The following is a 72,089-nucleotide window of genomic DNA, read 5'->3' as shown; positions in this document are numbered from 1 at the left end:
AGGAGCTATGTGGATGTGCAATACCTGGAGGGCTCTATATACCCGGCTGTCAATGGGCTACACAGACTAGAAGAGGTTTATCAGAGTCCAGATAGTATGATTGATAATTGAGTTAGGATTTTGTTTTTTTCTGAGTAGTCTTAAAATTTTTACTCAGCAGTATATGGGGATTATTTGCCCGTACCTATCTCTGCATGTTTTCATACCACAAAAGACTCAGTATAATATATGCATATGATTTTCCTTTCTTGGATGAGAATGTAACATTTACAAATTACAATAGTGTCTTCATTTTCAACCCTACCTCTTTCATATGTTTGGTTAAGTCCTTTATTTAACAAGTAGAAAGTCAACAAAATAAACAGACAAAAAGAATGAAGCCTTTTTAAAAAAGAAAATATATGAAAATGTGACAGAATGAAAAACACACTAAAATTTTAAAACAAAAAATATGCTTTAAAACAACATGATTATTAGGAGAATGTTTTATTTTATGACAAAATATTTTAGTCTTAGAGCAAGGGTTGCCTTGAATTCACACCAATACAATTACCTCGCCTTCTAATAACTTGAGATATGGAACTGTATTATAACACCTTGCTTTATGTTATTTTAGACTTCTTTTCTTTCTGTAGAATAAATAGTGAGGACATAAACAATGTATTTTCACTATATAAAACTATAAAATTTAATTAATAAACATTTAACTTGCTTCTATGTATGCAAATCAATGGCAATCCTCACAAGAAACATGATGGCTTCTCTAACAGCTACACATGCATTGCGTTTTACATATTTAGGAGTAAACAACATGTAAAAAAAAAGAATAAAGTGAATAGTAGAAGACTTTTAAGCTGACGTGCATGGTTTCTGAACTAGAATTCAGTGTTAAACATAATCTATTGAGACAATGAATACACAGAAATAAGTGGTTATATAAAGAATATTCAGGGGGAAGTCAGGAAAAATAGCTCAATGATAAGGGAAGTTTCTACTAAACTTGATGGTTTGAGTTCGATCCCTGGATTCCACATGATGGTGTGAAATGTGTACAACACATCTCGCTCATCCAGCCTACAAACACACACACACACACACACACACACACACACACACACACACGAGAAGGGGGAGGAGAGGAAAGACTTAATATAAATTTAAAAGATAGACAGGTTGAAATGAAATAACCCAGTGTATTTCATCAGTAAAAGGGAATTTAAATATTTCAGATATGACAAGTCAGAAAGTACTTTAATCTTAATTCATCTTAATTCAGATTTAAAATAATAGTTTTTTCTAATTATTATTTAATCTTTTTTTTCCAAACTCCAGATTTTATCCCCGTGATGGCCAACACTCTGACTATTCCACATCCTATACCTCCTTCCCCACCCCAGTGTCTCTACTAGGATGTCCCCACCCTCCCACCCCACCCCCTGCCCACCAGACCTCTAAATTTCCTGGGACCTCCAGTTTCTTGAGGGTTAGGTGCATCATCTCAAACTGAACCCAGACTTGATGGGGGCCTTATATAAGCTGATATATGCTGCCTGGTTGGTGGTCGAGTGTCTGAGAGATAGTGGGGGTCCAGGTTAATTGAGACTTCTGGTCGGCTTACAGTGACACCCACCTCCTGAGTTTCTTCCATGTTTTTCTTAATTCAGCTATGGGGTCAATAGCATCTGTTCATTGGCAGGTTGTAAATATCAACATCTGACTCTAGAACCAAAGTGGAATCCAGCTCAAAGGGAGACACCAAGGCCTGACACTATTACTGAGGCTATGGAATGCTCAAAAAAGGGGGCCTATCCTGACTGTCCTCTGAAAATAATAGTTTTTGTGTGCTGTTTATATTTCTATATCCTCCTTTATAATATACAGTTTTTTCTTCATTATGTATTTACCAGTTCAGAAATATTTTGCATTGTTTTCAATCTTCCAGCTAATGAGAATAGATGGGAGTGAACACATCTGAGTAAACTTTTGGGTCTTATGCCATAGCTGTCACATGATAAACGATGATTGTTTTATTGAGATTTTAATGGAATTATAACATTTATTCCTTGCTTTTATTCCTTAACATCTCTTTTTTCCCCAACATTTGAAATAATTATTGTTCATTTTGTGGTTGCCAAACTTAGGATATTAACTAATGAAAACTAAAAATGAGTAGTTTTGTTTAATTGATTTTAATTATTAATTAAAATAGATACTGAGGATATAGGCAGATGTTTATTAGTATATAAGTAAAAGAGTAAAATCCTGTAAAAGAATGCTAACCTCAATCTTTTATACATTTAAAGATCACATACACAGAAAAGATAAATGGAAACTCTTTTCCTGTCACTGGCAGATGAAAACGTTAAGTCCAGTTACATAATGCTGCATGCGAGATTGAAATATGAAATGTAAATAAAAATATTAGGAAAAAAGCCTCTAAGACATCAAGTCCACTTTTGAAATTCAAAGATAAGTAATATTTTGAAAGTTTTAGTCCTTTTTAAAGTTTAGAGCTCACTTGAAGGAATAATGAGGCTATGGATATAGACAGAGACAAGGGGTTGAAGAAATAGCATCATAGCGGAACAGCAAGATCAAGTCCACATGGATTATGCTTCTGATATGGCAAGTGAATAAAATATACAGTTATATGAATTTAATTGATATAACTAGGATATATATCTAACATGGTTAACTCATTTGGAAGACTTTAGGTATAAAACTATTTCAATTTTTATTCATCAAAACTCACTACTTCTAGTTCCAGAGTCATCACACAGAATAAAATCCTTCACGATTCATAAAGAACCCTTAGAAGTTGTAAAGACTGAAACACAATCCCAATTTGGCTTGAGAAGAAAATGCAATCCAAACATGTGAACCTACAAAGAGCAAACAAATTTAAAATCACAGACACAAATCTTACTGTACCTATAGAATTTGTTCTCTTGGGATTTTCTGATATTCCCCAATTGCACTGGTTTCTCTTTGGAATCTTCCTCTTCATCTACATGACTATCCTTCTGGGAAATGGCCTCATCATTCTAATCACAAGGGTTGAACCCACTCTGCAAACCCCCATGTACTTTTTCATCAGCAACTTTTCTTTCCTAGAAATTTGTTATGTTTCTGTCACTCTTCCTAGAATGCTTATGGATCTCTTCACACTGAAAGGAAATATTTCCTTTCTTGCCTGTGCTACACAAATGTGTCTATTCCTGATACTGGGGGCTACTGAATGCTTCCTCCTGGCTGTGATGTCCTATGACCGCTATGTGGCCATCTGCAACCCTCTGCTCTATCCTGTAGTCATGAGTTCCAAGGTGTGTACCCAATTAGTAATTGGTTCCTGGGTCATTGGTGTTCCCATTCAGGTGGGGCAGACATATCAGATTTTGTCTCTGCCCTTCTGTGAATCTAACCAAATTAACCATTTCTTCTGTGACATACCTCCACTACTCAAATTGGCATGTGGGAACATCTTTGTGAATGAACTTGTGGTCTTTATTTTTGCTGTATTGATTGTCACTATTCCATTCATGTTAATACTTGCATCTTACAGCAGGATCATCTCAACTATCTTGAAGTTGCCATCAAACACAGGAAGGACAAAAGCCTTTTCTACCTGCTCTTCCCACCTCATAGTTGTGTTTTTATTCTATGGATCAGCTAGTATCACCTATTTAAAACCTAAGTCCAATAAGTATGAGGGGACAGACAAACTTCTCTCTCTGTTTTACACCATTTTGACTCCAATGGTCAATCCCTTGATATACAGCCTGAGAAATAAGGATGTCACAGGGGCACTGAAAAAATTATTTACCAGATTGTTAGCATTTTGAGTCAATTAAAGCCAGTTAAAATATATAATGTTTTTGAACATTTAATTAGAACACAATTTCATCTCTTAAATGAGTAAATAAATTGATACTATATTGTTTTCATAATAGACTCTATTCTTCAAACATAACTGCAAGCTCATTAACATTGTTTTGTATTTAAACATCAGTGTTTCTCCTTGGTTTGTACTGATCAAAAAAAGTTTTTAAGTCAATAAGAAATGTTTGTACTTTCCTGGTGCCAAAATGTCCTTATAAAATATTTTTGCTTATGTTCTTCATGTTATTTTTCTTCTGATTCTTCTGCCTGCTTTTGGGAAACTTTGGGATACTTGATGTACAACTACTGAGTTGCTTCCTCCAGCTTTGATATGACAATATGTGCCTGGTATTAGTGTAAAGTGTTTTGCTTTGTACAGTTGATATCCCTGAGAGGTCTACTCCATTCTGAAGGGACACAAGAGTAGAAATGGATCTCAGGAGAGATAAGGTGTGGTGGAGGGACTGGGAAGAGAATGACATGGGAAACTGAAGAGTAGATGTAATAAATGCTAACAGAGTAAAAGAAAAAATATTCTTCTTTCCTTTCCCATGCAGTTAGCTACAGTCAATGCAATGTAAGGAAACATGAATAATATTTCATCACTAGGATTTAATGTTTCCAAAAATAGAAAACTTTCTATGAGGAGAAAATCCCCACCTTAAGCTTTCTCCAAATATTAAGAAATTATACAGAAAACAAACACTGTTTGCATTAAACTTGGGATAAAATATGATGTAATTAGGTCTATAAAATACTATTAAAAAGTGATTTAAAATGATTTTTCCATATCACATATTGGTTCTGTGACATGTATTTTATTATTAGTTTTGAAAGTTCTAACATAACAGTACATAATTTTTGTTTTCTAAAGATACTTAATGGAGGTATATTCCTAGTTCTTTACATATTTGAAATTAATATCAACAAATAAAGCACTTTAATTTGAAATAAATATTATTACTACAGTCAATACTGCTTATTAACTTGAACATAAAGAGATAATATACTACTACATATTAACTCTGTGATTAGAACACATGCAATACCTAATTTAAAATCAAAATCCCAAGAAGTAGCATATGTGCCAGGTTGAATCCAGCAACATGACTGCTCTGGAGATTACATCCAAAGTTCAAGGTTTTTGTGATCCAAATGGAAGTGAGACATAGTCTGGATTACATTGTGACCTGGCTTTAATAAAGACATACTGTAAGTACACACCTTAATCTCAAACAATGAAAGTAAGGTTAGTTTATAGATGGAAGCAGCCATGTTTGAAAGTGACATTTCTTTAAGGGGTAGACAAAGTTAGGAATCAGAAAAAGATTTTAAAGATGAGTCAGAGATGGACTATGCCAAACTCTAATGAGAACAAACAGAAAAGAGAGGGGGTTTAAGAATGTATTGGAGGGAGAGAGAAAGAGAGAGAGAGAGACAGAGACAGAGACAGAGACAGAGAGACAGAGACAGAGACAGAGACAGAGAGATACAGAGAAACAGAGTCAGAGACAGAAGAGGCAATTTTACCAGGACAGTTTTATAGTCAAGTTGCACATAAAAACAGAAGAAACCAGAGGATAAGAAGGAGCCAGAGGTTAGAATGGACTGTCAGAGTTAGGTTGAGGCCAAGCAGAGCAATTCAAAGAGAAAGTAAGAGAAGCCAGTTGAATTCAGTCAGGTTGGAGAGAACTTTTGAGCTGAATCAGCCAGCAATAGTTCAGAAAGAACTGAAAAGAGGTAGGTTATCACAAGTAAGTCCCAAGGGGTGAGATATTCTAGGCCTTGCTTACAAGACAGAGACTAGAATCTGAAGCCTTCAAGGTCGATGCTTGCAGAATATTAGATTTTATGGAAGCTAGAAACTTCCTGGCCTAGGTCAAAGTGTAGTTAGAACACAGAAGAAAATACTCTGAAATCAGCCCAAGACATATATGTGCATAGCTTGCATACAACCCTCATCTCATCCCTTCATCACGGTAAATAAAACTTAGTTTTACAATATGCATTTATAACAGAAAATTACTCAGTTATAAAGATCAAAATTTTATTTTAAATATTTTATAAAATTTAAGATATAATACATTATTTGGCTCCAGAAGAGTAAATTTCTGTTTTGTTTTTAGTATTTGGAACTTGAAAAGAAGAATCATGAGGGAATTTTTTAGTGAAATAGACATTTTGTATCAAGACTAAGTAAATGGTTTATATTGGAATATACATACAATTGTCCTTAGAGGCAAGTTACACAAGTCAGCACCAATGACAACTTATAGGTAATCTACTGAATATATATAGGCTTTTGTTTCAAATATTTTAAATATTACTACCCACTACAAGCTAACCATTCACTATATGAGCCATTTGGAAGGATTCAATCTTGAAATATAGCATTCTTTTATAATTCTCATAGACATCTAACAACAAAATACATTTAATTATCATAGAAAACTAATAAGAGTTAAAAATTGTTCAAAAGTCTATTATAAAAATGCCTTATGGGACTTGAGATAAAATCTTAAGCATATAATTTATGACAAGGCTCTTTTGGGGAAAATAAAATATTCTACTCACTTCATATAGGGAGACAACAGAACAAAATACAGACATGATCAATGTCTAAATTACTGAAACAATGTGATGTATTGGCCACTTATCAGATTATGGATCAGGGTTTTTAATAGGAGCAGAAATGACTCAAACACAACTGTGCCACAATATCCACATCAGAATGATGAGTGACATCTTACAAATGCTGCAAAAATTGAACACACTGCACAGCCTGCAGGCAGCTAAGTAGGACTTTCCAGATTCTCAGTTTTTTTATGCCTCTTCTAAGGAGATTGGCCAGTTTCTGCTTTTTCCAGGCTCCGTTCTCCTGAATCTTTGCACATTTTCTTATCTGAGAGTGATTATCATAAGCTAAACTTTTTATTCTTGGAAAGAAGAAGCTTATTGAGTTTGGTAAATTTCGTGGACTCATATCAGCTATTTTGAGTTGTTTATCTTTCAGCTTTAAAAGGTTCTATGCAGGATGTAAGATGTTTTTGTTTCATCTCTTTTTTGTTTTTTCTTTGTTTGTTTTGTTTTGTTTTTGTTTTTTTCTAGACAGGGTTTCTCTGTGCAGTCCTGGCTGTCCTGGAACTCACAATGTAGACCAGGCTGGCCTCAAACTCAGAAATTCCCCTGCCTCTGCCTCCCAAGTACCGAGATTAAAGGTGTGTACTACCACTGCCTGGAAGGTTATAAGGTTTTAACCTTGAAGTAAATTGTTGCACAAAACTCTGAGTCATGAAAAATTAAATATCTGTTATAAAATGACAACATACAATAAGAAAGAGATAACACAACATTTCAAAAAATATTGGAAATTAAGAAGGAACAAAGAGAACCAACACCAGACCAAAACTCAATAAGGCAAACATTAAATTGTGGATCTCCATGTAGTGTTGGGAACAAGTGGAACAAAATATTAATTTTATGTCCTTGAAAAGCCTTGTACTTTGTAATATATAACCTCACTGCTCCTTCTGGCTCCTGATCTTCCCTGAGTATGTTTGTACCAAACATCCACAAGATTGGTGTCTCTGTCAACTGAAAGTTCCCCTCATAGCTTAGGTTTCATCTTTATGGTCATGCATCATCCTTTCAGGTCTTGACTTTAGAAACCTTGACCTTTTTATACACCCTTGGGCTTACCAAGACATCCTTTGAAATCTCAATGAAAACTTTTTGAACCAGTAAAGGTTACATTCTAGCTAGCTCCCAAAATTATCATAAGCAGAATATGCCAATTTCTGTTAATATTTGGAGTTAAATATGTAACTGTTAAAACATATCTATAGCAATCTCTAACTGTCTATGTAACAGAATGCAGGAAAATATTCTTTTAAATTGTAGGGTAACAGGCCAGTTGGCCATAGCCCATGCTTGTCCTTTTCTCTAGCCGAAACTTGGAAATCCTCACTCTTTGACTATATTAACAGCCAAGTGACACTTACCACCACAATGTACTTTTCTACTAGCTCTCAATGCACATGCTTCAAAAACCCTATAAAAGCCCATCCTTCCACCCAGCTTTTTACACTCCCTATTCCCATTCTGAAGCAGATGAAATTTTGTGGGTTTTTTCAATAAATTTCTTATATGAGGTTTGTTTTGTAGTATGACTTTATGTTTCCCTACTTTCAAGATACCCTGGTGCCAGGCTTGATGGCGGACACCTTTAATCCCATCACTAGGGAGGCAGAGGCAGGCAGATTTCTGAGTTCGAGGCCAGCCTGACCTATAAAGTGAGTTACAGGACAGCCAGGGCTATACAGAGAGACCCTGTCTCCAAAAAAAAAAAAAAAAAAAAAAATCACAAATGATCCTGTGTAAGTAGGTTCAGAAAGAGGTTTTCTTTTTTTTTTAAACAATTTTTATTAGATATTTTCTTCATTTACATTTCAAATGCTAACAAGAAAGTCCCCTATCCCCTCCCCCACCCTGCTCCCAACCCACCCACTCTCATTTCCTGGTCCTGGCATTCCACCGTACTGGAGTATATAAACTTTGCAAGACCAAGGGCCTATCCTCCCAATGATGGCCTACTAGGCCATCTTCTGCTACATATGCAGCTAGAGACACGAGCTCTGGGGGGTACTGGTTAGTTCATATTATTGTTCCACCTATAGGGTTGCAGACCCCTTTAGCTCCTTGGGTACTTTCTCTAGATCCTCCATTGGGGGCCCTGTGTTCCATCCAATAGATGACTGTGAGCATCCACTTCTGTATTTGCCAGGCACTGGCATAGCCTCACAGGAGACAGCTATATCAGGGTCCTGTCAGCAAAATCTTGCTGGCATATGCAATAGTGTCTGTGTTTGGTGGCTTATTATGGGATGGATCCCTGGGTGGGGCAGTCTCTGGATGGTCCTTCCTTCCATCTTAGCTCCAAACTTTTTATTTGTAACTCCTTCCATGGGTGTTTTGTTCCCCATTCTAAGGAGGAATGAAGTATCCACACTTTGGTCTTCATTGTTTTTGAGTTTCATGTGTTTTGCAAATTGTATCTTGGGTATTCTAAATGTCTGGGCTAATATCCACTTATCAGTGAGTGCATATTATATGATTTCTTTTGTAATTGTGTTACCTCACTCAAGATGATATCCTCCAGATCCATCCATTTGCCTAAAAATTTCATAAATTCATCGTTTTTAATAGCTGAGTAGTACTCAATTGTGTAAATGTACCACATTTTCTGTATCCATTCCTCTGTTGAGTGGCATATATGTTCTTTCCAGCTTCTGGCTATTATAAATATGGCTGCTATGAACATAGTGGAGTATGTGTTCTTAATACAAGTTGGAATATCTTCTGGGTATATGCCCAGAAGAGGGATTGCTGGATATTCTGGTAGTACTATGTCCAATTTTCTGAGGAACCACCAGACTGATTTCCAGAGTGGTTGTACAAGCTTGCAATCCCACCAACAATGGAGGAGTGTTCCTCTCTCTCCACATCCTCACCAACATGTGCTATTACTTGAGTTTTTGATTTTAGTCATTCTGATTGGTATAACATGGAACCTCTGGGTCATTTTTATTTGCATTTCCCTAATCACTAAGAACTTTGACCATTTCTTTCAGTGTTTCTCAGCCATTCAAGATTCCTCTGGCTGCCCTGCAGGGAGCGCCATCTTGGCTCCGGGACTCCGCCGAACTTAGTACTGTATAGGTTAGAGTGAGGACCACAGAGGCAGACAGCTTCTGGGACAGGCAGGAGCCACAGAGCCGCTGAGGCAGCACCCTTTTGGGGCCGCAGACATCCGGCACCCTCCCAGCCGGAGGACAGTGATCTGCCCTGCACAGAGCGCCATCTTGGCTCCGGGGCTCTGCCGAACTTAGTCTGTACAGGTGAGACTGAGGACCACAGAGGCAGACAGCTTCTGGGACAGGCGGGAGCCACAGAGCCACTGAGGCAGCACCCTTTTGGGTCCGCAGACATCCGGCACCCTCCCAGCTGGAAGACAGTGATCTGCCCTGCACAGGAGCCCTCTGCCTCAGGAGCAGGGAGCACACCTTGGATCCAGGACTCCACTGAACTTAGGAAGTTAGTCTGCACAGCTGAGAGTGTGCACCACAGAAGCCTACAGCTTCTGTGACCTGCCAAAGCAACACAGCATCTGGGAAAGGTCCTGTTTTCCGCCTTCTTCTTCGGCCAGGAGGAGGTCCAAACGCCAGATATCTGTACACCTTCCCTTTAAGAGGAAAGCTTGTCAGCAGGGAGTGCTCTAACCACTGAAACTCAGAGGAGAGAGCCTGTCTCCCAAGTCTGCTGACAGACGATACTCAGAATCACCAGAAGAACAACCTCTGAACAGAGACAACTATAACAACTCCAGAGATTACCAGATGGCGAGAGGTAAACATAAGAATCCTACTAACAGAAACCAAGACCACTCACCATCATCAGGACCCAGCACTCCCACTTCCCCCAGTCCAGGGCACCCCAACACACCGGAAAAGCTAGACCTGGATTTAAAAACATATCTCATGATGATGGTAGAGGACATCAAGAAGGACTTTAAAGAACTACAGGAGAACATGGCTAAAGAGTTACAAGTCCTTAAAGAAAAACAGGAAAACACAACCAAACTGGTAGAAGTCCTTAAAGAGAAACAGGAAAACACATCCAATCAGATGATGGAAATGAACAAAACCATACTAGACTTAAAAAGGGAAGTAGACACAATAAAGAAAACCCAAAATGAGGCAACACTGGAGATAGAAACCCTAGGAAAGAAATCTGGAACCATAGATGCAAGCATCAGCAACAGAATACAAGAGATGGAAGAGAATCTCAGGTGCAGAAGATTGCATAGAGAACATCGGCACAACAATCAAGGAAAATGGAAAATGCAAAAAGATCCTAACTCAAAACATCCAGGAAATACAGGACACAATGAGAAGACCAAACCTACAGATAATAGGAGTGGATGAGAATGAAGATTTTCAACTCAAAGGACCAGCAAACATCTTCAACAAAATTATAGAAGAAAACATCCCAAATCTAAAGAAAGAGATGCCCATGAACATACAAGAAGCCTACAGGACTCCAAATAGGCTGGACCAGAAAAGAAATACTTCCCGACACATAATAATCAGAACAACAAATGCACTAAATAAAGATAGAATACTAAAAGCAGTAAGAGAAAAAGGCCAAGTAACATATAAAGGCAAGCCTATCAGAATTACACCAGATTTTTCACCAGAGACTATGATAGCCAGAAGATCCTGGACAGATGTTATACAGACACTAAAAGATCACAAATTCCAGCCCAGGCTACTATACCCAGCCAAACTCTCAATTAACATAGATGGAGAAACCAAAGTATTCCACGACAAAACCAAATTCACACATTATCTCTCCACGAATCCAGCCCTTCAAAGGATAATAACAGAAAAAAAACAATACAAGGACGGGAACCACGCCCTAGAAACAACAAGAAGGTAATCCCTCAACAAACCTAAAAGAAGACAGCCACAAGAACAGAATGCCAACTTTAACAACAAAAATAACAGTAAACAACAATTACTTTTCCTTAATATCTCTTAATATCAATGGACTCAACTCCCCGATAAAAAGACATAGACTAACAAACTGGCTACACAAACAAGACCCAACATTTTGCTGCTTGCAGGAAACTCATCTCAGAGAAAAAGATAGACACTACCTCAGAATGAAAGGTTGGAAAACAATTTTCAAAGCAAATGGTATGAAGAAACAAGCTGGAGTAGCCATTCTAATATCTGATAAGATTGACTTCCAACCCAAAGTCATCAAAAAAGACAGGGAGGGGCACTTCATACTCATCAAAGGTAAAATCCTCCAAGAGGAACTATCAATCGTGAATATCTATGCTCCAAATACAAAGGCAGCCTCATTCATTAAAGAAACTTTAGTAAATCTCAAACCACACATTGCACCTCATACAATAATAGTGGGAGACTTCAACACACCACTTTCACCAATGGACAGATCATGGAAACAGAAACTAAACAGGGACACAGTGAAACTAACAGAAGTTATGGATCAAATGGATCTGGCAGATATCTACAGAACATTTTACCCTAAAACAAAAGGATACACCTTCTTCTCAGCACCTCATGGTATCTTCTCCAAAATTGACCACGTAATTGGGCACAAAACAGGACTCAACAGATACAAAAATATTGAAATTGTCCCATGCTTCCTATCAGATCACCATGGACTAAGGCTGATCTTCAATAACAAAATAAATAATAGAAAGCCAACATTCATGTGGAAACTGAACAACACTCTTCTCAATGATACCTTGGTCAAGGAAGGAATAAAGAAAGAAATCAAGGACTTTTTAGAGTTCAATGAAAATGAAGCCACAACATACCCAAACTTATGGGACGCAATGAAAGCATTTCTAAGAGGAAAACTCATAGCTCTGAGTGCCTCCAAAAAGAAACTAGAAAGAGCACACATTAGCAGCTTGACAACACACCTAAAAGCACTAGAACAAAAGGAAGCAAATTCACCCAAGAGGAGTAGACAGCAGGAAATAAACTCAGGGGCGAAATCAATCAAGTGGAAACAAAAAGAACTATTCAAAGAATCAACCAATCAAGGAGCTGGTTCTTTGAGAAAATCAACAAGATAGATAAGCCCTTAGCCAGACTCACTAGAGGGCACAGGGAAAGCATTCTAATTAACAAAATCAGAAATGAAAAAGGAGACATAACAACAGATCCTGAAGACATCCAAAACACCATCAGATCCTTCTACCAAAGGCTATACTGAACAAAACTGGAGAACCTGGATGAAATGGAGAAGTTCCTAGACAGATACCAGGTACCAAAGTTGAATCAAGATCAGGTTAATGATCTAAACAGCCCTATATCCCCCAAAGAAATAGAAGCAGTCATTAATAGTCTCCCAACCAAAAAAAGCCCAGGACCAGATGGGTTTAGTGCAGAGTTCTATCAGACCTTCAAAGAAGATCTAATCCCAGTTCTTCACAAACTATTCCACAAAATAGAAACAGAAGGTACTCTACCCAACTCATTCTATGAAGTCACAATTACTCTGATACCTAAACCACAAAAAGACCCAACAAAGATAGAAAACTTCAGACCAATATCCCTTATGAATATTGATGCAAAAATCCTCAATAAAGTTCTTGCTAACCGAATCCAAGAACACATCAAAACAATCATCCATCCTTACCAAGTAGGTTTCATCCCAGGGATGCAGGGATGGTTCAATATACGGAAATCCATCAACGTAATCCAGTATATAAACAAACTCAAAGACAAAAACCACATGGTCATCTCGTTAGATGCAGAAAAAGCATTTGACAAAATCCAACACCCATTCATGATAAAAGTCTTGGAAAGATCAGGAATTCAAGGCCCATACCTAAACATGATAAAAGCAATATACAGCAAACCAATAGCCAACATCAAAGAAAATGGTGAGAAGCTTGAAGCAATCCCTCTAAAATCAGGGACTAGACAAGGCTGTCCACTTTCTCCATATCTATTCAACATAGTACTTGAAGTCCTAGCCAGAGCAATTCGACAACAAAAGGAGATCAAAGGGATACAAATTGGAAAAGATGAAGTCAAAATATCACTTTTTGCAGATGATATGATAGTATATATAAGTGACCCTAAAAATTCCACCAGAGAACTCCTAAACCTGATAAACAGCTTCGGTGAAGTAGCTGGATATAAAATTAACTCAAACAAATCAATGGCCTTTCTCTACACAAAGAATAAACAGGCTGAGAAAGAAATTAGGGAAACAACACCCTTCTCAATAGTCACAAATAATATAAAATATCTTGGCGTGACTCTAACTAAGGAAGTGAAAGATCTGTATAATAAGAACTTCAAGTCTCTGAAGAAAGAAATTCTAGAAGATCTCAGAAGATGGAAAGATCTTCCATGCTCATGGATTGGCAGGATCAACATTTTAAAAATGACTATCTTGCCAAAAGCAATCTACAGATTCAATGCAATCCCCATCAAAATTCCAACTCAATTATTCAATGAATTAGAAAGTGCAATCTGCAAATACATCTGGAATAACAAAAAACCTAGGATAGCAAAAACTCTTCTCAAGGATAAAAGAACCTCTGGTGGAATCACCATGCCAGACCTAAAGCTTTACTACAGAGCAATTGTGATAAAAACTGCGTGGTACTGGCATAGTGACAGACAAATAGACCAATGGAATAGAATTGAAGACCCAGAAATGAACCCACACACCTACAGTCACTTGATCTTCGACAAGGGAGCTAAAACCATCCAGTGGAAGAAAGACAGCATTTTCAACAAATGGTGCTGGCACAACTGGTTGTTATCATGTAGAAGAATGTGAATTGATCCATTCCTATCTCCTTGTACTAAGGTCAAGTCTAAGTGGATCAAGGAACTTCACATAAAACCAGAGACACTGAAAATTATAGAGGAGAAAGTGTGGAAAAGCCTTGAAGATATGGGCACAGGGGAAAAATTCTTGAATAGAACAGCAATGGCTTGTGCTGTAAGATCGAGAATTGACAAGTGGGACCTCATGAAACTGCAAAGCTTCTGCAAGGCAAAAGACACCATCAATAAGACAAAAAAAACCACCAACAGATTGGGAAAGGATCTTTACCTATCCTGAATCAGATAAGGGTCTAATATCCAATATATATAAGGAACTCAAGAAGGTGGACTCCAGAATGTCAAATAACCCCATTAAAAAATGGGGCTCAGAATTGAACAAAGAATTCTCACCTGAAGAATACCAAATGGCAGAGAAGCACCTGAAAAAATGTTCAACATCCTTAATCATCAGGGAAATGCAAATCAAAACAACCCTGAGATTCCACCTCACACCAGTCAGAATGGCTAAGATCAAAAATTCAGGTGACAGCAGATGCTGGCGGGGATGTGGAGAAAGAGGAACACTCCTCCATTGTTGGTGGGATTGCAAGCTTGTACAACCACTCTGGAAATCAGTCTGGCGGTTCCTCAGAAAATTGGACATAGTACTACCGGAGGATCCAGCAATACCTCTCCTTGGCATATATCCAGAAGATGTCCCAACCGGTAAGAAGGACACATGCTCCACTATGTTCATAGCAGCCCTATTTATAATAGCCAGAAGCTGGAAAGAACCCAGATGTCCCTCAACAGAGGAATGGATACAGAAATTATGGTACATTTACACAATGGAGTACTACTCAGCTATTAAAAAGAATGAATTTATGAAATTCCTAGCCAAATGGATGGACCTGGAGGGCATCATCTTGAGTGAGGTAACACAATCACAAAGGAACTCACACAATATGTATTCACTGATAAGTGGATATTAGCCCAAAACTTAGGATACCCAAGATATAAGATACAATTTGCTAAACGCATGAAACTCAAGAAGAATGAAGACCAAAATGTGGACACTGTGCCCCTTCTTAGCATTGGGAACAAAACACCCATGGAAGGAGTTACAGAGACAAAGTTTGGAGCTGTGATGAAAGGATGGACCATCTAGAGACTGCCGTATCCAGGGATCCATCCCATAATCAGCTTCTAAACGCTGACACCATTGCATACACTAGCAAGATTTTACTGAAAGGACCCAAAGATAGCTGTCTCTTTTGAGACTATGCAGGGGCCTAGCAAACACAGGAGTGGATGCTCAGTCAGCTATTGGATGTATCACAGGGCTCCCAATGGAGAAGCTAGAGAAAGTACCCAAGGAGCTAAAGGGATCTGCAACCCTATAGTTGGAACAACATGATGAACTAACCAGTACCCCGGAGCTCTTGTCTCTAGCTGCATATGTATCAAAAGATGGCCTAGTCGGCCATCACTGGAAAGAGAGGCCCATTGCACTTGCAAACTTTATATGCCCCAATATAGGGGAATGCCAGGGCCAAAAGAATGGGAATGGGAGGGTAGGGAAGTGGGGGGCGGTATGGGGGACTTTTGGGATAGCATTGGAAATGTAATTGAGGAAAATATGTAATAAAAAAAAAAGATTCCTCTGTTGTAAATTCTCTATTTAGTTCTGTACTCCTTTTTTTTTTTATTGGTTTGTTTGGTTTCTTGGTGGTTAGCTTCGTGAGTTCTTTATATATTTTGGATATAAATTCTCTATCAGATATGGGGTTGGTGATTTTATTCCCCCAGTCTGTAGGTTGTTAATTCATACTATTGTCTATGTCCTTTGGCTTACAGAAACTTTTCAGTTTCATGTGGTCCCATTTATCAATTCTTGATCTTAGAGTCTGAGCCATTGGAGTTCAGTTTAAGAATTTTTTCCCCCATGTCAATGAGTTTGAAACTTGTCCCTAGTTTCTCTTCTATTCAATTCATTTTACCTGGTTTTATGTTGAGGTCCTTGATCCACTTGGAGTTGAGTATTGTGCAATGTGACAAATCTATGGATCATTTTCATTTCATTTTCTAATCTAGAGATTACTACTTATACCAGCAGTATTTATTGAAGATGCTTTCTTTTTTCCATTGTATGTTTTTGGCTTCTTTGTTAAATATCAAGTTTCTCTAAATATATAGTTTTATTTCTGGATCTTCAATTCTATTCCATTGATCAAAGTATCTATCTCTGTACCACTATCCAGGCAGTTTTAATCACTATTGCTCTATAATATAACTTGAGTTCAGGGATGGTGATTACCCCAGACGTTCTTTTAGTGTTAAGAATTATTTTTGCTATTCTGGGCTTTCTACTTTTTCAGATGAATTTGAGAATTGCTCTTCCCATGTCTTTGAAGAATTGTGTTGGGATTTTGATGGGGATTGTGTTGAATCTTTAGATTGCTTTTGGTAAAGTAGCCATCTTTACTATGCTAATTCTGATAATTCATGAGCATGGGAAATCACTTTATTTTCTGAGATCTTCTTTAATGTCTTTATTAAGAGACTTGAAGTTCTTGTGATACAGATCTTTCATTTGTTTGGTTAGAATTACCCCAAGATATTTTATATTATTTGTGACTATTGTGAAGGGTGTTGTTTCCATAATTTTTTTCTCAGCCTGTTCATCAGGGATGCCTACTGATTTATTTGAGTTCATTTTATATCCAGTCTCTTTGCTGAACTTATTTCTCAGGTGAACAATTCTCTGGTCGAACTTTTAGGGTCAGTTATGTATACTATCACTTCTTCTACAAAAAAAAAAAAAAAAAAAAAAGTAAGAAAGTGGAAATAACACAAATGCCCCTCAACCAAGTAATGGATACAAAAAATGTGTTTCATTTACACAATGCAATACCATTCAGCCACAAAAAATAAAGACATCATGAATTTGCAGAATAAAAATAGGAAATATCATCCCGAGTGTGGTAACCCAGACCCAAAATGACCTGCATGATATGCACTTACTTATAAGAGCATATTGGTCATAAAGTACAGGATACCAATGCTATATGTCACAGACCCAAAGTTGCTAAACCAAAAGGAAGGCCCAAGTAAAAATGCTTAAATCTCACTTAGAAGGGGGAGTAAATCAGTCATAGAATGGTCGATAAATAGAGAGAAATGGGTGGAAGAAGGGCTGGGGAGGGGAAAGAGGGTGTTCAGGATTAGGTGAGTGGCAAAACAGGAGAATGGACCAGAGGACGAGGAGAATTCATAGAACTTTTCAGATGGCAGGGGTCAAGGTAGTGGGGTCATCTTTAGAATGTGACAGAGTCCTATGATGGGGGAGGCACCAAAAGGTCTATGGAAATGACTTTAGCTAAGATTCCTAGCAACATGGATATGGAACCTGAAGTGGCTAACTCCTATATCCAGGCAGAACTCCCATGGAGGTATAAGGACACCAAACCATCCATAAAACTTTCAACCCAAAATTTATGTGTCTATAAAAAAATGCAAAGACAAAGATGGAGAGAGGTTGAAGAAATGGCCAACTAATTACTTTTTTCCACTTGAGACTCACCCCATGGACAAGCATCAATCCTTAACACTATCAATGATACTCTATTATGCTTGCATGGCCATCCTCTGAGAGGCTCCACTTAGCAGATGACTGAAATAGATGCAGAGACCCATACCCAAACACTGGATGGGGCTTAGGGAGTCTTTTTAAAGTGATAGGAGCAGAATTAAGATCCTTGGAGGTGGTAGGAACTCCACAGGAAAACTAACAGAGTCACCTTACCTGGACACTTGGGGGCTGGCAGGGACTGAACCATCAACAAAAAACATACAAGCTGGGTACATATGTATCAGATGTTCAGTTTGGTCTTCATGCAGTCCCCTAATTTGGAATGCTGGCTGTTTGTAAAGTTGTTGACTGCCTTTGGATCTTGGCGTCATGTTTGGGCTGGATTATATGGTCTCAGTGGTAGGGATGGTCTACTTATGCAGGGATTTGATGTGCTAGGGTGGTCGGATACCCAGGGAGGGCCTCCTTCTCAGAGGAAAAGGAAGGGGATATGGGTAAGGGCTGTGTGAGGGAGACCTGGAGGGAATAAGAGCCATGATAAGGATATAAATCAATTAAATAAATTAATTAATGGAAAAAGAAAAGAAAGAGCTGATTTAAGGAAAAGATGTTACTGTAGTACAAATGGTGAGCTAAAAATTCGTTTGGATTAGGAAAAAACAAATAAAGAAAAACAAAAGCAAAACAGAAAACAAACAAACAAAAATCCCCGAAGGAAAAATCTAGAGACTGATTTAAAAAAAGTGAGAAATGAGTGGATATAAAAAGAAATGAAACCTGTTATATAATAGTCACCATCCCAAAATTGTTCTACAATTTTGTACCTAAGAAGAAAATATGTTTTTCTGAACTGTGCAATAAAAGTGTTCTTTGACCCTATATATTCAGGCACTAAGTGCCTCCTACTAACTGTAATGGCCTATGAAAATTACACTGTCATTTGAAAGCCATTGATTTATGTAGCACTCATGACATACAAATTCTATGTACAGACTGTGGTTGCCTACTGGATCAGGGCCTTTCCCATTGTTGTTGGACATCTTACCAAGTTTTATCCTTGACCTTTGGGGGATCTAGGAGAAACAACTACTTCTATAGTGACATATATTCACTATTCAAGCTTGCCTGTGGAGACATATATGTAAGTAATTAACCAATATTTGTTGTTTTGATGACAGTTATTTTTGTAGCATGGTAAATATTTCTGTAATATTCTGAATTTTTTTCAAGATTTGCTTTCTCTGTGTAGCCCTGGCTGTCCTGGAACACACTCTGTAGATAAGGTTGGCCTAGATCTTAGATATCTACCTGCCTCTGCCTCCCAAATGCTGAGATAAAGGCATGTGCTACCACTGCCCAACCGTTCTGAAAATTTTTAATCATCTGTGTGCAGATATAAGGGTCTCTGCACCTGCTCATCTCATCTTATATTTATAGCTTTAACATATAGAACTGATGCTATCACTTACAATCTGTAGACCACAGAGAGGTTAGATATAAAGGGACTAGGGGAGACTCATAGATCTCTGTCACATTGAAAAATAGAATAGATTTTACAGGAAGACCAGAGGTAGTTGAGGGCAAGGATGGGATTATCAGATGAGAAGGAGAGAGGATAGAAGCAGAAAATTTGGGGAAAGACAGCTAGAAATGAGGAATACTTGAAGGATGATATGGGAACCTAGTACAATGGAAACTTCCTCAAATATATGGTAATCCTAAAGAGATCTCATAATAATGGGGAATACATTGTCTCAATGGGCCAATACATTGTCAGCAAACAATGCAGCAGTAATAGGAAAGTATTGCATTGAATTATATCATTTGCCAAAGGTGTTCCAAAACAATGTGCCAACAGCCTAGGCAGTAATTACTATGATGCATCATTTTTCAAAAACTGTGGAAAACACCCCCACAATTCATTGCATATGCAGAAGTCAAGAATGTGCCTACATGTAGCCTTCAATACTATGTTCTAGTCACTTTGGAGATGGAAAGTATTCTGCATGCTACCAAAGAGAAATGTAAACACCAGCACCACAACAAACTCTCTGGCCTACAATCTGCTCTACCTGCAAAATATGCTAGGACATCAGTAGCACAGAACATATGGGAGTAGTCTCATTTGATATAAGGCCTATTCCATAAGAAGGAACCTCTACCAGACATTACTTGGATAACCATAGAGATCTAAAGTAGACTAGGGTTAGGCAGCACAGAGATCTAAAGAAAATCTAAATATTATTGGTCTAAAAAATGTATCAAAATTCCTATTAGTGAAAAGATTAATATTTGTGCAAATAAGCCATGTTTTATTATTTGTGGTCACAGACACTAGGTGAAGATGTTAAAGACCCTAAAAACTGAAGTTCAGGATAGATACGAGCCTCTACATGGGTGCTGTGAACTGCATCTGAGTTCTCTGAGAAAACATGCAGTGTGATTAACTGCTGATACATCTCTACAAACTCTATACTTTTACTGAGAGATTTGAAAGTTTAAAAATATCCCTTGAATCAAATCAATTCAATTAACATTTTTTCAAAATTGATCATTGCTGATTTTGTCAAATAATCAACTCTTCATTTTATTGATTCTTTGCATTCTCTTTGTTTTTAAATGATTGCTTTTAGCCCTGAGTTTTATTATTTCCTGCCATCAACTCCTCTAGGGTGTTCTTTATCCTTTTTGTTCTAGAGCTTTCAGGTATTCTTTTAAGTTGCTAGTATGAGATTTTTCCCATTTCTTCCTTTATTTCTGATCAAGGCTCCCAGTCTAATATTCAGCACTGTGTTTATATAGGGAAAGCCCACAGAACCCATCCTTTGTTTCAGCTGGAGTATGTTGCAAAGCAAGGTTAGCACAGCAGTCTAATCTTCTAAGTTCCTGTGTTTACCCATTTCTTTATGAACAAACTTAGTGTTAAGAACTTTCCTCTTAGCACTGCTTTCATGGTTCCACAAGTTTGAGTATGCTCTGTCTTCATTTTCATTGACTCCTAGAAAGTCTCCAATTTCTTTCTTTTTTTTCTTCTTTGACCCAGTGATCTTTAAGGATAGAGCTTGTTAGTTTCCATGAGACTGTAGTCTTTTTGTTGTTTCTGTTGTTGTTGAAGTCCATTATTAATCCATGGTGATAAGTTACACTGGTTTACTTCAATTTTCTCTTGTCTGTTGAGGATTTCTCTCTGGATAAGGAAGGTTCCCTGACATGCTGAGAAGACCATATAGTCTATTGTGTTTGAGTGAATGGTTCTCTAGATATCTGTTAAGACCATTTAGTTCATAGCATCTTTTATTTTCATTATAGTCTGTTTAGTTTCTCTGTTGATGAACTGTTCCTTGGTGTAAGTGGGGTGTTGAAGTCATTCACTATTAATGTGTACATTTCTATGTGTGATTTATGGTTTAATGATTTTTTTTTTTACAAATATGTGAGCCGTCACATTTGAGGGGCATAGATGTTCAAAATTGAAATGCCATCTTGGTGGATTTTTCCTTTGATAAGTATAAAGTATTTTGCCCTTTTGATTTCTTTTGTTTGTAAGTCTACTTTATTAGGTATAAGAATGACTACTCTTCATTAATCACATCACAATAAAACCAAGATTTTCCATCTACAAGGTTACATGTTTCTCTTTTCTTTAGTGCTTTAATTTCCATTTTCAGATATTGAACAGATTTATTCATTCATTTATTGTGCCCTCCCCACAGACTTGAGCTGGCTGAACAAATCACCAACACTGGAATCTGGCATCTGGCCTTGCTACATTTACATCTTCCTGTCAGAGAACTGAGAACTGCATACCCCATGAGCTGCTAAAGCAATTACTTTGCAACTCAATCCACCTGAAACACTCAACAGAACACAGGTGAAATAAAGGGATGGGTCCTTGAGTTTTCCCATACATATTCAGAGCTGTACCCTAAAATTTGAGCTTTGATCAGGGAAGTTTGTCTTAGCTCCTTATTTCTCTTGCCATCCTACCCATCCACCCCCACTTCTTCGTTCAGAAACCCAGTAGCCCATGGTGTCTTGTGGCTACAATTTATTCCTTCACTTGTTTGATTGTATTTTCATGTATTTCTTTAAGAGATCCATTATTTTTTTTCTTTAAAGGCTTCTACAGTTGGATAAGATGAGATTTAAAGTCTTTATCATGTTCTTCTGGTGTGTTATGATATCCAGTGCTTAGTATGGTAGGAGAACTTGGTTTTTATGACACCAAATTTCACTGATGTTTGTTGATTGTGCCTTTTTACTTGCCTTCAGCCATCTGTGTGTCTCTGGAATTGGCTGGCCTGGTAGTCCCTGGTAGTAGCAGGCTTCTAGGACTGATTGTCCTGTGTGGAAGCAGGACTCTTGGGTGACAGGCAGAGCTGTGGCCCTGGGAGTGGACAGTAGAACCAAGATTGTAGTTGGAGGTGTAGACCAAAAAATGGAGCACAGAATTGATGGGGAAAAGCTCAGGTCTGCTTGCATTGAAGAGGAGTCCAGAATCAAAGGATTGGAACATGGGTCTCTTACCTGGATGTTCTGGATGGCAGAAGGCCTCCATTCACAAAGACAGGGCTATGGGCCAGGGTGTTTTTCAAGTTCTTTTTAAGAGTACTTTTATTCTATGCTTTCTCAGTAAATTAATCTGTAGCTTTCACTACATTTTCATTTTACATACAATAGTGATTTGTCACCATGATTGACACTATTTTCCTAGAGTCAATTTAGAAGTGTCTTTGAACTTCAATTATATGTACTAGTTTGAGAGCTTTTGTTCATTATTTCATAAAATACAATGGTAATGATAATTCTGATAACTGAAAAATAAATAAAGAGTTGATAAAATTAAAAAAGAAAAACAGTGTTCATTGGTAAAAGAATTGTTGAATCAGTACTGAACCTGATGGATCCATAGTATTGGAAATGATAGCATACAATATTATGCAGTTAAGAAAGCAAACAGATATAACAGGTGATAGGTAATATCACAATTCTAAAGTTTATTCTTTGGGGGCTAATAAATGATTAGAAAATATTTGGGAGGAAGAACAATTTTCTGTAGAAATGTTATACATTTTTTTTGTTATACTGGGATTATTTTAATAAACTTACCAAATTAATTGCACACTAAGACACCTATGTATCAATTTAGGTGTGACAAGGGAGAATAGGTATGCCCACTGGAAGGAAGTATCTTCTTTATAAATGGTATTGGGTACTTAGAAAACAAATCGGGCTCTAATTAAAATGTGATATAACCCCTTATTTTTATATATTCAAAACAATAAAACTTCAATCAGAAAAATACAGCTTTAGCAGAACTGAAAAGGTAAATTACTAACATGTTTATATTTCTCTCAGTAGTATAAATTTGTGGAATATAATTCAGTAATTTGTAATAAGCATCTGAAATTATGAATTTTAGTATATTGACCTTAAAGTTTTATTGTTTGGACATTCCTAGGTTTTTTATGATATAATTTAAATGGTAAACTGTTATATTTAGTAAGCCTCTCAAACATTTAATTCTTAATGTTTTTATTTATGATTGCAATAAAGGTATAAAGAGGCATAATGAAAGAGTATTGCTTTGATTATAATGAAAACATATTTTGCTATGTTGGTAATAAAGGAAACAGTAATATAACAGCATTCCTAGAAATACTTTCCCTGTATGAAATAGTCTCCCAAAATTGGAGAAAACATACAGCAACTGTATCTTTCATGTTACAAGTGTCATCTTTGGTAAACAATAGCTGATTGGATTGTAAAGATTCATGCCTTAATTTAATCTGTTATAAGTCTCCTAGTCAAAATCATGGCAAAATTTCTATGCAATATTGGTCTATATGTGTTTAACATGGTAAAAGTTGTCTTATTTTTCATGGAAATAAATTAGATACAAAGAAAAGTAAGCGAGTTATGTTATTCTAATAAAGAGTAAAGTCAAATGCCTATTATTTATGCAACATTATCTATTTTATCTAATATGTAAGAGTTAGCAATATCTTTTGGTATAGAATTTGAATGCTCTGTTTTCATATTCTCAGTGAATCTTTCCACTTGATTCACATGAAGAAGAAAATTCTAATGATAAATTGTACCATTATTTTAATTTGAAATCACACAACAGATAACAGAATAAATCAGAGCTTTATCTATATCTACAATGCAGTGACACACATCTTTGAGTGCAGAAAAAGACACAAACACAAGCATAGGAGCTATGTAGTTTTGCAATACAATAACTAGTGGGCTTTATCTACCAGACTTACAATAGGCTACACAGACTAGAAGAGGTTTTTCAGAATCCAGATAGTATGATTGATAATTGAGTTAGGATTTTGTTTTTTCTGAGTACTCTTAAAATTTTTACTCAACAGTATATTGGGATTATTTCCCGTACCTATCTCTGCATGTTTTCAAACCACAGAAGACTCAGTGTAATATATTCATATGATTTTTCCTTTCTTGAATGAGAAAATAACATATACCAATTACAATACTGTCTTCATTTTTAACCGTATGTCTTTCATATGTTTGGTTAAGTCCTTTATTTAACAGGTAGAAAGTCAACAAAATAAACAGACATAAAAGAAGCCTTTTTAAAAAAGAAAAAAATATAAAAATGTGACTGAATGAAAAACACACTAAAATTTTAAAACAAAATATATGCTTTAAAACAACATGTTTATTAGGAGAATGTTTTATTTTATGATGAAATATTTTAGACTTAGAGCAAGGGTTGCCTTGAATTCACACCAATACAATTACGTCACCTTCTAGTAACTTGAGATATGGAATTGTATTATAATACCTTGCTCTATGGAAAATTTTTAGACTTCTTTTCGCTCTGTAGAATAAATAGTGAGGACATAAACAACTAATTTTCACCTTATAAAACTATATAATTTAATTAATAAACATTTAACTCCCTTCTATGTATGCAAATCAATTTCAATCCTCACAAGAAACATGATGGCTTCTCTAACAGCTACACATACATTGTGTTCTACATATTTAGCAGTAAACAACATGTAAAAAAAGAATAAAGTGAACAGTAGAAGACTTTTAAGCTGACGTCCATGGATTCTGAATTAGAATTCAGTGTTAAAAATAATCTCTTGAGTCAATAAATAGATAGAAATAAGTGGTTATATAAAGAATGAATATTTGGGGATAAGTTTGGAAAAATAGCTCAATGATAAGGGAAGTTGCTACAAAAATTGATGGTTTGAGTTCAATCCCTGTATTCCACATGATATTGTGTATAACACATACTGCTCATCTAACCTAAACACACACAAACACAAACACAAACACACACACACACACACACACACTACTGAGATAGAGAGAGAGAGAGAGAGAGAGAGAGAGAGAGAGACAGAGAGAGAGAGAGAGAAAGAAGCAGGGGAGGGACATAATATAAAATAGACAGGTTGAAAAGAAATAACCTTGTGTATTTCATCAGTAAAAGGGAATTTAAATATTTCAGGTATGAAAAGTCACAAAGTACTTCTAATTGAGATCTAAAATAATAGTTTTTTTCTAATTATTATTTAGTCTTCTTTTTTTCAAACTCCAGATTTTATTCTCCTGCTGGCCCACCCTCTGACTGTTCCACATCCCATACCTCTTCCCCACCACAAGTTCTCCACTAGGATGTCCCCACCCTCCCACCCCACTCCAGCCCACCAGACCTCTAAACTCCCTGGAGCCTCCAGTCTCTTGAGGGTTAAGTGCATCATCTCTAACTGAACCCAGACCTGATGAGGGCCTCATATCAACTGATGTATGCTGCCTGGCTGGTGGTCCAGTGTCTGAGAGATCATGGGGGTCCAGGTTAATTGAGACTGCTGGCCTCTTACAGGGACACCCACCTCCTGAGCTTCTTCCATGTTTTTCTTAATTCAACTACAGGGTCAGTAGCATCTGTTCATTGGTTTGGTGTCAGTATCTGCATCTGACTTTAGGACCAAAGTGGAATTCAGCTCAAGGGGAGACTCCAAGACCTGACACTATTACTGAGGCTATGGAATGCTCAAAAAAGGGGTATTTATGGATCCTCCTGTACAATATATAAATTTCTACTTTTATTAATTTTCTGGAAAACTTCATGATTACATTTTTCATCATAGCTGAGTATCACTTCATAGTATACACATATCATATGTTCTTTATGTATTTACCAGTTCCGAGATATTTTGCTTTTTTTCAATCTTCTAGCTACTGAGAAAAGAATGGCAGTGAACTCAGCTGAGTAAACTTTTGGGTCTTATGACACTGCTATCATATGATAAATGATTGATTGATTGATTGAGATTTTAATGGAATTATAGCATTTAATCCTTGCTTTTATTCCTCAACATCTCTCTTTTGCCCACCTTTTGAAATAATTATTATGCATATTGTGCTTGCCAAATTTAGGATATTAACTAATGAAAAATGAAGATGAGTATTTTTGTTTAATTGATTTTAATTATTAATTAAAATAGATACTGAGGTTATAGTCAAATGTTCATTAGTATATAAGTAAAAGAGTAAAATCCTGTAAAAGAATGCCAACCTCAATCTTTTATACATTTAATGATTACATACACAGAAAAGGTAAATGGAAACTCTTATCCTGTCACTGGCAGCTGAAGATCTTAAGTCCTGTTTATCTCATACTACATACAAGATTGAAATAGGAGATGTAAATAAAAATATTAAGATTAAAGCCTCTAAGACATCAAGTCTACTTTTGAAATTCAAAGATAAGTAATATTTTGAAAGTATTAATCTTTTTTAAAGTTTGGAACTCACTTGAAAAAATTCTGAGGCTATGGATATGCAGGGGGGCAAGTGGTTTGAAGAAATGGCATCATAGTGGAACAGCAAGATCAAGTCCACATGGATTATGCTTCTGATATGGCAAGTGAATAAAATATACAGTTATATGAATTTTTGATGTAACTACGATATATATCTAACATGGTTAACTCACTTGGAAGACTTTAGGTATAAAACTATTTCAATTTTTATTCATCAAAACTTACTACTTCTAGTTCCAGAGACATCATGCAGAATAAAATCACTCAAGATTCACAAAAAAACCTTAGAAGTTATAAAGACTGAAACAGAATCCCAATGTAGTTTGAGAAGAAAATGCAATCAAAATATGTGAACCTACAAAGAGCAAACAAATTTAAAATCACAGACACAAATCTTACTGTACCTATAGAATTTGTTCTCTTGGGATTTTCTGATATTCCCCAATTGCACTGGTTTCTCTTTGGAATCTTCTTCTTCATCTACATGACTATCCTTCTGGGAAATGGCCTCATCATTCTAATCACAAGAGTTGAACCCACTCTGCAATCCCCCATGTACTTTTTCATCAGCAACCTTTCTTTCCTAGAAATTTGTTATGTTTCTGTCACTCTTCCTAGAATGCTTATGGATCTCTTCACACTGAAAGGAAATATTTCCTTCCTTGCCTGTGCTACACAAATGTGTCTATTCCTTATCCTGGGGGGCACTGAATGCTTCCTCCTGGCTGTGATGGCCTATGACCGTTATGTGGCCATCTGCAACCCTCTGCACTATCCTATAGTCATGAGTTCCAAGGTGTGTACCCAGTTAGTAGTTGGTTCCTGGGTCATTGGTGCTCCCATTCAAGTGGGGCAGACATATCAGATTTTGTCTCTGCCCTTCTGTGAATCTAACCAAATTAACCATTTCTTCTGTGACATGCCTCCACTACTCAGATTGGCATGTGGGAACATCTTTGTGAATGAACTTGTGGTCTTTATTTTTGTTGTATTGATTGTCACTATCCCATTCATATTAATACTTGCATCTTACAGCAGGATCATCTCAACTATCTTGAAGTTGCCATCAAAGACAGGAAGGACAAAAGCCTTTTCTACCTGCTCTTCCCACCTCATAGTTGTGTTTTTATTCTATGGATCAGCTAGTATCACCTATTTAAAACCGAAGTCCAATAAGTATGAGGAGACAGACAAACTTCTCTCTGTGTTTTATACCATTTTGACTCCAATGTTCAATCCTTTGATATATAGCCTGAGGAACAAGGATGTCACAAGGGCTCTGAAAAAATTATTTACCAGATTGTTAGCATTGTGAGTCAATTAAATCCAGTAAATTATATAATGTTTTTAAACATTTAATTAAAACATAATTTCATCTTTTAAATGAGTAAATAAATTGAAAATATGTTGTTTTCATAATGGACTCTATGCTTCAAATATAACTGCAAGCTCATTAACAGTGTTTTGCTTTTTAACATCAGTGTTTTTCCTTGCTTTATATTGGTAAAAAAAGAGGTTTATAAGTCAATAAAAAATGGTTGTACTTTCCTGGTGCCAAAATGTCCTTATAAAATATTTGTGTCGATGTTATTTTTCTTCTGATTATTTTGTCTGATTTTGGGATACTTTGGGATACTTGATGTACTGGGTTGCTTCCTTCTGCTTTGATATGATGATATGTGCCTAGTATTAGTGTTAAGTGTTATGCTTTGTACAGTTGATATGCCTGGGAGGTCTGCTCCATTCTGAAGGGATACAAGAGTAGGAATGGATCTCCGGAGAAGTAAGGTGGGATGGTGGGACTAGGATGAAGATATGAGGGGAAACTGAAGTTTGGATATAATACATGCAAGAAGAGTAAAAGAAAAAATTCTTTCCTTTCCCATACAGTTAGCAACAGTCAATGCAATATTTGGAAACATGAATAATATTTCATCATTACTATTTAATTTTTCAAAAAAATAGAAACCTCTCTATGAGAAGAAAATCCTCACCTTAAGCTTCCTCCAAATCATAGGAAATTATACAGAAAGGATCCACTGTTTGCATAAAACTTGGAATAAAATAAGATGTAATTAGGTCTATAAAATACTATAAAACAGTGATTTAAAATGTTTCCACACTGCATATTGGTTCTGTGATATGTATATGTTTATTAGCTTTTAAAGTTCTAATATAACAGTAATACTTTTTGTCTTCTAAAAATTCTTAACAAAGGTATATTCCTAGTTCTTTACATATTTGAAAATTTATATCAACAAATAAAACACTCTAATTTGAAATAAATATTATTAGTATGATCAATACTGGTTATTTAACTTAAAAACAAACATATAATATACTACAACATATTAACTATGTGATTAGAACACATGGGATACCTAATTTAAAACCAATATCCCAAGAAGTAGCATATGTGTCCGTTTGAATCAAGCAACATGACTGCTTTGGAGATTACATCCAAAGATCAAGGTTTTTGTGATCCAAATGGAAGGCAGTCATAGTCTGGATTACATTGTGACCTGGCTTTAATACAGACATACTGTAAGTACACACCTTAATCTCAAACAATGGTAGTAGGTGGGTTTATAGATGGAAGCAGCCATGTTTGAAAGTGACAATTATTTAATGGGCAAACAAAGGAATGAGAACAAACAAAAAATAGAAGTGATTTAAGAGAGCATCAAAGAAAGAGAGGGAGAGGGAGAGGGAGAGGGAGAGGGAGAGGGAGAGGGAGAGGGAGAGGGAGAGGGAGAGGGAGAGAGAGAGAGAGAGAGAGAGAGAGAGAGAGAGAGAGAGAGAGAGAGAGAGAGAGAGAGAGAGGCAGATAGAGAGACAGAGACAGATACAGAAACAGAAACAGATACAGAGATGAGGAGGCAATTTTACCAGGTCAGTTTTACATTGAGGTTGCACATAAAAAAACAGAAGAAATCAGAGAATGAGAAGGAGCCAGAGGTTAGGAATGGAATGCCAGAGTTAATTTGAGGCCAAGCAGAGCAATTCAAAGAGAAACTAAGCAAAACCAGTTTAAATCAGTCAGCTCAGAGAGGACTTTTGAGCTGAATCAGCCAGCAATATTTCAGAAAGAACTAGAAAGAGATAGTTTATCAGCAGTAAGTCTCAATGGCTCAGACATTCTAAGCCTAGCTTAGAAGACAGAGGCTAGAATCTGAAGCATTGAAGGTCGATGCTTGCAGAATAGTAGATTTTATGGAAGCTAGAAACTTTCTAGGTCTAAATTTAGTTAGAACCTTTAAAGAAATGCTCTGGGATCAGCCCAAGACTTATATGGGCACAACTTGCATACAACTCTCATTTCATCCCTTCATCACAGGAAATAAAAATTAGTTTTACAATATGCATTTATAACGGAAAATTACTCAGTTATAAAGATCAAAATTTTATTTTAAATATTTTTTATAAAATTTAAGATATAATACATTTTTTGGCTCCAGAAGAGTAAATTTCAGTTCTGTTTTTAGTATTTGGGACTTGAAGAGAAGAATCATGAGGAAGTTTTTGGTGAAATGGACATTTTGTATTAAGACTATGCAAATAGCTTAAACTGGGATATACATACAATTGTCCTTAGAGGCAAGTTACACAAGTCAACACCAATGACAACTTATAGGAAATCTATTGAATATATATAGGCTTATATTTTTTTTTAAATATTTTTTTATTATGTATTTTCCTAAATTACATTTCCAATGCCATCCCAAAAGTCCCCCACACCCTCCCCCACACTTCCCTAACCACCCATTCCCATTTTTTTGGCCCTGGCGTTCCCCTGTACTGGGGCATATAAAGTTTGCTTGTCCAATGGGCCTCTCTTTCCAGTGATGGCCGACTAGGCCATCTTTTGATACATATGCAACTAGAGTCAAGAGCTCTGGGATACTGGTTAGTTCATAATGTTGTTCCACCTATAGGGTTGCAGATCCCTTTAGCTCCTTGGGTACTTTCTCTAGCTCCTCCCTTGGGGACCCTGTGATCCATCCAATAGCTGACTGTGAGCATCCACTTCTGTGTTTGCTAGGCCCCGGCATTGTCTCACAAGAGACAGCTATATCTGGGTCCTTTCAGCAAAATCTTGCTAGTGTATGCAATGGTGTCAGCTTTTGGAAGCTGATTATGGGATGGATCCCTGGATATGGCAATCTTTAGATGGTCCATCCTTTCGTTATGGCTCCAAACTTTATCTCCGTAACTCCTTCCATGGGTGTTTTGTTTCCAATTCTAAGAAGGGGCAAAGTGTCCACACTTTGGTCTTTGTTCTTCTTCAGTTTCATGTGTTTTGAAAATTGTATCTTATATCTCGGGTATACTAAGTTTCTGGGCTAATATCCACTTATCATTGAGTACATATCATTTGAATTCTTTTGTGATTGTGTTACCTCACTCAGGATGATGCCCTCCAGGTCCAACCATTTGCCTAGGAATTTCATAAATTCATTCTTTTTAATAGCTAAGTAGTACTCCATTTTGTAAGTGTACCACATTTTTTGTATCCATTCCTCTGTTGAGGGGCATCTGGGTTCTTTCCAGCTTCTGGCTATTATAAATAAGGCTGCTATGAACATAGTGGAGCATGTGTCCTTCTTGGCTTATATTTCAAATATTTTAAATATTATTACCGACTAGAAGCTAACTATTCACTATATGAGCCATTTAGAAGGATTCCATTTTCTTTTTTTTTTTTTTTAAGATTTATTTATTTATTATATGTAAGTACACTGTAGCTGTCTTCAGACACTCCAGAAGAGGGCACCAGATCTCTTTACGGATAGTTGTTAGCCACCATGTGGTTGCTGGGATTTGAACTCTGGACCTTTGGAAGAGCAGTCGGGTGCTCTTACCCACTGAGCCATCTCACCAGCCCCTAGGATTCCATTTTCAAATATACCATTTTTTTTTCAATTCTCATAGACATCTAATAACAAAATACATTTAACTATCATTAAAAACCCATAAGAGTTAAAAAATGTTCAAAAATTTACTATACAAATGCCTTATGGAATTTGAGATAAAATCTTAAACATACGATTTATGACAAGGCTCTTTTTGGGGAAACAAAACATTCTACTCACTTCAGAGAGGGAGACAACAGAACAAAATACAGACATGATCAAAGACTAAATTACTGAAACAATGTGATGTATTGGCCACTTATCAGATTATGGGTCAGGGATTTTTAATAGGAGCAGAAATGAGTCAAACACAACTGTGTTGCAACATCACACCAGAATGATGAGGGACAGCTTACAAATGCTGTACAATCTGCAGGCAGCTTAATAGGACTTTCCAGGTTCTCAATTTTTTTTTATGCTTCTAGGCAGATTGGCCAGTTTCTGCTTTTTCCAGGCTTTGGTCTCCTGAATCTTTGAACATTTTCTTGTCTGAGAGTGATTATCATAAACTAACCTTTTTACTCTTGGAAAGAATGAGCTTAGTGAATTTTGTGAATTCCAGGAACTTATTTAAGCTATTTTGAGTTGTTTATCTTTCAGCTTTTAAAGGTTCTATGAAGAATGTAAGGGTTTGTTTGTTTGTTTGTTTGCTTGGTTGGTTTTTTGTTTGGTTGGTTATTATTTATTTATTTATTTATTTATTTATTTATTTATTTATTTATTTATTTATGGTTTTCGAAACAGGGTTTCTCTGTGCAGTCCTGGCTCTCCTGGAAATCACTCTGTAAACCAGGGTGACCTCAAACTCAGAAATTCACCTGCCTTTGCCTCCCAAGTGCTGGGATTAAAGGTGTGTGCCACCACTGCCCAGCAGGATGTAAGGATTTAACCTTGAAGAAAATTGTTGCACAAAACTCTGGTACATGGGCAATTAAATATCTGTTATATAATGAACCAACACCAGACCAAAACTCAATGAGGCAAACATTAAATTGTGGATCTCCATGAAACACTGGCAATAAGTGGAACAAAACATTAATTTTAAGTCCTTGAAAAGCCTTGCATTCTTGTACTTTGTAGTGTGTAACTTCACTGCTCCTTCTGACTCCTGACCTTTCCTGAGTATGTTCATACCAAAAATCCACAAGTTTGGTGTCTCTGTCAACTTAAAGTTCCCCTCAAAGCTTAGGTTTCATCTTTATGGTTATGCATCATCCTTTCAGGACTTGCCTTTAGAAACCTTGACCATTTTATGGTCTCTTGGCTTACCAAGACTTCCTTTGAAATCTTAATGAAAACTTTTTGAGTCAGTAAGGGTCACATTCTAGATACCTGACAAAATTATCATAAGCAGAATATCCCCAGTTCTGTTCATATTTGTAGCTAAATATGTCAGTGTTAAAACATGTCTATAGCAATCTCTGTCTGTATAACAGCATACAGGGATATATTTCTCTAAACTGTAGAGTAAAAGGCCAATTGGCAATTGCCCATGCTTGTCCTGTTCCATAGATGAAACTTGGAAATCCCCACTTCTATGACTTAATTAACAGCCAAGTGACACTTATCGCCACAATGTACTTTTCCCCTAGCTCTCAATGCACATGCTTCAAAAACCCTATAATAGCCCATCCTTCCACACAGGTTTTTACACTCCCTATTCCCATTCAGAAACAGCTGCAACTCTGTGTTTTTTTTTTTTCAATAAATTTCCCTAGCAGCTAAAGGGGTCTGTAACCCTATAGGTGGAACAACAATATGAACTAACCACCACCCCAGACCTTGTGTCTCTAGCTGCATATGTATCAGAAGATGGCCTAGTCGGCCATCATTGGGAAAAGAGGCTCCTTGATCTTGCAAACTTTATATGCCTCAGTACAGGGGAACGCCAGGGCCAAGAAGTGGGAGTGGGAGGGTAGGGGAGTGGTGGTGGGGTGTCTGGGGGACTTTTGGGACAGCATTTGAAGTGTAAATGAAGAAAATACCTAATTAACCAAAATAAATTTAAAAAAGAAATATTTTAAAATAATGTATAACTTTATACATTGAGGCTACCAGTGTAAGTCTGGCCAGTTCTTTTAGGTACTGCCAACCCATACTTTAGTTGTTCCATTTAAGAAATTTAGCATATTTTTAGTGGTAAATTTTAATTGCTCTAATAACTCCATAATCCTTGTTCTCACTCTAAAGTTCATGCCAGTGTTAGAAATTTATATATTTAAAAGTGCTTCCACTGTAATTTGGTCAATTCTTACTGCAAGTCTGACCCTCTCTCCCAAATAATAAAATTCAATGAGCTATGACTATGTCACATAATGTCCACTAACTTCTCTTGAAATTTTCTTTATCAAATGTCAAGTTAAGAGGTAAATTTTATTAAATATCATATCTGCAATGTTAGTTAGCCCTCTTCCTACTCTTTTATACTCCATACTCCAATGATATAAAATTATTCTACTATAAAGGTTTCTAAAATAAAATATATACATAGATAAATATGTATTTATAATATACATGTACACAAATATAGTATTTAATATATAATATACATATATACACAAAAAATTTTAAAACAAATTACCCTATAGTGGGGTAAGAAACCACACAGGATGTTGTCATCACTTTGGTTTACCTTCTAGAACTCGATGGAAAGACCAATTTTGAAGACATCATTTCTTTGACTCAAAGAATATTGGGAACCAATTTGGTACTGATCTGGAAACTTTATGTCCACTCACTGACTTTTATAGCTTTCTATGGTGCCAGACATGCTTCTGGAGGAGAAAATTCATTATTATTCATACCAGCCATGATACCTAAGAGATACAATAATAACTACCCTGGCAAGATATCATTGCTATGATAGTGACATAAACACCATGGGAGCCACCAAGTATTTTCTGATCAGATTTAAGTTTCACCTTACAAGGTAAAACCTGTAAATGCCACCATTGTCAGGCCAGATTGTAGTTAGACAGGTCACAGATGGTACAGGAGAACATATTCAGATTGATATTAAACAATTGAGAAGTTATTAAACAAACTCCTAATGATTTGTCTTTATAACTGTAGATTAATAAATTTTGCAGCCATGATTTCAGAATTTACTATTTATGATACTAATTAACACAGAGACACACAATATGTCTGCATGCAGCAGGTAAGATTGTGGAATGCTCAGTCCTAAGGAGAAAAAAAAAAACAGATACACACATGCACACACACACACACACACACACACACACACACACACACACACTGGAACCCTGATTCCAAATTCATGAATACTTGTAAAAAGAGTGTAAGACATAGAGGGTGTAGATAATTACAAGGAAACTATTTCTGAGACAAAACAAGACAGTTGAGCATATGAGATAACAGTGGTTCAGACAGAATACACAAGATTGGTATACTTTAGATCAAATCTCAGCACTGAGATGGGAGTTTGTCATTAGTTGTTACACATATCCATGGAAATATTAGCAACTGTTATATTCATGGGAAAGGAGGGAGAGTTTTCTCTCAAAATGCATTCCTTGTAAGTCTAGTATAATATAGTGGAAGACCACATATCTAAAAATATTTAGGAAGCCCAGAATAGCCTTTGTAAACTTATTAAAAACAAAAAGATTTGGAGGGGTGAGTATGATCCAAAATGAAGAACATAATTTCCAAAAATGTCATAAAATTTAAAAAAACAGAAAAATAAAAATTTTAAAAAGGGCTAGAAGGGGAGACTGGCCTGCATGATGCACATATCTTTTACTTTCTGGGTCTTTTTTTCGCAATTTTTTTATTAGATATTTACATCATTTACATTTCAAATGTAATCCCGAAAATCCCCTATATCCTCAGCCCCCACCCCCGCTTCCCTATCCACCCACTCCCAATTCTTAGTCCTGGTGTTGTCCCTGTACTGGGGCATATAATTTTGCAAGACCAAGCAGCCGCTCTTCCCAATGATGGCAGACTAGGCCACCTTCTGCTACATATGCAGCTAGAGAAACGAGCTCTGGGGGGGTACTGGTTAGTTCATATTGTTGTACTACATATAGGGTTGCAGACCCCTTCAGCTCCTTAAGTACTTCCTGTAGCTCCTCCGTTGGGGGGTCCTGTGTTCCATCCAATACTGACTGTGAGCATCCACTTCTGTGTTTGCCAGGCACTGGCATAGCCTCACAGGAGACAGGTATATCAAGGTCCTTTCAGCAAAATCTTGTTGGCATATGTAATAGAGTCTGCTTTTGGTGGCTTATTATGGGATGGACCCCCGGGTGGGGCAGTCTCTGGATGGTCCATCCTTTTGTCTCAGATCCAAACATTGCCATTGTAACACCTTTCATGGGTGTTTTGTTCCCAGTTCTAAGGGGCAAATTGTCCAAACTTTGGTCTTCCTTCTTTTTGAGTTTCATGTGTTTTGCAAATTTTATCTTGGGTTTTCTAAGTTTCTGGGCTAATATCCGTATATCAGTGAGTACTGGGTTCTTTTGTGATTGAGTTATCTCACTCAGGATGATACCCTCCAGATCCATCCATTTGCCTAGGAATTTCATAAATTCATTGTTTTTAATAGCTGGGTAGTACTCCATTGTGTAAATGTACCACATTTTCTGTATCCATTACTCTGTTGAGAGACATCTGAGTTCTTTCCAACTTCTGGCTATTATAAATAAGGCTGCTATGAACATGGTGGAACATGGTTGAATCTCAAGGTTGTTTTGATTTGCTTTTCCCTAATGATTAAGGATGTTAAACATTTTTTCAGGTGTTTCTCAGCCATTTGATAATTCTCATTTTAGAATTCTTTGTTTAGCTCTGTGCCCCATTTTTTAATGGAGTTATTTGGTTTTCTGGAGTCCACCTTCTTGAGTTTTTTATGTATATTGGATATTAGTCCCCTATCTGATTTAGGACTGGTAAAGATCCTTTCCCAGTTTTTTGGTGGCCTTTTTTTCTTATTGATAGGATCTTTTGCCTTACAGAACTTTTGAAATTTTTTTTTAATGATAATCTGTACTTTATTTTTTTTCTTTTTTTTTAAAATTTTTAATATTTTTATTACATATTTTCCTCAATTACATTTCTAATGCTATCCCAAAAGTCCCCCATAGCGCCCCCCACTTCCCTACCCACCCATTCCCATTATTTTGGCCCTGGCATTTCCCTATATTGGGGCATATAAAGTTTGCAAGTCCAATGGGCCTCTCTTTCCAGTGATGGCTGACTAGGCCATCTTTCGATACATATGCAGCTAGAGACAAGAGCTCTGGGGTACTGGTTAGTTCATCATGTTGTTCCAACTATAGGGTTGCAGATCCCTTTAGCTCCTTGGGTACTTTCTCTAGCTTCTCCATTGGGAGCCCTGTGATACATCCAATAGCTGACTGTGAGCATCCACTCCTGTGTTTGCTAGGCCCCAGCATCGTCTCACAAGAGACAGCTATATTTGGGTCCTTTCAGCAAAATCTTGCTAGTGTATGCAATGGTGTCAGCGTTTAGAAGCTGATTATGGGATGGATCCCTGGAAACGGCAGTCTCTAGATGGTCCATCCTTTCATCACAGCTCCAAACTTTGTAACTCCTTCCATGGGTGTTTTGTTCCTAATTCTAAGAAGGGGAAAAGTGTCCACACTTTGGTCTTCATTCTTCTTGAGTTTCATGCGTTTAGCAAATTGTATCTTATATCTTGGGTATCCTAAGTTTTGGGCTAATATCTACTTATCAGTGAATACATATTGTGTGAGTTCCTTTGTGATTGTGTTACCTCACTCAAGATGATGCCCTCCAGGTCCATCCATTTGGCTAGGAATTTCATAAATTCATTCTTTTTTTGAAGTCCCATTTGTCAATTCTCGATCTTCAGCACAAGCTATGGCTGTTCTATTGAGCATTTTTCCCATGTGCCCATGTCTTCGAGGGTTTCCCCACTTTCACCTCTGTAACATTCAGTGTCTCTGGTTCAATGTGGAGGTCCTTGATCCACTTAGACTTGAGTTTTGTACAAGGAGATAAGAATGGATCAGTTCACATTCTCTACATGATTACCACCAGTTGTGCCAGAACCGTTTGTTGAAAATGCTGTCTTTTTTCCACTGGATGGTTTTAGCTTTTTTGTCAAAGATCAAGTGACCATAGGTTTGTTGAAAGAAAATAAAACATGAGACCTGAGATTCATGTAATTTATGTCAAATAGCCCAAAGTCTTGTTTGTGAGCTTTGAAACCTGGAGCTGAGAACATAGCAGAACAGGCCAGAACATGCCTGGGCAGGCCCATATTTAGGTCATTCCTGAGGCTGCTTGGCCATAAAGATAAAGAGAATGACATGTCAGGACTGGCCTGGCGCCCTCCTATCTCTGGCCCTTATGACCTAAGTTAAATGTTATCTGCATGTACAGTCTGTTGATGTTTAAATGGACCAATCATATGAAACCATGCTAATTCCTCCCTGCTGATGTTTAAATGAACCAATCATGTGAAACCCCACCAATTCCTCCCCCAGCCCCAGCCCCTTTTCTATAAAACCGCTAGCTGCCAATCCATGAGCATGGGAGATCTTTGCACATTCTGAGATCTTTGATTTCTTTCTTCATAGACTTGAGGTTCTTATCATACAGATCTTTCACTTCCTTAGATAGACTCACACCAAAGTATTTTATAATATTTGTGAATATTGTGAAGGCTGTTGTTTCCCTAAATTCTTTCTCATCCTGTTTATCCTTTGTGTAGAGAAAGGCCACTGATTTCTTTGAGTTAATTTTATATCCAGCTACTGCACTGATGCTGTTTGTCAGGTTTAGGAGTTCTCTGGTGGAATTTTTAGGGTCACTTATATATACCATCATATCATCTGCAAATAGTGATATTTTGACTTCTATTTTCCAATTTGTATCCTCTTGACATCCTTTTGTTGTCTACTCTGGCTAGAATTTCAAGAATTATATTGAATAGGTAGAGAGAACTTGGGCAGACCTGTCTAGTCCCTGATTTCAGTGGAATTGCTTGTAGCTTCTCTCCATTTACGTTGATGTTGGCTACTGGTTTGCTGTAGATTGCTTATATTATGTTTAGGTACAGGCCTTGAATTCCTGATCTTTTCAAGACTTTTATCATGAATGGGTGTTGGATTTTGTCAAATGCTTTCTCAGCATCAAAGGAGCTGATCATGGGTTTTTTGTCTTTGAGTTTGTTTATATAGAGGATTACGTTGATAGATTTCCTTATGTTAAACCATCCCTGCATCCTTTGATGAAGCCTACTTAGTCATGATGGATGATTGTTTTGATGTGTTCTTGGATTCATTTTGTGAGGATTTTATTGAGTATTTTTGCATCGATATGATATTCGTAAGGGAAATTGGACTGAATTTCTCAGGTCTTTTTGGGTCTTTATGTGGTTTAGGTATCAGAGTAATTGTGGCTTCATAGAATGAATTGGGTAGAGTATCTTCTGTTTCTATTTTGTGAAGTAGTTTGAGAAGAACTGGAATTATGTCTTCTTTGAAGGTCTGATGAACTCTGCACTAAACCCATCTGTTCCTGGCCTTTTTTTGATTGGGAGACTATCAATGACTGCTTCTATTTCTTTAGGGGATATAGGACTGTTTAACTTTGGTACCTGGTATCTGTCTAGAAATTTGTCCTGTTCATCCAGATTTTCCAGGTTTGTTGAGTATAGCCTTTTGTAGAAGGATCTGATGGTGTTTGGATTTCCCCAGGATCTGTTGTTATGTCTCCCTTTTCATTTCTGATTTTGTTAATTAGGATATTGCCCCTAGGCCCTTTAGTGAGTCTAGCTAGGGTTTATCTATTTTGTTGATTTTCTCAAAGAACTAGCTACTATTTCATTGATTCCTTGAATATTTCACTTGTTTCTACTTGGTTGATACCACCCCTGAGTTTGATTATTTCCTTCAATCTACTCCTCTTGGGTAAATTTGCTTCCTTTCTAGAGCTTTTAGGTATACTGTCAAGTTCCTAGTGTATGCTCTCTCTAGTTTCTTTTTGGAGGCTCTCAGAGCTATGTGTTTTCCTCTCAGAAATGCTTTCATTGTGTCCCATAAGTTTGGGTATGTTGTGGCTCCATTTTCATTAAACTCTAAAAAGTTTTTAATTTCTTTCTTTATTTCTTTGTTGACCCTAGAGTGTTGTTCAGTTTCCACGTGAAAGTTGCTTTGTATTATATATTTTGTTATTGAAGATCAGCCTTAGTCCATGGTGATCTGATAGGATTAATGGGATAATTTCAATATTTTTGTATCTGTTGAGGACTGTTTTGTGACCAATTATATGGTCACTTTTGGAGAAGGTACCATGAGGTGCTGAGAAGTTATATCCTTTATTTTATGATAAAATGTTTTGTTAGATATCTGTTAAATCCATTTGTTTCCTAACTTCTGTTAGTTTCATTGTGTCTCTGTTTAGTTTCTGTTTCCAGGAACTGTCCATTGATGAGAGTAGGGTGTTGAAGTGTCCCACTATTATTGTGTGAGGTGCAATGTGTGCTTTGAGCTTCACTAAAGTTTCTTTAATGAATGTGGCTGCCCTTGCATTTGGAGTATAGATATTCAGAATTGAGAGTTCCTCTTGGAAGATTTTACATTTGATGAGTATGAAGTGCCCTCCTTGTCTTTTTTGATAACTTTGGGTTGGAAATCAATTTTATTAGATATTAGAATCGCTACTCCAGCTTGTTTCTTCTGACTGTTTGCTTGGAAAATTGTTTTCCAGTCTTTCACTCTGAGGTAGTGTCTGTCTTTTTCCCTGAGATAGGTTTCCTGTAAGCTGCAAAATGCTGGGTTCTTTTTTTGTAGTTTGTTAACTAATTCTTGTTAATTAGTCTGTTAACTAATTCTTTTTATTGGGAATTGAATCCATTGATATTTGGAGATATTATGCAAAAGTAATTGTTTGTTCCTGTTATTTTATTTTATTTTTTTTTTTTTGATGTTCTTAGAGTTGGGATTCTGTTCTTGTGGCTGTCTTCTCTTTGGTTTGTTGAAGGATTATATTCTTGCTTTTCCTAGTGTGTAGTTTCCGTCCTTGTATTGTTTTTTTTTTTTTTCCAATATTATCCTTTGAAGGGATGGATTCTTGGAAAGATATTGTGTGAATTTGGTTTGTCATGGAATACTTTATCCATCTATGGTAATTGAAAGTTTGGCTGGGTATAGTAGCCTGGGCTGGCGTTTGTATTCTCTTAGTGTCTGTATAATATCTGTCCAGGCTCTTTTGGCTTTCATAGTCTCTGGTAAGAAGTCTGGAGTAATTCTAATAGGCCTGCCTTTATACATTACTTGACCTTTTTCCCTTACTGCTTTTAATATTCTGTCTTTATTTAGTGCATTTGTTGTCCTGATTATTATGTGTTAGGAGTAATTTCTTTTCTGGTCCAGTCTATTTGGAGTTCTGTAGACTTCTTGTATGTTCATCGGCATCTTTTTCTTTAGATATGGGAAGTTTTCTTCTATAACTTTGTTGAAGATATTTGCTGGCCCTTTAAGTTGAAAATCTTCATTCTCATCTACTCCTATTATCGGTAGGTTTGGTCTTCTCATTGTGTCCTGGATTTCCTGGCTGTTTTGAGTTAGGATCTTTTTGCATTTTGCATTTTCTTTGATTGTTGTGCCCATGTTTTCTATGGAATCTTCTGCACCTGAGATTCTCTCTTCCATCTCTTCTATTCTGTTCCTGATGCTCCCATCTATGGTTCCTGATTTCTTTCCTAGTGTGTCTATCTACAGTGTTGTCTCCCTTTGGGTTTTCTTTATTGTTTCTACTTCCATTTTTAGATCCTGAATGGTTTTGTTCATTTCCATCACCTGTTTGGTAGTGTTTTCCTGTAACTCTCTAAGGGATTTTTGTGTTTCCTTTTTAAAGGTTTCTAGCTGTTTACCTGTGTTTTCCAATATTCCATCTTAAAGTCCACCATCATCATTGTGAGAAGTGACTTTAGATCATGTCTTGCTTTTTTGGTGTGATGGTGTATCCTGGACTTGCTCTGATGGGAGAATTTGGTTCTGATGATGCCAAGTAACCTTGGTTTCTGTTGCTTCTGTTCTTATGCTTGCCGCCTGTCACCTGATTATCTCAAGTGCTTGCTGCCCTCAATATATCTGATTGGAGCCTGCCCTTCCTATAATCCTAGTTTATTCAGGAATCCTTAGAGTCCAGCTTTCTCTGTGATCCTTTGATTGTGGGATCCTTTGAACCTAAGATTCTGGGTGTGTCAGAGTTTTTGGCAGTCAATCTTCCTCTGAGACCCTGAAATACTGGTTTGACCCAGTTCCAGTTAACCTGGGATCCTGTTGTCCTATGATCCTGTGCGTGTTACAGTGCCTGGAAGTGGTGTCTCCTTTGAGGATCATGGAGCTGACTGGTCTGTTGAAAACCAAGGTAAACTAGAACTGATCAAAACGAACCTGAGCCTTGGTTAGGAAGGGCTCTGGTGTCCTTGTTCCTGCTGTCACAAGCCCATCACAATTGGATTGGAACAGATGTTGTGTTCCACTCACCAGTGATCCTAAGATTTGGTGGAGAGTCCTCTAGGGACTGTGGGGGTATCCGCTGATTCAGCGCCCTAGGTGATCTGGTGCTGGTGCTGACCAAAATGGACTTGTGCCCCTGATTTGGCAGGTTTTCTGCTTCCCTTCTGCTGTCTCGGGTTCTGTGCGATTGGATTGGAACAGATGTTGTGTTCAATTTACCAGTAATCCTAAAATCGCATGGAGAGTACTCTAGGGAACATGGGGGTATCAGCAGACTCTGCGCACTAGTTGACCTGGTGCTGGCGCAGACTGGAAGGGCTTCTGTTTTTTTCTATTCCCACCAGAAAGAAGGAATAAACAGGTTATGGATCAAGGTACAGTATTACTATTTACCATAAGTTAAAATATAGCAATATGCTGGCTTACCAATTACACTTCAGGTACAAAGGAGCCCCTTTATGAGATGGATAACTCTGTTAAAGCCAGATTTCAGTGCATGAGGGAAGAAATTGATAAGATTGGGATGAGAAGAAGGGGTTCTGATTGTGCATGAGCACTCCCTGCCTGTATTATTGCTACAGCTGGGAACAACTTTCTTCAAATTACCCGGTAGTGAACTTAACCCAGGAGAAGATGAAGTTGAAGGACTAAAACGCTTAATGATAGAGATACCGGGTGGTCAAGATGAAGTCCTAAAAGACTGGGCCATTGATGACTTCATTGAGATCTAGTGGAGACCAAATTTTCAACCTTCTCAGTATCCGAATATTCCACAACATATACCAACACCCAAGGAACATAAGAAGTTGTTTCTTATTCAGCTTTAAGAGAAACCTTGTTTGCAGTCCCTAAAAATTACAAGGTGGTAGCTGCACCATTGTTTGAGCTGTATGGACCCATTATTTCTAGTCTCCCTCAGCTGTTGTACAGGTACAATTTTATATACAACTGAATTTCTGTACACAGAAGTAAAAGAAGCCATCTCTGTGAGCACAGCTTACACATATAGAAGAAAAACTGTATAATAAATTTTAGCTTTCTCTTGTTCCCTAAATTGCCAAAACCTTCCTGTTTGAAGAGTAAAATTAATATGAACTAGATAGTCGTGTAAACATGGGTCAGTGTTCATTAACTTTTGTTGCTACTCATACTTTTCTTTGTACATTAAAGAAAGTGCATTTCTTCTTTTTTTGTTTTTTTTGTTTGTTTGTTTTTTGTTTGTTTTTGTTTTTGTTTTTTGAGACAGGGATTCTCTGTGTAGCGCTGGCTGTCCTGGAACACACTCAGTAGACCAGGCTGGCCTCGAACTCAGAAATATGCCTTCCTCTGCCTCCCAAGTGCTGGGATTAAAGGCATATGCCACCAAGCCTGGCTAAACAAACTGAATTTCTTATATATATATCTTTATTTTAAGTTTCTCATTAAACTCTGAAAAGTCTTACCAAAAGAAAAAGAAAGTATCAAAGACATTCAAAGAATATTACAGTACTGGTGAAATAACTTTTCGGTTTTGAAAAAAATACAGAAACACTGGTTTTCTTGCAGCAAAGGCAAGAATTTTGTTGGAGAATGTTGATTCTCTCCAAACATGTTGATTTTTTTTTCTGACAGTCTTAAAACCACCAATACCAGCTCTATCATATTTTATCTGAAACCATTAATTTTATTTTTCAGGTCGCAGGACTAATGCACAAATATCAATTGACCCTTCATTTGTGGCCCACACAGATTATAAAATGATATGTATATGCTATTAGTTGGCTTTCAAAAAGCATATTTCGGGGGCCAGGTAATTCTTTGCAATGGTAACTGCTTGCCTTATAAGCCTTATATCTTGGGTTTGATTCCCTGAGCCTTTAGAATACCTAGAATCGGTGGTGTCCATCTGTGATCCTAGCATTCCTACTCTGAGATGGGAGGCAGAGAGAAGAACTTGATGTACACTGGCCAACTAACCTGAAGTATACCCTGAAGCAGCAGAAAGAAAAGACCTTTCCTTAAGAAGAGAAAGGAGAGAAATGGCACTTGAAAGCTCTATCGATATAACTTCCTTCACACATGCACACACATACACACACACACACACACACACACACACAATCACATTATGCAGGAACACAATGCAGGTATGCATGCAAGCATATACATACAAGAATGCTATGTGTTTTCATATGAAGTTGTTGTTTTTCAACTCTTTCTTTGAGATCCAATTGTTTATGTGATGGTGATTATTGTCTAGGAAATGTTAAAGCCAAAATTTGTAACTATTGAACACATAACTGTACTACATTGGAACTGAAGGATAAGTTACTTGTTTGACAATAACTGGCATAGGCAATACAGCATTTTAGTTTCTGAGATAATTTCTAGTATTGTGATAAATAGGTGAAATACAAAACATTTAGTTGGTAATTTTGTGATAATATAGAATAAACCAGAATTCATACTTTGATAAAACATGTATGGAAGTACAGTGCTTGGCAAACATTTTTTTGTAAAACAAACCAGGATTCAGAAAATAAAGACAATGAGATTTCATTAAAGAACTCTCAAACAGCCATAGGAATGTAAGCAGGATGAATGTAAAAATGTTACTGCACCCATGAGACAATTGTAGAGTGATTATGTTGTGTTTAAGGTGTGATCCATAAACACCTAAAAAGGTCTAATGATTTTGTTAAAGACCATATTGGTGTTTATACTTATATTTTTATAAAGTCAATTTAGGATTATGAATTCTACTTCTGAAAATGGCTATGCTCCTCTAAATATGGAAGACAGAGAGCTCAGTGTGTAAGGCAGAATACATGGCTGAGTATCCTTAGGGACAAGATGGCTTGACTTTGAGTCAGGAGAATCATAAAGGAAACAAGGTTATGCAATGGCAATCCTCATCAGTTACATATTGAAATAGTGCATCACCTTCTACTAAGTAAAATTAAGCAATTGAACATCATTTCAATTTCAGAGGAACTCTCTAGGATGTGAGAGTCCTCTATGTCAACAAGGAATGATGACAGAGATGTGTCCATTTAAAAATCCTGGCTCTGAAATAAAGCCAGAACAATTACCATCTGAGTGTCTATTAAAATTACATTGACACATGAGCCAAGGTAGTCCCCAGGGTTAGTATATTTCTACTTTAGTAGTACTGAGGGCCCAAAGCCAGGAATTATTTTTGTTGGGGGAGTGTATTCCTGAGGCTGGTTTGTTAAGTCACAGGCTAAAGCCATTTGTATTTGCATAAGCAACTTGATGAAGTTCTATGAAGGTAATATTTAATTGTGTTTCTAAGGGGTATTATTTAGAACACTTTTCAATTTGAACATCAAATTGGTGAAACAAAAAAACATTAAATTCTGAGAATATTATCTTAACATACATAATTACTTAGTATGATTACTTGTATTTATTCAATTTCATAATTGTGAATAGAAATTACTTATTTCAAAAAATAGTAGTGACACAGATAGTGTAATTATTGTGTTTGACATTGTCTTATATCTATTACTAATAAAAGGAATATATACAAAACATTTTCATAATTGTAGAGAAAAATCATAGAGAACAAGTTCACATGAAGAACACCACAATAATATAGTATAAAAACAGCTTATGTTTACTGACATAAAGTTAATTATATAACAAATATTTCATTTGTTTTTCATATAGCTGTCAAATGAACTTAAGTATCTTTGAACAGGAAAGTTCTATAACTCTCTGTTGTACGTCCTGCCTGGACTAAAAGTTTTTACACCATGGATAAGAGCTGTTAGTGGAAAAGTTTATTGAGCAGTGTGCTGAGGCTAAGATTTCCATACTTGGCATAACAGAGAATAAAAAGGTAAAAATGATCTTATAACCAGAAAATATCATCTTCAGAATATTGTCTCACATTGCAATATTAAAAGAAAGACTTAAAAACTCATTTTGTATGAGCAGTTACAAAAATTTGCAAGGTAAAATTCTTGGTGGAAAAGAAGATGGAATAGTAAGAAAAATATCACAAACACAGAAAATGTATAAAAATAACAACACAATCATCTCTCAGTGGTAAATAATGTTTGTCCATAATATACACAGGTAAATTACGTGTATATATGCATATAATAAAAATACTTCAGTGAAATATATTCCTGTATTGAATTGACTTAAACGAAAAATTCATTGATTTTTGAAGTGTCAAATTTTCAAAGAATCTGAGTTAGGCAAATGGGAACTTTTATACCATGTGTCATACATGCATATTGATTCAGTTATCTTAAGAATTAAATTTCTTGAAAATACAATTAAATTATCTTTTTCAAATTTACCACATCTACAGATGAAGACCTATTCAAACGAGAAAAATTGAATGCCTCCACACTGATGGAATTTATTCTTCTTGGGTTTTCTAATGTTCCTCATTTGCAGTGGGTGCTGTTTATGGTATTTTTGTTTATGTATATGACAATTCTGTTGTGCAACAGCATTATAATAGTGTTAGCAAAAACGGACCCTGCTCTCCAGACTCCTATGTATTTTTTCCTTAGCAACTTTTCCTTTTTGGAAATCTGTTATGTAACAGCTACTATTCCAAGAATGCTTATGGATTTATATACCTCAAAAGGAAACATTTCTGTGCTTGCATGCGCAACACAAATGTATTTTGTCCTTATGTTGGGAGGCACAGAGTGCCTCTTGCTAGCAGCTATGGCCTATGATCGTTATGTGGCTATCTGCCACCCTCTACAATATTCTCTACTTATGAAGAATAAGGTGTGTTTACAGCTGGTAGCTGCCTCCTGGATCAGTGGGATTCCAGTAGAAATTGGGCAGACCTACCAGATATTCTCCCTTCACTTTTGTGCTTCTAACAGAATAGATCACTTTTTCTGTGACATCCCACCACTTCTTAAGCTTGCTTGTGGTGACACCTTTATGAATACAGTTGCAGTCTATGTTGTTGCAGTGGTGTTTGTTATGGTTCCATTTCTGCTAATCATTGTCTCCTACATCAAGATTATCTGCAACATTATGAAACTATCTTCAGCCAAAGGGATGGCCAAGGCTTTTTCCACCTGCTCGTCCCACCTGATAGTTGTAGTCTTGTTCTATGGAACAGCAAGCATTACTTACTTACAGCCCAAACAAAGCCAGTCAGAAGGAATGGGGAAGCTGTTGTCTCTTTTCTACACCATTTTGATCCCAGCTTTGAATCCTATTATATACACTCTGAGGAACAAAGATATCATGATGGCACTGAGAAAATTACACAGTAAGTTACTGATATGGTGGGAAAATGTAAAATAAAAAAGTACAGATGCATACAATTGGAAATTCAAGCTTGGTACTGCAAATCTTAATTCATAAAGTCTTTTATTGAGTATTTGAATATCAAAGTACATTGCTTAAGAGACTCTTTTCATAGAGTTCATTGGGTGTACTGGATATAAAATTAACTAAAGTCAATGTAAAACTATTATTTTTCATATCCACCTATGCTCACATTGTTAACTACTGTATTTCTAGGTTATTTGCTCAATTCAGTGTAAGACAGTTAATTTGTAATATACCCAAGGTTTGGGGTCACTTGCTAAAATGAGCTTTGTCTAAACGTGTTAGTCCTCATAGGATTTTCTGTATTCTGTTCTTACGTTTGGATTCCACATGGCTGTTATTTTCCAAGTTTTTGTTATTGTTGACTTCACTGGTTAATAGATATATGTCTCTGACCTCTGATGTATATCCACAGATTACTGTATGTAGACATAGGTTTGTTCTCTGCCTTTTTGTTTTGTAATATTTGGTTTTGTTTTCAACATAACACATAATGATCATGTTTCAAATATCTTATTTTTTTAAAGAAGAAATTTGATGGTGAAAATGGATGTCATTTTTCCTTGACCTCTGATCTCTTGTTCTTCATTTCTCTGTATTGCTATAGCCCATAGTCTTATCATATTATATCTATTCATGCATTTACTTTCTTATATTTCTATTAGAATCTTTATATTTGCTCTAGCAATCTGTTTAGAAATGGAAGGTACAAAATATATCACATTAAAATATCTAAATGTAATATATTATTTTAACGCTATATCGTAGTTATGTTAGATTTATATATATATATATATATATATATATATATATATATATATATGTATATATATACATATGTCATACATACATATATATGTACATATTTGTGTGTGTACATATATATATACACACACACAGAGGGGGGACAAAGACTGAGACAGAGAGAGAGAGAGAGTGAGACAGGACAGAGACTGAGACAGAGACAGAGACAGTGACATAGAGAAGTTTTATTACCTTATTGACTGGTTAGAAAAGTAAAAGAAAATCTGCCTTGACTTGTCACATGATAGATTTCTGGACTTATTTTTATCAATAACTGAAATGTAAACATTCTTACAGCAGATACATTTTTCTATATCCTAGATTCTATGATATTTACTAAGTAATAAAAATGCCATAATGTGTTAAAATTATTGCTCAAAAATATAATGTATTAGTTCCAGATTCATATCTTTTACATATTTCAGAACTTTTATCTTTAATTTAGTCATAAATTCTTTCATAAGGTAATGTACATTACTAAATTCTCTTCATTCATTATAATATTTTTATATACCAGAAAGGATATTAATGATAATTTCAACTGTATTGAGTCAAACATATACTTCATGCTAAGATTTCACTCAAAATGAAATTATTTTTAATTTCCAAATTTTTTTTAATTAGGTTATTTTCTTCATTTACATTTCAAATGTTATCGCAAAGGTCCCCCATACCCTATCCCCCAACTACCTTTCGCCCCCTACTCCCACTTTTTGGCCCTGGTGTTCCCCTGTACTGAAGCATATAAACTTTGCAAGACCAAGGGGTCTCTCTTAACTATTATGGCAGACTAGGCCATCTTCTGATACATATGCAACTAGAGACACAAGGTCTGGGGGTACTGGTTAGTTCATATTGTTGTTCCACCTATAGGATTGCAGACCCCTTTAGTTCCTTGGGTACTTTCTCTAGCTCCTCCATTGGGGGCCCTGTTTTCCATCCAATAGTTGACTGTGATCATCCACTGTGTTTGCCATGCATCGGAATAGCCTCATAAGAGACAGGTATATCAGGATCCTTTCAGCAAATCTTGCTGGCATATGCAATGGTATCAGCATTTGGAGGCTGATTATGGGATAGATCCCTGGGTGTGGCAGTCTCTGGATGGTCCATCCTTTCGCCTCAGCTCCAAACTCTTGTCTCTGTAACACCTTCCATGTTTTGTTCCCAATTCTAAGAAGGGGCAAAGTGTCCACACTTTGTTCTTTGTTCTTCTTGATTTTCATGTGTTTTGCAAATTATATCTTGTATCTTGGGTATTCTAAGTCTCTGTGCTAATATCCACTTATCAGTGAGTACATAGCATGTGAGTTCTTTTGTGATTGGGTTACCTCACTCAGGATGATAGCCTCCAGGTCCATCCATTTGCATAGAAATTTCATAAATTCATTCTTTTTAATAGCTGAGTAGTACTCCATTGTGTAAATGTAGCACATTTTCTGTAGACATTCCCCTGTTGAGGGACATTTGAGTATTTTCAGCTTCTGGCTATTATAAATAAGGCTGCTATAAACATAGTGGAGTATGTGTCCTTATTACCAGTTGGAACATCTTCTGGATATATGCTCACGAGTGTTATTGCGGCATCCTCCGGTAGTACTATGTCCAATTTTCTGAGGAACCACCAGACTAATTTCCAGAGTGGTTGTACAAGCTTGTACAACCAGTACCAACCAGTACTCCATCAACAATGGAGGAGTGTTCCTCTTTCTCCACATTCTCGCCAACATCTGCTATCAGCTGAATTTTTGATCATAGATATTCTGCATTTGTCAATTCTCTATTTTACAGCACAAGCCATTGCTGTTCTATTCAGGAATTTTTCCCTTTGTCCATATCTTCCAGGCTTCCCCCCACTTTTTCCTCTATAGCTTTCACTGTCTCTGAATTTATATGGAGTTCTTTTATCCACTTAGATTTGACCTCAGTACAAGGAGATAGGAATGGATCAATTCACATTCTTCTACATGATAACCGTCAGTTGTCCCAGCACCATTTGTTGAAAAAGCTGTCTTTTTTCCACAGGATGGTTTTAGCTCACTTGTCAAACATCAAGTGACCATAGGTGTGTGGGTTCATTCCTGGGTCTTCAATTCTATTCTATTGGTCTACTTATCTGTCGCTATACCAGTACCATGCAGTTTGTAAACACAATTTTTTAAACACAATTGCTCTGTAGTAAAGCTTTAGATCAGGCATGGTGATTCCACCAGAGGTTCTTTTATCATTGAGATGAGTTTTTTTATCCCCCCTGCTCACTAACCCATACACTCCTAATTCCCAGTCCTGGCATTCCCCTAAATTAGGGTATTGAGCTTTCACAGGACCAAGGGCCTATCCTCTCATTGTTGTCCAACAAGACCACCCTCTGCTACATATGGAGCTGGAGCCATTGGTCCACGCATGTGTATTCTTTGTTAGATGGTTTACTTACTGGGAGCTCTGGGGGGTACTGGTTGGTTCATCTGGTTGTTCCTCCTGTGGGGTTGCAAGTTCCTTTAGGTCCTTTGGTCCTTTCTCTTGCTCCTTCATTGGGGTCCTTGTGGTCAGTCCAATGTTTGACTGAGAGCATCTACCTCTGTATTTGTCAGGCACTGGCAGAACCTCTCAGGAAAGAGCCCTATCAGGCTCCTGTCAGCAAGCACTTGCTGGTATCTACAATAGTGTTTAAGTTTGGTAACTGTATATGGGATGGATCCCTAGGTGAGGCAGTCTCTGAATGGTCTTTCCTTTTGTCTCTGTTCCACACTTTATCTCTGTACCTCTTCTATATGTATTTTGCTTCCCCTTCTTAGAAGGACAGAATTATCCATACTTTGGTCTTCCTTCTTCATTAACATCATTTCAACTGTGAATTATATCTTGGGTATTCTGAGCTTCTGACCTAATATCCACTTTTCAGTGAGTATATACCATATGTGTTCTTTTGTTATTGGGTTACCTTACTCAGGATGAAAAAATAATGACATATTTTAAACATGAGTACTCTACCCAACAAGAAGCCTAAAATAATGTATAAAGTTTTAAATATTTATGACCAATCAATGTTAAGTCAATACCAGTGAGTAGTATAATTTAAGCAAACCCATATCATCTAGTCAAATTGGAGGACTCTCTCCAACCCCAGGATAGATACTTTTTTGTATTTTTAGGGTACAGTTCTAGATTGTTTGTTAAATATCAGTGTCCATAATAGGTTGGATTTTTACCAACAACTTCATAAAGAAAAAAATGTCAATACTTCTTAACATATGGAACAGATGGAACATTTTCTAAATCTTTCTATAAGGCCACAATTATCTTGATAACTAAAAAGCACAAAGATCCAACAAGAAAGAAAATAATGGGACCAAGTTGACTTGTGAATATTCATGTAAAAATATTTAGTAAAATACCTACATGTTGAATCCAAACATACATTGAATGGCATATCAACTATTATATATAAAATTTTAAAAAGACATCATTCCACAGATGGAAGGATAGTTTCACCAACATAATCACTAACTGTGATACAACACATAAATAGCCTGAATGACAGACAACATATAATCATCTCATTAGAAGTAAGTGGTCTTTGAAAAAATACAATTCCTATTCATGATAAAAAGTCCTATAAAGACAAGGATAGAAGCCGGGCATGGTGGTACATGCCTTTAATGCACATGGGAGGCAGAGGCAGGCAGATTTCTGAGTTTGAGGCCAGCCTGGTCTACAAAGTGAGTTCCAGGACAGCCAGAGCTATACAGAAAAACCCTGTCTCAAAAAACAAAACAAAAACAAACAAACAAACAAACAAACAAAAAGATAAGGATAGAAAGGACATGCCTGGACAGATAGATGTGTTATAGACTCAAAGACACCACAAATGCCAGCATACATTGCTGTACGTGGAAAATTTTTTCAATTAACATAGACAGAAGACAGAGGACGTTATATAATAAAACAAAATTTTAGCAATATATATCTATAAACCCAACCCTACTGAAGGTGCCATTAGGTAAATTCCAACTGGATTAAGTTAGCTATATGCAAGAAAACACAGGGAATAAATAATTCCAGCCCATCAGGTCAAACACACACATATACACAAAACATAAAAATATCAACATTAAAATAATCTGTATGAACAACGACCTTTCACTGATATTTCTCAGCCTGATATGGCCTTAGTTGCACAATAAGAAGGACACTATGAAAGTAACTTTTATTCACCTGATGTAATTAAGTTGAATTAGTGATGAATAAATTCACCCTTTCTGGTGACTCCCTGGTTCTTAGCTGCTGCTCTGGCTCAAACTCCTGTGCATGTTGACTGATTAAATCTGGCTTCTCTCAGCTTCTAACTGAGTTTTTTCTTCTTGGTCTCAGACTCATCCTGGAATTTTGTTCTAATATTATGGCTTCTTGTTCTCTTGCTTCCACTGCCTCTCATGAAGGAACTCAACTCTACTGTACTCCCTTCACTGTACTGACTCCCAACTGACTCAAAATCCCAACTCACTGACCCAACTGATTGAAAGCTTTCTCCCTGTTATGCTCTCAAATCACTTTTCTTTACTATCTGTTTTCTTGAGAGTTGGGTCTATAATATCTCTAAATTATTCTGTCAAAGACTTCTCTAACTTGGCACTTTTTCTACCTCTCAATTAGAAATTATTTTTAAAAATGGCTGCTTCCTTCTATAAAGTAACCTTATCTACATTGTTTGGGTTTAAAGGTGTGTACTAAAGATGTTTGCCTGTATTCCATCCAGAATAGCTATATTGCTAGATTAATGTTCCTCTACACAAACTAATAAAATGGTTTTGAAAACAGGATCCATCCTGCTGCACTGAGGAAATACACCTTACCATGAAGCCTAGACATCCTATCATAGTAAAGGATTTGGAATAAGTTATTCAAAAAAACAGATGTAAGAACTAGCTGGTGTAACAGTTTAAATATCTGATAATATATACTTCAGCAAAAAAAAAAAAATTCAGAGTATTTAGGGAAGGGTACTACATATTCATCAAAAGAAAAAAGGGAACCAAGTTATTCACTTCAGTAAATTTCTATGCCTCAAACACAAGACAACCTAAGTGTGTAAAAGGAACACTACTACAGCTAATCACATATTGATTAGGTGGAGCTAACTAACATTATAAATCGAACAGACCTTAGAAATATTACAGATTATTTCATCCAAACACAGAAGAATATACTTTCTACTCAGAACATTATGGATGTTCCTCAAAAAGTGACCACATAATTTACAAAGCAAGTTTCAACAAATATGAGACAATAAAAGTAGCACCCTGCTTCCTGTCATGCAGCATGATTAAAGCTTTATATCAACAACAGAAACAAGAGAAAGTTTACAAACTCATGGAAAGTGAACAACACGATACTGAGTGAAATGTGTGTCTGAACAAGCATAAGGAAAACATAAACTTTTTAGAATTGAGTGAAAATGAATACACAATATGCCCAAACCCATAGGGAATAATGAAAACTGTTCTAAGGAGAAGTTTCATTTCACAAAGTGCCTACATGAAAAAAGGAGAACTCTCTTCCCAGTGATGGCCGACAAGGACATTTTCTGCTATATATGCAGATAGAGATATGAGCTCTGGAGGGATTGATTAGTTCATATTGTTTCACCTATAGGGTTCCAGACCCCTTCAGCTCCTTAGGTGCTTTCTCTAGCTTCTCCATTGTGGGCCCTGTGTTCCATCTTATATCTGACTGTGAGCATCCACTTCTGTATTTGCTAAGCACTGGCATAGCCAGGGACAAGAAGTGGGACTGAGTGGATAGGCAAGCAAAGTGGGGGGATAGTATAGGTAACTTTCAGGATAGCATTTGAATTGTATATAAAGAAAATATCTAATAAAAAAATACACATTAAAAAAAGGCAAAAAAACCCAAAAACCTTTATATACCCCAGTACAGGGGAACGCCAGGGCCAAAAGTGGGATTGGGTGGGTAGGGGAGTGGGGGGGGAGGGTATGGGGACCTTTTGGGATAGCATTGGAAATGTAAATGAGGAAAATGCCTAATTAAAAAAAATAAATAAAAAGAAAAGGAGAACTTTTATACCCGCAAAAGAACACAAAGCAACTTAACTTAAAAAATTTAAAACAAAATGAAGAATTCATAACAAAAAGAGTAGATGACAAGAAATACTATAAAACTCAGGGATGAAATCAATAAAATAGAAACAAAGAAGCAATATGAAGAATCAATGTATGAGAGTTACTTGCTTGAGAAAATGAATAAGATTGAGAGATCCTTCTCCAGAAAAAGACAGAGATAGAGATGGAGAGAGAGAGACAGAGACAGAGACAGAGAGACAGAGAGACAAAGAGAGAGAGAATAACTAAATTAACAAGAGACAATAATGAAATGCCAAAAAAATATGGAAGTATTCTAAAATTCTGTATCCTCCCAAATTGGAAAAATTTTTAAAAAGGATATTTTTCTTGATACATTCCACTTGCCAGTGTTAAATCATATATACAATGCCTTCTAATAAAATAGAGGTTGTGACTAAACATTACCTAAAACTACAACAGTAAAAAGCCTTAGACAGGTGGTTTTAAGTAAGAACTCTGTTCTACTTGGGGATCCACCCCCCCAAAAAAAAAACCACTGAGCCCAGACACTAGGCATAAACCAACAAGAGCATGCTGTCAGGAACATGGTATAGCTGTCTCCTGTGAGGCTCTGCCAGTGACTGGCAAATACAGTCATCCATTGGATGAAGCACAAGGTCCCCAATGAAGTAGCCGGAGAAAGTACCCAGGGAGCTGAAGGGGACTGAAGCCCCATAGAAGGAACATCAATATAAATACCCTCAGAGCTCCTTGAAACTATACCACCAATCAAAGGAAACACATGGTGGAACTTGTGGCTCTAGTTATATTTGTACCAGAGGATGACCTAGTTGGTAATCAACGGGAGGAGAAGCCCTTGATCCTGTGAAGGCTCTATACCCCAGTATAGAGGAATGCCAGGACCAGGAATGGGAATGGGTGGGTTGGGAAGCATGGGGAGGGGTGAGGTGATATGGGATTTTCAGAGGGGAAACTAGGAAAGAGGATAACATTTGAAATGTAATTAAAGAAAATATCTAATTAAAAAAAAAAAACTTAAAGGCCAGAGCACCTGAGGGAGCCATCTTGTTTCCCAGATAACTCAGAGACTAGTCTGTGCAGGTGAGAGTGTGGATTATAGAAGATAACAGCTTCTGGGACAGGCAGAAGTCACACAGCTTCCGGGGCAGACCCCATTTCATGCTCCAGACATCTGGGCACTTACCCTGGCAGAGGAGAGGTGTCTGTCCCACCTTGGAGGGCTTTGCCAGAGCACCTGGGGGAGCCATTTTGGTTCCTGGATCCCTCAGAGACTAGTCTGCGCAGGTGAGAGTGTGGACTACAGAAGATAACAGATTTTGGGACAGGCGTAAGCCACACAGCTACTGGGGCAGACCCCATTTCATGCTCCAGACATCTGGGCACCTTCCCTGTGAGAGGAGAAGTTCCCCCACCACCACCACCTGGGAGGGCTTTGCCAGAGCACCTGGGGGAGCCATCTCTGATCCAGGATCTCTCAGAGACTAGACTAGTGTAGGTGAGAGTGCTGACTACAGAAGCTACACAGCTTCTGGGACGGGCAGAAGCAACACAGCTTCTGGGACAGGACCTGTTTCGGGCCTTCATCTTCTGTCAGGAGGCAGGTCCAAAAGCGAGATATCTGTGCACCATCCCTGCAAGAGGAGAGCTTGCCTGCAGAGAGTACTCTGAACACTGAAACTCAGGAGAGAGCTCATCTCCCAGGTCCACTGATAGAGGCTAACAGAATCACGGGAGGAACAAGCTCTAACCAGAGACAACTATAACAACTAACTCCAGAGATTACCAGATGGCGAAAGCCAAATGTAAGAATCTTACTAACAGAAACCAAGACCACTCACCATCATCAGAACCCAGAATTCCCACTTAGGCCAATCCTGGATACCCCAACACACCCGAAAAGCTAGACCCGGATTTAAAAGCATATCTCATGATGATGGTAGAGGACACCAAGAAGGATTTTAATAACTCACTTAAAGAAATACAGGAGAACACTGATAAAGAGATACAAGTCCTTAAAGAAAACAGGACAACACATCCAAACAGGTAGAAGTCCTTAAAGAAAAACAGGAAAACACATCCAAACAGGTAGAAGTCCTTAAAGAAAAACAGGAAAACACAGCCAAACATGGAGAAGCCCTTAAAAGGAAAACAGAAAAACACAATCAAACAGGTGATGGAATTGAACAAAAACATACAAGACCTAAAAAGGGAAGTAGACACAATAAAGAAAACCCAAACTGAGGCAACGCTGGAGATAGAAACTCTAGGAAAGAAATCTGGAACCATAGATGTGAGCATCAGCAACAGAATACAAGAGATGGAAGAGAGAATCTCAGGTGCAGAAGATTCCATAGAGAACATGGGCACAACAATCAAAAAAAAAAAAAAATGCAGAATGCAAAACGATTCTAAGTCAAAACATCCAGGAAATCCAGGACACAATGAGAAAACCAAACGTATGGATAATAGCAGTACATGATAATGAAGATTTTCAACTTAAAGGGCCAGCAAATATATTCAACAAAATTATAGAGGAAAACTTCTCAAACCTAAAGAAAGACATGCCCATGAACATACAAGAAGCCTACAGAACTCCAAATAGACTGGACCAGAAAAGAAATTCCTCCCAACACATAATAATCAGAACAACAAATACACTAAATAAAGATAGAATATTAAGGTCAAGTAACATATAAAGGCAAGCCTATTAGAATTACACCAGACTTTTCACCAGAGACTATGAAAGCGAGAAGATCCTGGATAGATGTTATACAGACACTAAGAGGACAAAAAATTCTAGCCCAGGCTACTATGCGCAGCCATACTTTCAATTACCATAGATGGAGAAATCAAAGTATTACATGGAAAAACCAAATTCACACAATATCTTTCCATGAATCCAGCCCTTCAAAGGATAATAACAGAAAAGAAAAATACAAGGACAGAAACGATGCCCTAGAAAATGCAAAAAGTAATCCTTCAACAAACCTAAAAGAAGATAGCCACAAGAACAGAATGCCAACTCTAACAACAAAAAAATAATAGGAAGCAACAATTACTTTTCCTTAATATCTCTTAATATCAATGGACTCAATTCCCCAATTTAAAACAAAACAAAACAAAACAAAACAAAACAAAACAAAACAAAACAAAACAAAACATAGACTAACAGACTGGCTACAAAAACAGGACCCAACATTTTGTTGCTTACAGAAAACCCATCTCTGGGAAAAAGATGGACACTACCTCGGAGTGAAAGGCTGGAAAACAATTTTCCAAGCAAATGGTCTGAAAAAACAGGCTGGAGTAGCAATTCTAATATCTAATAAAATCAACTTCCAACCCAAAGTTATCAAAAAAGACAAGGAGGGGCACGTCATACTCATCAAAGTTAAAAATCTTTCAAGAGGAACTCTCAATTCTGAATATCTATCCTCCAAATGCAAGGGCAGCCATATTCATTAAAGAAACTCTAGTAAAGCTCAAAGTACACGTTGCACCTCCCACAATAATAGTGGGAGACTTCAACACACCACTATCATCAATGGACAGGAAACAGAAACTAAACGGGGACACAGTGAAAGTAACAGAAGTTATGAAACAAATGGATTTAACAGATATCTACAGAACATTTTATCCTAAAACAAAAAGATACACCTTCTTCTCAGAAACTCAAGGTACCTTCTCCAAAACTGACCATATAATTGGTCACAAAACAGGCCACAACAGATACAAAAATATTGTAATTGTCCCATGCATACTATCAGATCACTATGGACTAAGGATGTGATCTTCAATAACAACATAAATAATAGAAAGTCAACATTCACGTGGAAACTGAACAACACTCTACTCAATGATACCTTGGTCAAAAAAAGGAATAAGAGAAGAAATGAAAGACTTTTTAGAGTTTAATGAAAAGGAAGCAACAACATTTCCAAACTTATGGGAAACAATGAAAGCATTTATAAGAGTAAAACTCATAGCTATGAGTGCCTCCAAAAAGAAACTAGAGAGAGCACACACTAGCAGCTTGACAACACACTTAAAAGCTCTAAAACAAAAGGAAGGAAATTCACCCAAGAGGAGTAGATGGCAGGAAAGAATCAAACTCAGGGGCGAAATCAAACAAGTGGAAACAAGAAGAACTATTCAAAAAATCAAACAAACAAGAGCTGATTCTTTGAGAAAAATCAACAAGATAGATAAACCCTTACCCAGACTCACTAGATGACACAGGGACAGCATCCTAATTAACAAAATGAATAATGAAAAGGGAGACATAACAACAGATCCTGAAGAAATCCAAAACACCATCAGATCCTTCTACAAAAGGCTACACTCAACAAAACTGGAGAACCTAGATGAATTGGACAAAGTTCTAGACACATACCAGGTATCAAAGTTAAATCAGGATCACATTTATGATCTAAACAGTTCTATATCCCCTAAAGAAATAGAAGCAGTCATTAAAAGTTTTCCAAACAAAAAAAAGGCCAGAACCAGATGAGTTTAGTGCAGAGTTCTATCAGGCCTTCAAAGAAGATCTAATTCCAGTTCTTCACAAAATATTCCACAAAATAGAATGAGAAGGTACTCTACCCAATTCATTCTATGAAGCCACAATTACTCTTATACCTAAACCACAGAAAGACCCAACAAAGATAGAGAACTTCAGACCAATTTCCCTTATGAATATGGATGCAAAAATATTCAATAAAATTCTCGTTAACCAAATCAAGAAAACACATCAAAAAAATCATCCACACAGACAAAGTAGGTTTCATTCCAGGGATGCAGGGATGGTTTAATATACAGAAATCCATCAATGTAATCCACAATATAAACAAACTCAAAGACAAAAACCACATGATCATCTCCTTAGATGCAGAGAAAGTATTTGACAAAATTCAATACCTATTCATGATAAAAGTCTTTGAATGATCAGGAATTCGAGGCCCATACCTACACATGATAAAAAGCAATCTACAGCAAACCAATAGCCAACATCAAACTAAATGGAGAGAAGTTGGAAATAATCCCACTAAAATCAGGCACTAGACAAGGATGGCTATTTTCTCCCCACCTATTTAACATAGTCCTTGAAGACCTAGCCAGAGCAATTCAAAAACAAAAGGAGATCAAGGGGATACAAATTGGAACAGAAAAAGTCAAAATATCACTTTTTGCAGATGATATGATAATGCATATATAAGTAACCCTAAAAGTTCCACCAGAGATCACCTAAACCTCATAAACAGCTTCAGTGAAGTACCTGGATATAAATTTAACTCAAAGAAGTGAATGGCCTTTCTCTACACAAAGGAGAAACATGCTGAGAAAGAAATTAGAGAAAAAAACACCCTTCACAATGGTCACAAATAATATAAAATACCTTTGTGTGACTCTAATTAAGGAAGTGAAAGATCTGTATGATAAGAACTTCAAGTCTCTGAATAAAGAAATCAAAGAAAATCTCAGAAGATGGAAAGATCACCCATGCTCATAGATTGTCAGGATCAATAGAGTAAAAATGGCTATCTTGCCAAAAACAATCTACAGATTCAAAGCAATGCCCATTAAAATTCCAACTCAATTCTTCAACGAATTATAAAGGGCAATTTGCAAATTCATCTGAAATAACAAAAACCTAGGATAGCAAAAACTCATGTCAATGATAAAAGCACCTCTGGTGGAATCACCATGCCTGACCTAAAGCTGTACTACAGAGCAATTGTGATTAAAAACTGCATCTTACTGGTACAGGGACAGACAAGTAGACCAATGGAATAGACTTGAAAACCCAGAAATGACCCCACACACCTATGGTCACTTAATCTTTGTCAAGGGATCTAAAACCATCCTGTGGAAAAAGACAGCATTTTCAACAAATGGTGCTGGGACAACTGACAGTTATCACTTAGAAGAATGCGAATTGATCCATTCCTATTTCCTTGTACTAAGGTCAAATCTAAGTGGATCAAGGAACTCCAAATAAAACCAGAAACAGTAAAACTTATAGAGCAGAAAGTGGGGAAAAGCCTCAAAGATATGGGCACATGGGAAAAATCCGAAATAGAACAGCAATGTCGTATGCTGTAAGATAGAGAATCTACAAATGGGATTTCATAAAATTGCAAAGCTTCTGTAAGGCAAAAGACACTGTTAATAAGACAAAAAGGCCACCAACAGATTGGAAAGGATCTTTACCAATCCTAAATCAGATTATCCAATATATATATAAAGAACTCAAGAAGGTGGACTCCAGAAAACCAAGTAACCCCTTTAAAGAACGGGGCTCAGAGCTGAACAAAGAATTCTTACCTGAGGAATACCAAAAGACTGAGAAGCACCTGAAAAAATGTTCAGCATCGTTAATCATCAGGGAAATTCAAATCAAAACAACCCTGAGATTCCACCTCATAAGAGTCAGAATGGCCAAGATAAAATAATCAGTTGACAGCAGATGCTGGTGAGGATGTGGAGAAAGAGGAACACTCCTCCATTTTTGGTGGGATTGCAAGCTTGTACAACCACTCTGGAAATCAGTCTGGTGGTTCCTCAGAAATTTTTACATAGTACTACCAGGGGATCCCGCAATACCTCTCCTGGGCATATATCCAGAAGATGTCCCAACCAGTAACGAGGACACATGCTTCACTATGTTCATAGCAGCCTTCCAGAAGCTGGAAGGAACCCAGATATCCTTCAACAGAGGAATGGATAGAGAAAATGTGGTACATTTGTACAATAGAGTACTACTCAGATTTTAAAAAGAATCAATTTGTGAAATTCCTAGGCAAATGCATGGACCTGGAGGGCATCATCCTGAGTGAGGTAATCGAATCACAAAAGAACTCGCACAATATGTACTCACTGATAAATGGATATTAGCCCAGAAACTTAGAATACCCAAGATATAAGATACAATTTGCAAAACACATGAAACTGAAGAATGAAGACCAAAGTATGGACAATTTGCCCCTTCTTACAATTGGGAATAAAACACCCATGGAAGGAGTTACAAAGTTTGGAGCTGAGACAGAAGGATGGACCATCTAGAGACTGCCATACCCGGTGATCCATCCCATAATCAGCCTCCAAACGCTGACACCATTGCATACACCAGCAAGATTTGTCTGAAAGGACCCTGATATAGCTGACCCTTGTGAGGCTATGCAGTGGCCTGAGAAACACAGAAGTGGATGTTCACAGTCAGCTATTGGATGGAACACAGGGCCCCTAATGGAGGAGCTAGATAAAACACCCATGGAGCTAAAGGTGTCTGCAACCCTATAGGTGTAACAACAATATGAACTAACCAGTAACCCCTGGAGCTTGTGTCTCTAGCTGTATATGTATCAGAAGATAGCCTAGTCAGCCATCAGTGGAAAGAGAGGGCCATTGGTAGTGCAAACTTTATATGCTTCAGTACAGGGGAACGCCAGGTCCAAGAAGTGGGAGTGGGTGGGTGGAGAAGTGGGTTGGGGCAAGTGTGGGGGACTTTTAGATTGGAAATGTAAATGAAATAAATACCTAATAAAAAATTCGGAAAAAATTCAAACAACAACACCAAAAAAAAAAAAAACCCAAAAGAAAAAAAACAACAACAACAAAAAAACCCAAATGGGTCCTCATAAAGTTGCAAAGCTTCTGTATGGCAAAAGATACTTTCAATAAGACAAAAAGGCCACCAACAGATTTGGAAAGAATTTTTACCAATCCTAAATCTGGTAGGGGACTAATACCCAATATATACAAAAAGCTCAAGAAATTCAAATAACCCCATTAAAAATGGGGTACAGAGCTAAACAAAGAATTTACAACTGAAGAACACCAAAGGACTGAGAAGCACTTGAAAAACTGTTCAACATCCTTAATCATAAGGGAAATGCAAATCAAAAGAACACTGAGATTCCACCTCACACCAGTCAGAACAGGCGGGATCAAAAATTCAGGGGACAGCAGATGCTTGTGAGGATGTGGAGAAAGAGGAACACTCCTCCATTGCTGGTTGGATTACAAGCAGGTACAACCACTCTTGAAATCACTCTGTCTCTTCCTCAGAAAACTGGACATGGTACTACTGCTAGATCCAGCAATACCTCTCCTGGGCATATACCCAGAATATGTTCCAACTGGTAATAAGGACACATGCTCCACTATGTTCATAGCAGCCCTATTTATAATAGCCAGAAGCTGGAAAGAACCAAGATTTCCCTCAACAGCGGAATGGATACAGAAAATGTGGTACATTTAAACAATGAAGTACTACATAACTGTTAAAAACAATGAATTTATGAAATTCTTCGGCAAATGGATGTATCTGGAGGATTTCATCCTGAGTGAGGTAGCACAATCACAAAAGAAGTCACTTGATATGCACTCACTGATAAGTGGATATTAGCCCTGAAACCTAAAATACACAAAATACAACTTCCAAAACCCATGAAAATCAAGAAGAAAGACCAACCCGTGGATACTCCATTCCCCCTAGAATATGGAATAAAATATCCATGGAAGGAGTTACAGAGACAAAGTTTGGAGCTAAAACAAAAGGATCGATCATCCAGAGACTGCCCCACACGGAGGTCCATCCCATAATCAGCCACCAAACCAGACACTATTGCTTATGCCAGCAAGATTTTGCTGATAGGGCACTGATAAACCTGTCTCCTGTGGCTTTACCAGTGCCTGGCAAATACAGAACAGGATGCTCACAGTCATCTATAGGATGGAACACAGGGCCCCAATATAGGAGCTAGAGAAAGTACTCAAGAGCTGAAGGGGTCTGGAACCCTATAGGTAGGGCAACAATATGAACTAATCAGTACCCCCAGAGCTCATTTCTCTAGCGGCATATGTAGCAGAAGATGGCCTAGGTGGCCATCATTGGGAAGAGAGCCCCTTTGGTCTAGCAAACTTTATATACCCTACCTAGTTCAGGGGAATACCAGGGCAAAGAAGTGGGAGTAAGTGGATAGAAGAGCAGGGCGGGAGAAGGGAATAGGGACTTTGGGGATAGCATTTGAAATGTAAATGAAGAAAATATCTAATAAAAAAATGTGGGTAAAAAGGATTGTGTGCTCTTCCAGAGGTCCTGAGTTCAATTCCCAGCAATCACATGGTGGCTCACAACCATTGACAAAGGGATCTGGTGCCCTTTTATTGCCTGGAGGATACATGATAGCAGAATGCTGTATACATAATAAATAAATAAATCTAAAAAAAAGAAAGGAAAGGAAAGAAAGAAAGAAAATGAAAGGAAGAAAGGAAGAAAGGAAGGAAGGAAGGAAGGAAGAATGAAAGAAAGAAAGAAAGAAAGAAAGAAAGAAAGAAAGAAAGAAAGAAAGAAAGGAAGGAAGGAAGGAAGGAAGGAAGGAAGGAAGGAAGGAAGGAAGGAAGGAAGGAAGGAAGGAAGGAAGGAAGGAAGGAAGAAAAATCTGATCACTCTTACCAATTCATAACCTCACTAGCCTGCAGGCATAGCTACTAGCATAAAGCTCTCTGTACTTGCAAACTACATTTGGGATCCTGAGCCATACAGCACAGCCATTTTGAGGATGTGCATAGCCTGTAATTGTTCTAAGCTCACCTCTCAATATGGCTCCAAAATCCTGCTTGCCAAGGTGCAACTCACTCACAATCTTACACTTTTGAAAGACCTTGACCTTCCCTTCTCCATCTTCCCCTTCCTTCTGCTCACCTATCTCTCAGAAACCTTGTTTTCCCTTTCAGATCCTCACATCTGCCAGTCTTGTGGGCCAGGAGAATGGGCACCTGAGGGGAAACTACTTTTCCTCATGCATTGTGGAGTTCTTGGCTTGGCATGAACCCATCTCTTTGGTGCAATTAGCTGCTAACACGATATTGCTGCTGCTGCTGGTTGAGATTGTCAGCCTGTTTGCCTGGCATCTTCACATACCTGTTGTGAGGTCAGCTGGTGTTAGGCTGTGCTTCCTCATGCACCCAAAGATATATTATTTGATGCTATTGTGAATGATGTTGTTTTCATGTCTTCTTTCCCAGACATTCTATTATTTCTATTTAAGAAGGTCATTTGTCACAGTATGTCCCACAGTATACCTCCACCCCTTGTCACACATTTTCACTTTCAAGAGTTCCTTGCAATGAGTCACTAATTAAGTTCAAGTCCCCTGACCTCTCTCAAACCATCAGTATTGGATCCCCACAGGCACTCCTCCTAGTTATTCTGTTGCTGCCCTGAGTCACGAAGCTCTTGCAGCTTTGGGTCAGCAGGATAGGCCCTTTTTCATGCTCCAAACTTTTGAGAGATGATGTAGATTTGGGAGTGGATCAACTCAAAGCCATGGATCTAGGCCTGAGTAGTAGCAGTACTGGTCAGCTTTCAGCTTTCTTGAATCATACAGGGAAAACTCCAGACCACTGCTCTAGTTAGGTCAACTATTACCTCCAATAGCAGGCAGGACCTCGTCTCATGCCCTCTCTACTGTCTCATCCATACCAATGCCTACAAGGTGTTACAGCAAGTGCAAGGTAGAAGCAGTTCTGTATACTCATTGGACATGTATGTGGTCCCACATAGACAGAGATGTTCCCATGTTTTCTAGTGGTAATATGAACCACTGACAATGACATTGACCACTCTGCCCAGCCAAAGACACAGACATGCCCCAACCGCAGATTAAACACTCATGGGGCCTTCAACATGGCCTCAAGTCATTGGGCAGGCTACTCACAACAGGCTATTCCTCTGCCACCTAATGTGTCCAGTTCCATTTCTTTTATAATGCACAAAATCTGCTGCTCTGCTTCTATCCCATCTTTCCAACTCATATACACATAGTAGTGGCTCCTGCTGCAGGCAGACTACATGGCTCATGGGCCTCTTCTTATCTCCAGCCAGCCAGTGTGGCTTGGCAGCAGGTAAGCCTGTATGTCCCCACTGATCTGCAAAAATTTATGTATGTTGTTCCACCTCTTTTCGATGGATGAAATCATTTGATCATAATTACAGTAGATGATTTTGATGTAATCTTGAATTCAGTTTGCCAGTATTTTATTATTTTTGTATCTATGTTCATAAGGGAAATTCTTCTGTAATTGTATTAGATTGTTGGGTCTTTATGTGTTTTTGAATATCAGGGTACCTTTATAAACTAAAGAGAAACATATTCCTTCCATTTCAAATTTTTAAAAAAATTGAGTATTGGCAATAACCAGTAGATTTCTTTTTTTTAATTAATTTTTTTATTAGGTATTTTCCTCATTTACAGATTTCTTTTTTTTAAGTTTTTTTTTAATTTTTATTTTTAAATTAGCTATGTTCTTCATTTACATTTCAAATGCTATCCCAAAAGTCCCCCAGACCTTCCTACCCCATCACCTACCAATCCACTCCTACTTCTTGGCCCTGGCGTTCCCCTGTACTGAGGCATATTAAGTTTGCAAGACCAAGGGGCCTCTCTTCCCAATGATGGAATGATGGCCGACTAGGCCATCATCTGATACATATGCAGCTAGAGACATGAGCTCTTGGGGTACAGGTTAGTTCATATTGTTATTCCACCTATAGGGTTGCAGATACCCCCAGCTCCTTGGGTACTTTCTCTACCTCCTACATTGGGGGGCCCTGTGATCCATCAAATAGCTGACTGTGAACATTCACTCCTGTGTTTGCTAGGCCCCGGCATCGTCTCAGAAGAGACAGCTATATCAGGGTCCTTGAAGCAAAATCTTGCTAGTGTATGAAATGGTGTCAGCATTTGGAGGCTGATTATGGGATGGATCTCCGGGAATGGCACTCTAGATGTTCCATCCTTTAGTCTCAGTTCCAAACATTGTTTCTGTAACTCCTTCCCTGGGTGTAAATAACTCACATGATATGTACTCACTGACAATTGGATATTATCCCAGAAACTTAGAATACCCAAGATATAAGATACAATTTGCGAAACACATGAAACTCAAGAAGAACGAAGACCAAAGTGTGGATACTTTTCCCCTTCTTAGAATTGAGGTCCCATTTGCTGATTCTTGATTTTATAGCACAGGCCATTGCTGTTCTGTTTAGGAATTTATCACCTGTGTCTATATCTTCGAGGGTTTTCCCCACTTTCTCCTCTATAAATTTCAGTGTCTCTTGTTTTATGTGGAGTTCTTTTATCCACTTAGACGAGCTTTGTACAAGGAGATAAGCCACCAATGGAGGAGCTAGAGAAAGTACCCAAAGAAACTAAAGGGGTCCACAACCCAATAGATGGAACAAAATAAACTAACCAGTACCCACAGAGCTCATGTCTCTAGCTGTATATGTAGCAGAAGATGGCCTAATCGACCATCATTGGGAAGAGAGGCCCCTTAGTTTTGCAAACTTTGTATGGCTCAGTACAGGGTAACTCCAGGGCCAAGAAGTGGGAGTGGGTGGGTAGGGGAGTGGGTGGGAGGGTATGGGGGACTTTTGGGATAGCATTTTAAATGTAAATGAAGAAAATACCCAATTAAAAAAAAAAAAAAAAGAACCGATCAATTTGCATTCTTCTAAATGATAGTTACCAGTTGTGCCAGCACCATTTGTAGAAAACACTGTCTTTTTTTCCACTGGATGGTTTTATCTCCCTTGTCAAAGATCAAGTGACCAAAGGTGTATGGGTTCATTTCTGGGACTTCAATTCTATTCCATTGATCTACCTCTCTGTTGCTGTACCAGTACCATGCAGTTTTTAATCTCAATTGCTCTGTAGAACAGCTTTAAGTTGGTCATGGTGATTTCACCAGAGGTTCTTATATTGTTGAGAATAGTTTTTGATATCCTAGGTTGTTTTTTATTCCAGATGAATGTTCAAATCTTTTTAACTCAGTGAAGAATTGAGTTGGAATTTTGATGGTGTTGCATTGTATCTGTAGATTGCTTTAGGAAGGATAGTCATTTTTTACTATATTAATCCTGCCAATCCATGAGCATGAGAGATCTTTCCATCTTCTGAGATCTTCTTCAATTTCTTTCTTCAGAAACTTGAAGTTATTGTCATACAGTTCTTTCATGTCCTTAGTTAGAGTGACAGCAAGGTATTTATTATTATTTGTGACTATTGTGAATGGTATTGTTTCCCTAATTTCTTTCTCAACCTATTTATCCTTTGTGTAGAGAAAGGCCACTGATTTGTTTGAGTTAATTTTATATCCAGCTACTGAACTGAAGCTGTTTATCAGGTTTAGGAGTTCTCTGGTGGAATTTTTAGGGTCATTTATATATACTATCATATCATCTACAAATAGTGATTTTTGGAATTCTTCTGTTCAAATCTGTATCCCCTTGACCTCCTTTGGTTGTCTAATTGTTCTGGCTAGGACTTTAAGTACTATATTGAATAGGTAGAGAGAAAGTTTGCAGCCTTGTCTAGTCCCTGATTTTAGTGGGATTGCTTCCAGCTTCTCTCCATTTACTTTGATGTTGGCTACTGGTTTGCTGTAGATTGCTTTTATTATGTTTAGGTATGGGCCTTGAATTCCTGATTTTTCCATGACTTATCATGAAGAGTTGTTGAATTTGGTCAAATGCTTTCTCAGCATCTAACGAAATGATCATGTGGTTTTTGTCTTTGTTTTTGTTTATATAGTGGATTATGTTGATGGATTTCTGTATATTAAACCATCCCTGCATCACTGGGATGAAGCCTACTTGGTCATGATGGATGATTGTTTTGATGTGTTCTTGGATTCAGTGTGCAAGGATTTTATTTAGTATTATGGCATTGATATACATAAGGGATATTGGTCTAAAGTTCTCTTTCATTGTTGGATCTTGGTGTGGTTTAAGGTATCAGAGTAATTGTGGCTTCATAGAAGGAATCGGGTAGAGTACCTTCTATTTCTATTTTGTGGAATAGTTTGAGTAGAGTTGGAATTAGGTCTTCTTTGAAGGTCTGATAGAACTCTGCACTAAACCCATTTGTTCCTGGGCTTTTTTGATTGGGAGACTCTTAATGACTGCTTATATTTCTTTGGGGGAGGTGGGACTGTTAAGATCATTAATGTGATCTTGATTTAAATTTGGTACATTTTTATTACCTGTTTAGGAAATTGTCCATTTCATCCAGGTTTTCCAGGTTTTTTTTGTTTTTGCTTTTGTTTTTGTTTTGTTTGTTTGTTTTGTTTTGTTTTTTGAGTATAGCCTTTTGTAGTAGGATTGATGATGTTTTGGATTTCCTCAGGAACTGTTCTTATGTCTCATTTTTCATCTCTGATTTTGTTATCAGGATACTGTCCCTGTGCCCTCTAGTTAGTCTGGCAAACAGTTTATCTATTTGTTGAATTTCTCAAAGAATCAGCTCCTAGTTTCGTTGATTCTTTGAATAGTTCTTTTTGTTTCCACTTGGTTGATTTGAGCCCTAAGTTTGATCATTTCCTGCCATCAACTCCTTTTCACTGAATTTGCTTCCTTTTATTCTAGAGCTTCTAAGTGTGCTGTCAGACTGCTAGTGTTTTCTCTCCCTAGTTTCTTTTTGGAAGCACTCCGGGCTGTGAGTTTTCCTCTTAGGACTGCTTTCACTGTGTCCCATAAGTTTGGGTATGTTGTGGCTTCATTTTCATTAAACTCTAAAGAGTCTTTAATTTCTTTCTTTCTTTCTTTCTTCCTTGACCAAGTTATCACTAAGTAGAGTGTTGTTCAGTTTCCACATGAATTTTGCTTTCTATTATCTATTCCGGTATTGAGGATGAGCCTTATTCGGTGGTGATCTGATAGAATGCATGGGATAATTCAATATTTTTATATCTGTTGAGGCCTGTTTTGTGACCAATTATATGGTCAATTTTGTAGGAAGTATCATGAGGTGCTGAGAAGAAGTTATATCCTTTTATTTTAGGAAAAAATGTTCTGTAGGTATCTGTTAGATACATTTGTTTCATAACTTCTGTTAGTGTCCATGTGTCTCTATTTAGTTTCTATTTCCAGGGTCTGTCCATTGATGATAGTGGGGTGTTGAATTCTCTCACTATTATTATGTGAGGTACAATGTATGCTTTGAGCTTTACAAAAGTTTCTTTAATGAATGTGCCTACCCTTGCATTTGGAGCATAGCTATTCAGAATTGAGAGTCCATCTTGGAAGATTTTACATTTGATGAGTATGAAGTGCCCCTCCTTGTCTTTTTTGATAACTTTGGGTTGGAAGTCAATTTTATTCGATATTAGAATGGCTACTGCAGTTAATTTCTTCAGACCATTTGCTTGGAAAATTGTTTTCCAGCCTTTTATTCTGAGGAAGTGTCTGTCTTTTTCCCTGAGGTGGGTTTCCTGTAATCAGCAAAATGTTGGGTCATATTTGTGTAGCCAGTTTATTAGTCTATGTCTTTATATTGGGAAATTGAGTTCATTGATATTCAGAGATATTATGTAAAAGTAATTGTTTGTTCCTGTTATTTGTTGTTGTTGTGAGAGTTGGGATTCTGTTCTTATGGCTGTCTTCTTTTTGGTTTGTTGAAGGATTATATTACCGCTCTTCCTAGGGTGTAGTTTCCATCCTTGTACTGGTATTTTTTCAAAATTATCCTTTGAAGGGCAGGATTCGTGGAAAGATATTGTGTGATTTTGGTTTTGTCATGGAATACTTTTGTTTATCCATCTATGGTAATTGAAAGTTTGGCCGGGTATAGTAGGCTAGTCTGGCATTTGTGTTCTCTTAATGTTTGTATAACATCTGTCCAGGATCATATGGTTTTCATAATCTCTGGTGAGAAGTCTGGAGTAATTCTAATAGGCCTACCTTTATATGTTACTTGACCTTTTTCCCTTACTGATTTTAATATTCTGTCTTTATTTAGTGCATTTGTTGTCCTGATTATTATGTGTTTGGAGGAATTTCTTTTCTGGTCCAGTGTATATGGAGTTCTGTAGGCTTCTTGTATTTTCACGGGCATCTCTTTCTTTAGGTATGCGAAGTTTTCTTCTATAATTTTGTTGAAGATATTTGTGGCTCTTCAAGTTGACAATCTTCATTCTCATCTACTCCTATTATCTGTAGGTTTGGTCTTCTCATTGTGTCCTGGATTTCCTGGCTGTTTTGAATTAGGATCTTTTTGCATTTTGCATTTTCTTTTACTTTTGTGTCCATGTTCCCTATGGAATCTTCTGCACCTGAGACTCTTTTCTCCATCTCTTGTATTCTGTTCCTGATGCTCCCATCTATGGTTCCTGATTTCTCTCCTAGGGTTTCTATCTCCAGAGTTGTATACCTTTGGGTTTTCTTTATTGTTTCTACTTCCATTTTTAGATCCTGGATGGTTTTATTCAATTCCATCAACTGTTTGGTAGTGTTTTCCTATAACTCTCTAAGGGATTTTTGTGTTTCTTCTTTAAAGGCTTCTACCTGTTTACATGTGTTTTCCAGTATTTCCTTCTTAAAGTCCCCCATCATCATCATGAGAAGTAACATGAGATCTAGGTCTTGCTTTTCTCATGTGATGGCATATCCAGGGAGAATTTGGATCTGATGATGCCAAGTAACCTTGGTTTCTGTTGCTTCTGTTCTTATGCTTGCCTCCTGCCATCTGTTTATCTCAAGTGCTTGCTGCCCTCAATATATCTGATTGGAGCCTGTCCTTCCTATAATCCCAGTTAATTCAGGACTCCTCAGATTCCAGCTTTCTCTATTATCCTTTGATTGTGTGGTCCTGTGAACCTGAGATTCTGGGTGCGTCAGAGTTCTTGGCAGTCAAATTCCTCTGAGGCCCTGAGATACTGGTGTGACCCAGCTCCTGTTATCCCGGGATCCTGTTGTCCTAAGATGCTGGGTTTGTACATTGCCTGGAAGTGGTGTCTCCTTTGAAGACCTTGGATCTTTCTGGTCTGTTGGAAACCAAGGAAAACCAGAACTGATCAAAATGGACCTGTGCCTCTGGTTAGGAACATCTCTGGTGTCCTTGTTCCTGCTGTCACAGGCCCATCACAATTGTATTAAAACAGATGTTGTGTTCGACTCACCAGTGATCCTAATATCACATGGAGAGTCCTCTGAGGACTATGGGGGTGTCCACTGACTCTGCACCCTAGGTGACCTGGCGCTGGCACTGACCAGAAGGGACTTGTGCTCCTGTTCAGGCCAGTCTTCTGCTTCCCTACTGCTGTCTCAGGTCCCGAGGTATTGGAGTGGAACAGATGATGTGTTCCACTCACTAGTTATCCTAGGATCGAGTGGAGAGTCCTCTAGGGACCATGGGGGTGTCTGCCGACTCTGTGCCCTAGGTGATCTAGTGCTGGCGCCAACCCGAAGGGCTTCTGGTTCTTTCTAATCCCACCAGAAAGAAGGAATAAACAGGGTATGGATCAAGGTACAGTATTACTGTTCACTATAAGTTAAAATATAGCAATATGCTGGCTTACCAATTACACTTTCGGTACAAAGGAACCACTCTATGTGAAGGACAGCTCTGTTGCAGCCAGATTTCAGTGCATGAGGGAGGAATTTGATAAGATTGGGATGAGAAGAAGGGGTTGTGATTGTGCATAAGCACCACCTGCCTGTGTTATTGCTACAGCTGGGAACAACTTTCTTCAAATTACCTGGTAGTGAACTTGACCCAGGAGAAGATGAAGTTGAAGGCCGAAAACGCTTAATGACAGAGATACCAGGTCTTCAAGATGGAGTCCTACAAGATTTGGTCATTGATGACTGCATTGTGAACTAGTGGAGACCAAATTTTGAACCTTCTCTGCATCCGTATATTTCACAACATATAACAGAGCCCAAGGAATATAAGAAGTTGTTTCTGGTTCAGCTTTAAGAGGAAGCTT

General features: G+C 37.3%; 3 protein-coding genes and 2 pseudogenes across 3 annotated transcripts; all 5 read left to right on the top strand.

The window, feature by feature from the left end:
- Nucleotides 1-2,861: 2,861 nt before the first annotated feature.
- LOC110289957 (olfactory receptor 10AG1-like) lies at nucleotides 2,862-4,371 on the top strand. Its single transcript, XM_021156388.2, has 2 exons — nucleotides 2,862-3,833; nucleotides 4,330-4,371. The coding sequence occupies exons 1-2, from the start codon at nucleotides 2,862-2,864 to the stop codon at nucleotides 4,369-4,371; spliced, it is 1,014 nt and encodes a 337-aa protein (XP_021012047.2).
- A 22,635-nt stretch (nucleotides 4,372-27,006) lies between these two features.
- On the top strand, nucleotides 27,007-27,987 carry LOC110289922 (olfactory receptor 10AG1-like). Its single transcript, XM_021156330.2, has one exon. It carries the CDS (start codon nucleotides 27,007-27,009, stop codon nucleotides 27,985-27,987), a length of 981 nt encoding a protein of 326 aa, XP_021011989.1.
- A 13,960-nt stretch (nucleotides 27,988-41,947) lies between these two features.
- LOC110306482 (cleavage and polyadenylation specificity factor subunit 5 pseudogene) lies at nucleotides 41,948-43,021 on the top strand (annotated as a pseudogene).
- Nucleotides 43,022-44,527: 1,506 nt separating this feature from the next.
- On the top strand, nucleotides 44,528-47,361 carry LOC110289910 (olfactory receptor 10AG1-like). Its single transcript, XM_021156312.2, has 2 exons — nucleotides 44,528-44,537; nucleotides 46,400-47,361. Exons 1-2 carry the CDS (start codon nucleotides 44,528-44,530, stop codon nucleotides 47,359-47,361), a joined length of 972 nt encoding a protein of 323 aa, XP_021011971.2.
- A 17,815-nt stretch (nucleotides 47,362-65,176) lies between these two features.
- Nucleotides 65,177-72,089, top strand: part of LOC110306491 (cleavage and polyadenylation specificity factor subunit 5 pseudogene) — a 7,028-nt pseudogene continuing 115 nt past the window's right edge.

Source organism: Mus caroli, unplaced genomic scaffold (genome assembly GCF_978045245.1).
Source record: "Mus caroli unplaced genomic scaffold, Mus_caroli_1 scaffold_2, whole genome shotgun sequence".
Lineage (NCBI taxonomy): Eukaryota > Metazoa > Chordata > Mammalia > Rodentia > Muridae > Mus > Mus caroli.
Note: the sequence above shows the minus strand (reverse complement) of the source record. Positions and strands in the feature narration are given on the sequence as shown.

What these genes read in the sequence shown, in the direction of transcription:
- LOC110289957 (XM_021156388.2), top strand. Translation starts at nt 2,862, where the DNA reads ATGCAATCCAAACATGTGAACCTACAAAGAGCAAACAAATTTAAAATC. An exon ending in AATTATTTACCAGATTGTTA is followed by an intron (nt 3,834 to 4,329) that starts GCATTTTGAGTC and finishes AGGAGAGATAAG; the next exon opens with GTGTGGTGGAGGGACTGGGA.
- LOC110289922 (XM_021156330.2), top strand. Translation starts at nt 27,007, where the DNA reads ATGCAATCAAAATATGTGAACCTACAAAGAGCAAACAAATTTAAAATC.